The sequence below is a fragment of the Neltuma alba genome, unplaced genomic scaffold (genome assembly GCF_004799145.2).
Source record: "Neltuma alba isolate B1F8T4 unplaced genomic scaffold, ASM479914v2 tig00011378_pilon, whole genome shotgun sequence".
NCBI lineage: Eukaryota > Viridiplantae > Streptophyta > Magnoliopsida > Fabales > Fabaceae > Neltuma > Neltuma alba.
In genome coordinates this window covers 248,236-311,076 of record NW_021636072.1, presented here as the reverse complement: position 1 = coordinate 311,076, position 62,841 = coordinate 248,236, and the positions used below count along the sequence as shown (strand labels likewise).

At 34.1% G+C, this 62,841-nt stretch overlaps 5 protein-coding genes and 1 pseudogene across 5 annotated transcripts; 4 read left to right on the top strand and 2 right to left on the bottom strand.

Annotated features, from left to right (window-relative positions):
* The first annotated feature begins 2,715 nt into the window (after window positions 1-2,715).
* On the top strand, window positions 2,716-3,429 carry LOC114712603 (uncharacterized). Its single transcript, XM_028897154.1, has 3 exons — window positions 2,716-2,868; window positions 2,968-3,241; window positions 3,341-3,429. Exons 1-3 carry the CDS (start codon window positions 2,716-2,718, stop codon window positions 3,427-3,429), a joined length of 516 nt encoding a protein of 171 aa, XP_028752987.1.
* Window positions 3,430-7,761: 4,332 nt separating this feature from the next.
* Window positions 7,762-14,090, top strand: LOC114712602 (uncharacterized). The gene is made up of 7 exons (XM_028897153.1): window positions 7,762-7,795; window positions 7,866-7,970; window positions 8,656-8,742; window positions 9,092-9,172; window positions 9,575-10,022; window positions 10,076-12,195; window positions 12,430-14,090. Exons 1-7 carry the CDS (start codon window positions 7,762-7,764, stop codon window positions 14,088-14,090), a joined length of 4,536 nt encoding a protein of 1,511 aa, XP_028752986.1.
* An 11,230-nt stretch (window positions 14,091-25,320) lies between these two features.
* Window positions 25,321-26,567, top strand: LOC114712601 (isoflavone 7-O-methyltransferase-like). The gene is made up of 2 exons (XM_028897152.1): window positions 25,321-26,094; window positions 26,265-26,567. Exons 1-2 carry the CDS (start codon window positions 25,321-25,323, stop codon window positions 26,565-26,567), a joined length of 1,077 nt encoding a protein of 358 aa, XP_028752985.1.
* A 431-nt stretch (window positions 26,568-26,998) lies between these two features.
* LOC114712600 (BURP domain protein RD22-like) lies at window positions 26,999-32,153 on the top strand (annotated as a pseudogene).
* A 1,419-nt stretch (window positions 32,154-33,572) lies between these two features.
* On the bottom strand, window positions 33,573-35,353 carry LOC114712599 (disease resistance-like protein DSC1). Its single transcript, XM_028897151.1, has 3 exons — window positions 35,138-35,353; window positions 34,029-35,039; window positions 33,573-33,608 (listed from the first exon to the last, which is right to left on the bottom strand). The coding sequence occupies exons 1-3, from the start codon at window positions 35,351-35,353 to the stop codon at window positions 33,573-33,575; spliced, it is 1,263 nt and encodes a 420-aa protein (XP_028752984.1).
* A 303-nt stretch (window positions 35,354-35,656) lies between these two features.
* LOC114712598 (TMV resistance protein N-like) lies at window positions 35,657-36,307 on the bottom strand. The gene has a single exon (XM_028897150.1). The coding sequence runs from the start codon at window positions 36,305-36,307 to the stop codon at window positions 35,657-35,659; it is 651 nt and encodes a 216-aa protein (XP_028752983.1).
* Window positions 36,308-62,841: the final 26,534 nt, after the last annotated feature.

Genomic DNA, 62,841 nt, shown 5'->3' with positions numbered 1-62,841 from the left:
TGGTGAATAGGCAGCACGGTATGATGAAAGAACAACGTGTTCCTTTAGCTCATACAGTTTAATATAATGACTTCATGCCACTCATTATTCTCCTCATCTCATCTTCCATCCTGCAGGGAAGTTCTGCCTCAAGAACTATGCGAATGCAACAAAGGTTTTCTGGAACCCAACCTTCACCGAGATAATGCCGCTTAGGAGAGCTTTGCTGTTGGGTGTTATAGCTTGATTTCCTGACTGGCTTGATGGTTTAATGGAGTCTGCAGCTGGTGCTATTTTGTTAGACAGAAGGCGATGGTCAAGCTACTGTGGAATGTGTCTATGGATATTTGTATTTTGGGCATTGGGCTATTGTTCATTAGTAGTAGCAGTAGTATGGAATTTGGACTATTGTCAATTTATCTCTTGTAGCATATTTTGAGTTCCCATTGCCGTGTATCTTCAACACTGTATTTACTACGATCAAAGTTTGTATGTTGAACCAGCAAAATTTGAATATAATATCCTTTACTTATCCCATGAATATTTACACGTCCAGACGATTTTGAACCTGATAAACTACCTGGTAGTGGAATAAGGTCTTCTAGCATTTCATCCTCATTTTATGTGTCAGTTCAAACACATTCGATAACTGGATATTGACAAAGAAACCAATCAAATTTTATCTGAGATGCCAACATATTGCTGTAGATTTTCTTTCAGATATTGTAGCACATGTATTAATCATGTTGGATTCAGAATAATAAATCAATTATGAAAGGTAATATTAGATACAAAAAAAAAAAAATTTGTTTTGATTTATATTAAAGTTCATACCAATCAACTTGTTGCAAGAGTCTCCCGTATTTGAAAAAAGTCATAAATGCATTTTCTACTAATCCAATCTCTTGATAAAATGTTTGAGTGTACAAGTTATATTGATTTGATTGTGGTGGTGAAACACTTTAGTACTTTTTCTGACAAGTTGGTCAGCATATATAAGGGGTATGGCAACCATTTGAAAATGTAGTATTCAGTGAACAACTCCGTCAATACTTAAAACCCACGCTAAAACCTGCTTTGCAAGTCAGAAATGAAATGACCTGGTGTCATTGCCATATCAATCTCAAGTCCCCATGAACCTGACCCCGAATAGTGCATGTAGTGTATGCTTTTATGCAATATGTTAGTATTTACTCTGGTATGCTTTTAGAAGAGGTTACGAGATGAATTTTCCAACCTTCAGTCACCCATTCTGACCTATTTTTCTTCAACTATGCTGTGTGTGTGTACGTGAGAAAAAAATTATATTTAAGTCATTCAGTCTATTGATTTAATATGCATGACGTGTAGAGATGTGAGGTGAACATTTTGAGCATTTACTTTAATTTCGCAATGTTTGTCAATAATAAACTATGGTTAGTTGTGCATGATTCAAGACATTCATAGGCATTCTTCAATTTGATTTAGAAGGTTAATATATTGTGATAGGACAGATGATCCTATAAATTGAAGGGCCATAGATGATGGGATTTTGCTGATCTTTACCAGCGTTGTCTCATTAATGCTTGTCTCAATGGCCTTCACAGCTATGTTATGATTTAGCACAGCTAATACATACAGAGTGGGCGATTTGCTGATCTGTCGCATATCAGTATCCATCATGAGGATTTATTCTTGGTTTGTATCAATAGACAAGCAATCTTTTTTCACGCTGCTAGAGCTTGGATTAATCTATTCCAATCCTGAGACGGCTCACGGGGCTCCATGTGATATTTTGTGTGCCATAAAGATATGATGTAGCCTTTCTTATCACACATATCCCAAAGGCGTATCCAAATCTTAATGGTTAATAGTAGATCTTCTTATGCATATACCGTAGCTTTAGTCCCTACTTCTCCTTCTTATTTGCTGGATCTATCCCTTAGTGTTTTTTATGGCCTCTACTGTAATGGTGATAACCTCTGCTGTCCATTTAAGCAACAGATCATCTCAGTAGGAGATATTGTAGCTTGTCTGTCACAGCAGTTCTAATACTTCTCTTCCCAATGCTGTATCAAATTTCAATGCTTAATAGTAGATAATCTCGCACATAGTATGTAGCATTAGTCCCTACTTTTGCCCCTTATTTGTTATATCTACGCCTTAGTGCTTTTTCGATGGCCTCTACTGTAAAGGTAGTAACCTCTTGCTGTCCGTGTAAGCAGCAAATCATCTCAGTAGGAGATTTGGTTCCATACATCTTTTTTTCTGATTACATATTGTGCAATAGAAGAAACACAAGCTCATGTACAACATGTTGCCATAAAATCATTTTATACAAAAAACTCAGGTACACTAAAAATCAGACAAGAAATTAGAATTAGGAATTAAGAGTGTATTGCATAAATTCCACTCAGTCACCCAAACAAATTAGAAAAAACCTCACGTCTCAACAAAGGTCATCCGTACATATCTGACACATACATCCATAGGCTGCAATATTCAGCATGTAAATGTCAGTTCAGCCGAATTTTTATGATGGCTTATTTCTAGTCCATTTCAAACATAATAATTAAGTAGCCACTCTCAGTTGAGGACCTCAAATCTCAACTCGATGGAAGTTTAGCTTCCACTCTTGCCGATTTACAGCTTTCTTTCCCTATAAAGTCAGATATGTGCTATTGGCTTCACACACTCCTGCATAAGCCTACTTTCTTTCATAAGTCAGCAACTTAAGTTATTGTTGTGGTCCCAAAAATGGCTGCCAAGAAGTGCTCTCTGCTGAAGGAAGTCAATGACTCAACTGACAGATGGAGAATTACAGTTCGTGTGATCAGGAGGTGGAATGTCTACAAGAAGGAGTCTCCTACTGAGGTTTTTTGTGTGTCCATGCTACTGATAGACGAAGAGGTTAGAATGCTTTATATCCCTTTACCTAAATAATTTTCCCTCTGTCAATATGCACACACTACTTACCTTATTTCCTTTTCTTGTGTTGGCAACAAATAGGGGACAAGAATCCAAGCTTCTATCATGAACAAAAACCTATTTGATTGTTTTAGTGCCATGGCAGTGGAAGGGATAACTTATTTTATGGCTAATTTCGTCGTCTCTCCAAATAATAAGGAGTACAGGGCAACAAACCATGCTTTCAAACTGACACTAGGTACTTACACATATGTGAAGGAAGTACTTGCCCAAATACCTGAATACTCTTATCATTTCTTCCCTATTCGTGACATAATTAAGATGAAGGAGAGCAACCATGTTGACTATCTTATTGGTAAGTGTAATATTAAGTTCAGGTTTTCCTCCTTTATGAGTTCGACTATTATTCCCCACTACTTAGTCATCCTGGTTTACTATTATATTCCTCTGTTAGATGTCATTGGATTCGTTGCATCAATTGGGCATCTAGAGGAGTACAAGTCTAACAATGAGATCAAGAACAAATTGAGATGTTGCTGGTAGATGAGCTGTGAGTATCTTACATAAATGGTGTTTCATTTTGGTCTGAGTTATGATGATGACCATTGAGTATATACAATAAATGTGTGTTCATGATTTGTATTTCATTAACCATGTGAGATATCAATATCTGAGATGTTGTGATATTTCTTTTGCATGGTCTATTGTTGTACATGGTTTTTCTTTGCAATACTGTGGGTTGCGTCTTTATGATGACTGTGCAACCAATGTCTGCATGATGGATATTAGCACCATGCAATCTCCTGTTGTGATGATTATGCAGCTTGGAAGGATTGGATTTGATGATGGTGGTGATTCATCAGTACTCATTTTGGATATTCTTTTGTGTAGTTCGTCCTCAGTAACTGTTATGTTTTATACTTGCCATTTTCCTTCAGGTATGGCTGAGATTTGCAGCTCATACCATGCCACCCAGATTTCATGCAATCCAAAGTTTCCAGAAGTCAAGCATTTTATCGATAGGTATAGTGCATTGGCATGTCCCACACCAATGTTGACCATTCTCATATGTCATTATATTCCCATAAACCATAACTTATTAATTATTGATCTGTATCATTGGAGCAGTGCTACCACATTACCCTCTCCTACTATCAGCACAATCTCTCATACTGCTACTACACAATCAAATGATCAGTCTGCAACTAGCCTGCTCCGTAACCATCCTTTGATTTTTGTTGCAGACATATGCAATCAGCCAGCTGTAAGTATTTTTAGACTTCATTATTTTTAGTAATTTCTTAACCTGTGATATGGTAGATTACTGGTCTGATCACTGTAAATGTTTGATAGGATTTGTTCTTCCTCATAAAGTGCTTAGTAGTCAAAGTTGACACGAGCATGGCTGGTGCTATGAAGGTTGCTCCAGGTGTGGCAGCAAACCAAGGAGTGTGAGTGGGAAAAAAACATGCATTAATTGCAAGAAAGGACATGTGACTTTTGAACCCAAGTACAACTTTAACTCACCTCATCTTCAGAAATCTTTTATGGGTGCGAGCTTCGCTTAATTAAGGTTAATAATGAGTACTATTTATAGGTTAAGGGTCCACTACACGGTTGAGGATTCATCTGGCAAGGCAACTGTAGTCTTCTTTGACAAACTTGCTTCTAATTTCTTCCAAAAGACTGCACTTGAGATGAATCACACTCTTATTAAGGTAATGGATTATTTCTGTTGATCATGTATAGTGTAGTCATGGCTTTGCGTCACTTAAAAATTAAAAATGTGTATTATGCTTCTTAAGGAGGAACGTGAATATGATTTTCCTGATGAGCTAGACCTAATGGTTGGAAAGACGGTGCTGTTGAAACTTAAGCTGAACAAGTATAACGTTGACTTCCCAAATTCTGGCATATCTGTTGCATCATTCACACAATGCACTGATTTGATGGATGAATTCAATGAGGCAAGACACTATTATATTGAAGTTCCAATTTAAGGGCTTTGTTTGTTTTTCAACTTTCAATTTCAACTTACAGTTTTTTGGAAAAAAAATGTTCCTGCCATGTACAGGTTAGCGATCAGAACACCCATGCTGAAGAAGAGGTACTTAGATATAAACATGTTGCTAAAGTTTTAATTCCCTAACATTTGGAGATAATGTGTTGTTTGTTTCCTCAATGTTTATAGGCCACTGACACAGTCGTTCCTGAATCTGTCACTACTGACCCACTAGTATTGAATGAAGTTACTAATGTTGCCATCGACGAGAATGATGAAGACAGCCCCGGCATTGAGGAGATACCTCTGTCTAGGATAGCTGGCCCCTCAACTTACAGGCCAAAGAGGAAGGTAGCTGGGAAGAGGATCATTGGAGTTAAGGAGAAATGGGTTCGTTCACCCAATGCCTCACCTATCAAGACATCGTCCAAGCCTTTAAAGAGCATCAAGCAAGAGAAGAACTGAAGAATTTTAGTGTTATTGCCATGTCTTGTCATTGTCATCTTTTGGATTAGTCCTTACGAGACCATGTCAGCTGGTTTCTGGTTTCTTCATTAGGAATGTAGGATCTTCTATGTGGCTACGTAGTTGATTGTCTTTTAATTTATGCAATGTCTTTTTGTGTGTCACTTGGCTTCATGGACCTAGTGACTAAACGTATGTTATCTGTGTTATTTGAATGGCATGGCTATCTTAAGTATTAATATTGATGGTTCTATTTCAAACAAAATTCAACTGGGAATGATGCTGAGGCTTAAGCTTCAATTCTAGCTTTAATAAATACCTGTTATCAGTAGTTGGTAGTAATATGTTAAACTGAAATTCAATAATGACATATCAAACATCACTTGGAGTTTAACATTTACTGTAGTTGGTGCAACAATTGACTCAGATGGGCCTAGAATAAATACAACCCCAACAATAAACAGTAATAATTAACAGAGTGGTATAAAATTGCGCCACTTGACACTTGCAATTCCTCCAATCTTGGCTGAGATTATTTTTGCCCCAAAATGAGGTTATCCGTGTTGCATGGCCTGACATGCCTTTTTTTGTTCCCACAACTGAATAAAGCCCGATGGTTGTTTTTAATTGGCCATTCTCAAGCCCAAACCTTTAGGAATAAAAGATGCAAATGAGGTTGGTAGAGTTGCATGTGTGGATTTTGCTTCATTAGGTGTTTCTTGCAGACGTGTATTTTTTTGCTCATTTGTAGCTTTTTTTTATTGGTCATAGAATTAGCTAAAATGTAGTCAATGCTTCATATGAAATGGGCCCATGATTCTTCGAATTGATAACATATCAATGACCTTAAGTTACTATCTTAATGCAGCTCCTTAAATATTTATTACTTAAAGACAGCTCAACCCACAAAAGTTGTTGGTTACTTTTTTTCCAGCTATAAACATTGAGCAGTGCAATGATTTGACTGAATCCATTTATCAATGCTAATATAGCCTACACTGGTGCAGACTTATTTGCTCTACAAATAGTAGGGATTCATTGCTACTAATAGTTGGCTTGATTTTTATGACTTATTTTCTTTGTTCATTACAAATTGTATGAAGTCTTCTCTGTTAACCATTACTAAAAGTGCAGAGTAAAGTATATCCATAGCAAATCTAAATACTGCAAAACACATGAAGAGGAAACCTTCATACATTCCATATGAGACTTTTGCCTTTCTTGAGAACAGTCCACGACAAATCACCAGACCAAGAAATCATTCAGGGACCACATACGCAAATTTTCCAAAAAGGAATGCAGGTATGGTCAAAATGCCGTCTCGTGGTTATGTTCATGTACTGGGCATCCTTTGTAAATTTGTAGTGAATGATTGAATCATTGTGCTATTAAATTGTCCAGTGTACTTAGGAAATGCTAATGGCAGACCAGAGATGTACACTTAGGAAAATGATGTTTGCAAAGAAATACAAACCCATCGAATAGGTGCAAGCCAAGAAGACCTGCACTTAAGGACATTTCAAATGTTGCAATAAATTTGGAAACTGAATTCCAGAACTATACTAGGCCTGGTAAATCATTATCAAGTTCATAAGTTTTTTCTGCTACGATTATATCTCATGCATTCTTCTACTACTAAGGCTATCTAATTATGTTTCCTATTATACTAGGAGAACTTGAGTTCAGGAACAGTGTAGTTAGGCGAAGAAGCAGTAGATTAGTAGCATTTAAGAATCTCAATCAACGTAATGAAGGCCCTGTACTAACAGAGGATACTGTAGGTAATAGATTATCAGCATTTTAAATATCTATCAGTGATTTCTAAATCAAAAATTATGACCGTTACCATCCCTGATTTTCATTAACCTTAGGAGCTTCTGTGATATGTGTTGTCCATGCGGAAGTATAGCATTATGAAATATGCACCTATCAATTCTATCTATACAAGACTGCATATTAGATTGTTGTCTTTCTTAACAGTATTGTCACCATTACGTTACATGTTGAGCATACATGGCAAAGGTGGGAACTAAAACTGATTAATCCAAATCATAAAGAGATTTTGCATTAAGCTACAGGTTCCTAGTAGGTTCAGTTGACTTAATGGAAGGTAGCGAACAGGTTATATGAATGCATAGTTAACAGCACACACAAGAAATAGTAATTTGAAACTATCATTTAGTTTATTTGGCAAATATACATGTCCTTATCATTTGTAAATTTGCAAAATTAATAATCCAGTGCATGGTAATTGCAGTATCGTAGAAAATGTCAAATCCTTCTTTCCAGTAGACATTACATCTGTGTTTAATATAGTATGCACCCTCTATCTATCCTTTCGTTCTAACAATTCAAATCATTGATTGTCGCCAGATATCAATTATCTTACTTCACACATACCAGAACAAATGGATGGCATGATTCCATCATGTTCAACCACAGGTTTGATTAGTTTTATTCCCCTTTTGGTTAGACATCACTTGATTATATTGGTTATTGGTTATCTCTGCAGATGTTGTTGTAGAAAATGCTGAGGCACGGTATAGGAATCTAAGCTTTTGTTTTGACGGACCTTGTGACACTGGCAGTGAAGTTAGTATAGATGAGTATGATAATGGTGAGGGTTAATAACATATTATCAATATTAAATTTGGAAATTCAGTAATCTTATTTTTCCCCTTCTCCTGAACAGTATAACTCCAAGAATAATGGGCATAAAAAGTTTTGTTTGACATATATGCTGTGAGTTAAATAGGAACTCCTTTATGTTATTATTGAATGAAGTCAAAATATCATCCAGTCAATGTTGCACTGGGACACTAAGTATGATACATGTTGGTATAAATCAACACACATGCTTTTCAGGTGACCAAACTTCAAATACTTTTACATTTATTGAACCTGACCATACATCTATGAAGGTGCACAGTGCTGAAGCTACCCATAGCCAAGGTTAGACATGCTCAATTCTTTCCTAAATATTGTTTTCTACATAGTAGCATAATACAATCGTAGGTGATCAACCTCTGAAACAATCATTGGAATGAGAAATTCTCCTAATTATTGAGTTCTTATTCATGTTTTCCCATTTACATGTTTCTTCCACAAGTCACAGCATTGATGAAGTTGACTTAGAAAGCTGTCAACTAATTAGATAAATGATCTTGCTGCACATAGACATGAGTTCAATAAAAACTCCCTTATCTTATTATTGAATTAAGTATAAATATCATCCACTCAATGTTGCACTTGCACACTAGGTATAATACATGTTGGTATAAATTAACATATGTGCTTTTCAGGTGATCAAACTTCAAATGCCTTAACATTCATTGAACCTGACCATACATCTGTGAAGGCACACAATGGTCAAGCCACACATAGCCAAGGTTAGACATGCTGAATTCTTTCTAATATATTGTGTTTTACATAGTAGCATAATATAATCATAGCTGATCAACCTCTGAAACAATCATTGGAATCAGAAATCCTCCAATTATTGAGTTCTTATTCATATTTTCCCATTTACATGTTTCTTCCACAAGTCACAGCATTGATGAAGTTGACTTAGAAAGCTATCAACTAATCAGATAAATGATCTTGCTGTACATGGACATGAGTTCAATAAAAACTCCCTTATCTTATTATTGAATTAAGTATAAATATCATCCACTCAACGTTGCACTTGCACACTAGGTATAATACATGTTGGTATAAATTAACATATGTGATTTTCAGGTGATCAAACTTCAAATACCTTAACATTCATTGAACCTGACCATACATCTATGAAGGCGCACAATGGTAAAGCCACACAAGGTTAGACATGCTGAATTCTTTCTGATATATTGTCTTTTACATAGTAGCATAATATAATCATAGCTGATCAACCTGTGAAACAATTATTGGAATGAGAAATTCTCCAATTATTGAGTTCTTATTCAAATTTTCCCATTTACATGTTCCTTACGCAAGTCACAGCATTGATGAAGTAAACTTAGAAAGATGTGAACTAATCAGATAAATGATCTTCCTGCACATGATCATGAAAGGTCATACTTGGCCCTCTTTAGGAAACAAGTAATTGCCAGAAATTGAGTTGAGAAGGATATGAAATTCTGAAATGTATGCGGTGTCATATATTATACCTGATTTTTTTTTCTCCTTTGCATCAGTGCATGGGTTCAATTTCTGTTCATTAAGGATATGCGGTTGTTGTAGTTGCAGGATACGTTGATATAGGGGATCCTACATTTAAACGCCAAAGATGTGGTGCACTAATGTGGTTCAATGAGAAAGTTGGATCAAACAAGTATGCTAGAAACCCATCATTCTCAATGTGCTGTCTTAAAGGAAAAGTTCAGCTTCCTCCTCTAGCACCTCCTCCAGATCAGTTTGTAAGATTATTTTTTGATAAGAAGACACCATCTTCAAGAAACTTCCTCACAAACATAAGAACTTATAACAATATGTTCTCCTTTACTTCTATGGGTGGTAAAATTGATTACTCAAAGAACTCTGGTGGTGGTCCCTATTCATTTGTTTTGTCTGGCATTAACTACCATAGGATTGGAAGTTTATTACCTCCTAAAGGATCAAAGCCTGTTTACTCCCAACTGTACATATATGATACTGACAATGAAGTATGCAACCGTATATCTGCTATAAGGTAATTTTTTGGTTAAGAAGGTTACTTCTTGCTGATTTGCATTTTTTCTTTAGTATCATTAACATTGATAATAATATTGTTGATCATATCAAGAAAACCCTTGATGATGCCAACCATTTTGTAAAACAATATCGAGCAGCATCATCAATGATCAAGAATGACCAAAACACTGATGTGAAAATTTGTTTAATCAGTACAAGAACGAAGGATGGGCAAAATTACAATTTGCCGTCTACTTCAGAGGTTGCTGCTTTAATTATTGGTGACATTGATATGAATTTCGGTAGAAGAGATGTTATAGTTCACAAGTTGTCAGGCTTGCCACAATGTATTGATGAATTGCATCCTTCCTATCTTCCACTCCAATACCCAATATTATTTCCTAGAGGTGAGGATGGTTATCGTGACAATATAGAACATCGTGAAGAGACTCTTTCTAATACTAAGAAGAAAAAGCGGGTTAGTATTAGAGAGTATTTTGCATATAGGTTGATGATGAGGGAAAATGAGATGTCAACCATACTTCATGCAGAGAAGTTATTCCAGCAATTCATAGTTGATGGTTATACCATGATAGAAGCTCAAAGGTTATTATGGGTCAAAATGCACCAGAAGGAACTTAGGGCAGATTTGTATCAGGGATTGACAGATGCGCTATTAACTGGAGAAAGAAGTGCATCGTCCACAGGGAAGCGTATAATTCTTCCATCTTCCTTCACTGGAGGGGCACGATATATGGTTGGCAACTATAAAGATGCAATGGCTATTTGTAGATGGGCAGGTTACCCGAGTATTTTCATTACATTTACATGTAATCTAGCTTGGCAAGAGGTCACACGATTGATGGAAAATGAATCATTATCTAGTGCTAACAAGCCGGAGATACTGTGTAGGGTTTTCCATATAAAGCTTAAGGCTCTAATGGATACAATCAAGAAGAAGAAGATATTTGGTACTGTTATTGCAGGTGAGTCAAATTTTTGTTCTCTTCTTATGATAATGTCAAGATACTTTAATGATCTATTGCTTATTGCTTACTCATTTATTATTCATGCAACGTTCATACGATTGAATTCCAAAAAGAGGACTTCCACATGCACACATTTTGTTGTTCTAGATCAACGTGATCAACCTAAATATCCGGAGGATGTGGATAGGGTAATCTCTGCAGAAATACCTAACTTGGATGAAGAACCACAGTTGTATGACTTAGTTAAGAGGTTCATGATACATGGCCCATGTGGTCGTTCAAACCCTAAGTCCCCTTGCATGAAGGATAATAAGTACAGTAAGTATTTCTCCAAGAACTTTGTGGAACAAACTATTGTTGATGATGATAGATATCCTACATATAGGAGGAGAGATGATGGGAGGACAATTGAAGTCAAAGGCATTCCTCTGGATAACCGGTTTATTGTGCCTTATAACCCCACATTGTTAACTATGTTTGAAGCTCATATTAATGTTGAGAAGTGTAACCAGTCATCTGCAATCAAGTACTTATTCAAGTATATTAGTAAGGGAAATGATAGAGTTGTGGCATCTATTTATGAGAGCGCTGGGGACGGATCTTCAGGCAGGCCGATTGATGAGATTCAACAGTATTACAACTTTAGGTATATCTCAGCTTGTGAGGCAGCTTGGCACATATTTGCCTTTGATATACACCACAGGTATCCGGTTGTTGAAAGGTTAAGCTTCCATTTACCTAACCAACAATGTGTTGTTTATTCTAATGCTGATGATATTGAGGACCTACTTAATAAGCGCCGTGTTTGTGAGTCAATGTTCCTTGCTTGGATGAAAATGAATCATGATAATGATTTAGCTAAAACTCTTACTTATTCTGAGTTTCCACAATATTTTGTCTACCAAAGAAGCAAACGATGTTGGAAAATTAGACAGAAGGGATTTACCATAGGAAGGATTACTCATGTGTCTCCTTCATCTGGTGAACTTTACTATCTACGAATCCTCTTAACTAAGGTTAGAGGTCCTTCATCATTTGAAGAGATTAGAACAGTGGATGGTGTTGTGCATTCCACTTTTAGAGCTGCGTGCTTTGCTCTTGGATTATTACACGATGATAGTGAATACATAAATGCCATTAAGGAGGCGTCAGTTTGGGCATCTGGGAGATCATTACGAAAGATGTTTGTTAGCATGCTTCTTTGTTTGTCACTAAGCCGTCCTGATTTTGTTTGGAACCAAACTTCAAAATATTGTTTGAAGATTTATTATACATACCACACAAGATCCTTTATCATCAAGTAAGACCTATATTCATCTCAACAATACTTGCCATATTTTCATAAAATTAGTAGGCATGAATGATTTGTTTTTGTACTAATTGTCCTTACTTTCAATTTACATATTCTTACTTATCACTTTAGTGATATTTATGCAGGGGTACATATATCTATAAGTGAGAAGGAAGAAGCTACCTTGAAAGAAATCGAATCATTGTTGCAAGAGAATGGGAAGACCTTGAATGACTTTCCTATGCTTCCAAAACCAGCATCATTTAGTCCACTTGATATCAGCAATCATCTCATTTTGCAAGAGCTTGGTTATGACCAAACATCCATGAAAGAAGAATCGAACACTTTGATCAACTCATTAAATTCAGAGCAGAAACATATTTTTGACTCTATCATATCCTCTTTGAATTCAAATATTGGTTCATTCTTCTTTGTCTATGGTTATGGCGGAACAGGGAAGACATTTCTGTGGAATGCTTTGGCCTCTACTCTTCGAGCTAGAGGCGATATTGTTATTATTGTTGCCTCTAGTGGCATCACTGCCACATTATTACCATTTGGAAGGATGACACATTCCAGGTTTGCGATCGCTATACAAGTTAATGAAGACTCTGTTTGCAATATCACACAAAATTCTGCCTTAGCTAATTTGATTGTACAGACTGAGTTAATTATATGGGATGAGGCTCTCATGGTGCAACGTTATTGCATCGAAGCATTTGATCGTACATTGAGAGATATTATGCATGCTAATTTCCCATTCGGTGGGAAGTCAATTGTGATGGGTGGTGACTTCCGTCAAATACTCCCTGTCATACCTAAAGGTTCCAGAGCTGACATAGTAAATGCATGCGTGACTTCTTCATATCTTTGGGACTATTGCACCATTTTTACGTTGACGAAAAGCATGCGCTTATCATCTGTTTCTTCCATCGAAGAACAAAAGGACTTGCAAAATTTCTCAAAGTGGCTTTTAGATGTGGGAGATGGTAATCTTGGTATGCCTCACGATGGCATAGCTAAAATTGAAATCCCTGATGATCTTTTAATCACTAATTATGATGATCCTGTTAGTGCCATTGTATCTGCCACTTACCCTGATCTTTTGCAGAATTTATCAAGTTTTGATTATTTCAATGACAGGGCTATCCTTGCACCCACAATTGAGGTTGTAAACCAAGTAAATGATTATATGTGTTCTCTTTTGCCTGGCGAACATGTTGAGTACTTGAGTTGTGATTTTGTTTGCAAATCATTCAACAATAATGATTGCTTTAAAGATTTGTACACGATTGACTTCTTAAACACTATCAATAGTTCTGGAATGCCATTGCATAAATTGTCCTTGAAAGTAGGAACACCGGTGATGCTGCTTAGAAACATTGACCAAGCATCAGGGCTGTGTAATGGAACTAGGTTGCGTGTAACAAAACTTGGCAAGACTGTCATTAAAGCAGTAACATTGAATGGTTCTAAACCCAACCAGAAAGTGTTGATCCATCGCATGGATATGAATCCCTCTGAAAGTCATTTGCCTTTTCGAATGACAAGGAGACAGTTCCCAATCACTTTGTCATTTGCAATGACAATAAATAAGAGTCAAGGGCAATCGTTACGTTATGTGGGATTATATCTACCAAAACCTGTATTCTCACATGGTCAGTTATACGTTGCCCTATCCAGGGTTAGGAGCATGGGTGATCTGAAGATTCTTGTACACAATGATGTTTCTAGTGCGAGTAACTTCACTACGAATGTAGTCTTCAGGGAGGTTTTTCGAAATGTGGATCCAAGCATACAGATTTAAAATTAATTGAGGTGGCAATCTTATTTGTGGTTCATATTCATGTTGAATTCATCATCATTTGTAAACGGTATATTTTTATTGTACATGCTTTAGTTGTCTCCTTACATGTACCGTCCATGATTGAACTCTGTTTTTCATTATTATTGTAGCCACTACCAGCATCTCTTTGTCAACTAGCTACTCTGTGTTCATGCATTGATGTCATAAAAATGTCTGGTAGTGACTATTTCACGTTATGCACTTTGGTAGAATTCATTTTGTTGCCAGGTTATGTCTTAGTTGCTTCTTCTAGGGAAAGAAGGATTGATGAAATTTTTTAAAACTAATAATGTTATTTAACTTGGCAATTGCTAATGATGAATACTGTAATACAATGATATTGCGTCTTGGATTATTTATTATGGTTTGAGTGAATGGGAAGTGTTAAATGAAATATAATTCTTTTTGTGGCTACTATTTATGAGTTGAGGTTTGTATCAGGTTTGATGAAAGGGAACAAACCGGTTCTTCAATTGGCAAGCTTGGATTCATATGTTTTTGCCGAGAATTTTGGAATGATTTGTTTGAGTGTCATTCTCTAAGCATTGGTTGTAATGGTCTTCAGTTAAGAGTTGAGTGGTAGAGATTCTAATGTGTTTTGAGAATTTATTTAATTGAAGTTAATTAGTCCCGCGCAATGCGCGAGGGAGATGATGCTAGTTAAAAGAAATAAGAAAGATATTTTGATTGTTCAAATTTATATGGATGATATTATTTTCGATGCTACAAATGAAGATCTTTGTCAAGAATTTGCTAAGCTTATGCAGGGAGAATTCGATATGTCAATGATGAGAGAGCTAAATTTCTTTCTGGGATTACAAATCAAACAAAAGAAAAATGGCATATTTATATCCCAGACGAAATACCTGAAGGAGTTACTGAAGAAATTTGGAATGGAGAATGCCAAAAGTGTAAAGACTCCTATGAGCTCAACCTGTTCGCTTGATGTAGACGAAGACGGCAAAGACATAAATCTAACGAGATACAGAGGAATGATCGGCTCATTACTATATCTCACTGCTAGTAGACCAGATATTCAATTCAATGTGGGAATGTGCGCAAGATATCAATCAGCTCCAAAAAAGTCACATGAAGAAGCTGTCAAGAGGATTCTCAGATATCTTGTAGGAACTCAAAATTTAGGAATCTGGTATCCAAAAAAGGGAGCCGAATATCTAATAGGATACTCTGACGCAGATCATGGTGGATATAAGACGGATAGAAAAAGCACCAGTGGACAATGTCAATTTTTCAGAGGATGTCTCGTCTCATGGTCAAGTAAAAAGTAGAATACCATGGCAATCTCCTCAACTGAATCAGAATATGTAGCCACTGCCTGTTGTTGCTTTGCGCTCAGATCTTATGGTTAAAGTAACAACTACAGGATTTAGGAATCAACTTACGTGAGATTCCAATCCTATGTGATAATACGAGCATGATAAGTCTGTCCAAGAATCCAGTCCATCATGCTTGAACCAAACACATCGATGTCCGACATCACTTCATTCGGGACCATGTTCAAAAGAAGGATGTAAAGGTTGAGTTCATCCCCACTGAATTTCAAATAGCCGACATCTTCACGAAACCTCTAGATCAACAGGAGTTCAACTTCTTTCGAAGAGAATTGGGAATGGTAAATCCCAATGAGCTGTAAGAAATATCATGTTATCTCTCAAGATTAATTATTTAATTCAATGTTTTGATGATAAAATAACTAACTTAAGCATCGGAGTATGTAGAAATTTGTTTTGCAGGAAGCTTTGTTTCGATGAAGAAAAACACAGGTAAACAAAGTATGAAATTATTGATCAAATGATCGATAATCATGAAGGTAAAAAGAAAGTAATTTATCAATCACCTGATCAATAAATTCAATTTGTGAAAAAAAAAGAAAGCACTCCAACAAAACAATTTTCGATAAGCTGATCGATAAATGCTTTATCGATCAGAACATCGATCAAGAGCCTCAAGGTTTCAAGATCTCTCTTTCAGAATTGGTAAGCATTAATCGATAAGTTGATTGATAAATAGATTATCGATCAAATGATCGATAAACAAGACTAGGTACGCGTCTCTATTACTGATTTTATCGATAACATGTTTGACAATTGCTTGATCGATAACGTGATCGATAATTCTGTTCTGTGTTCATGTGTGTTCTTTATATTTATCGAACACGTGATCGATCAAGAGTTGATCGATAACTTCATTGATAAATTTGAAACTTATAACGGTTAATTTTTGAAACTCCACCGTCAGTTATCGAACTCTAACTCAAAAAAACTCCCATCCCCTGTTTCTCGCAACGGTCCAAAATCACTGTTTTATTAAATTTCTTGTCTCCCTTCTACTCTAATACATCCCTACTACATTTCTGACCTACCTCGAGCTCCAAACATCACACTTAAACCGATCATTCACTCAGCTGCTCTTCGGTAACCCCAACAATGGCAAGAGTAAAGCAACCCAATATGGAGAGGGAAGAGAATCTTGAAAAGAAAACTCAATCGGCCGAAACTACTCTATCGGGAACCAAGAAACGCTACAGACCAAAAGTACAAGAAGAATCAACAAAGAAAAAGGGGGTTCTGAAAATTCGAGAGAGCCAATCCAGAGAACAACCCAGAAAATCCCCCCAAGCTAAATCCAAACTGCCCATGGTCACTCAAGGATCTGAGACTGAGTCCGATGAAGAGGCTTCAGTTCAGAAAGCTATGGAATTAGCTCTGCAAGTTCCTGTACCTCGGCAATCTCGACAAAAAAGGCAAAGAATAAGGGAAGATAGCTCTCGGCAAGTTCCTACTGAAGGTATTTCAACCGAATTTTCTGAGCTACTTGTTGGCAATCTGGATGTGGATGTGAATATAACAAAATACAAGACTGATTTTGCCAATAGAAAATTCTGCCCTGTGGTATCTGTTGACATAGAAAGTCTGAAGAAAAATAAAGAGATTAACCTCGACCTAAGTGACCCTTTACAGCACTATTCCAATTGGTTAATCATTGATAGGGAGTACTGTCCTGAGGTGATTAAAAGATTCTACTGTAACATGGACAACCTTATAGAGGATTATCTGAAAGTCACACTGAGAGGGAGATCATTCAAAATTACCAATGCCAAGCTAAATGAGTTATTGGGAATCTAAGAGTCTGTGAGAGGGGGAGAAATGAATGAGGTAAAGGCTTACCGAATACTGATGCAGAGTGATGATTTTCCTGGTGAGCTGAGTTTTCCTCCTAAGCAGATATGTGATTACTATCGGATTATACATTACATCTACTCTCGGAGTATGGTAAATAAGTCTGGAAGCTTCTCACACCTCACTCAGGATGACTATTTACTCCTAGCTAGAATTATTAGTGGAGAAAAGATCAATATTAGGGATCTTATATACACTTAGATGAAGGGCTTTGTCCTCAACAAGTCTAAATTCACCCCCAATTCCCTACCCTCAGCTGGCTACTTACCTTCTTCAGGCACACAATATTGATCCACTTGAGCCTGGAGAAATCAAGACCAAAGTACCTGCTTTTGGTCTCACGTAGCTGAATAAAATGAGGATTCCTGTCCCCTTCAAGCCATCACAGAAGGTATCTCAAAAGGATAAGGGGAAGCAACCGGCTGCTAGTACATCTCGGACTTAGGATAAAGCTGAATCTACTGCAGCTCCATCTCATGCCCCTGAACCATCTTTCATGGAGCGATCTATCAGAGAGATGTTTCAAGCAGAGCTCCAAGCATTTGAGCATAGAGTGTACATCACTGCCAGAGAGTATGGGGAAGTCTCTGACAGGAAGTTTAAGGGTATCTCCAAAATTCTAGACCTTCACCGACAGGCCATGGTAGTCTTAGAAAAGGAAGTGGCAGAGAGATTTGATTCAGTGGATAAGGAACTCAGAGAGCTCAAAGGACTGGTAACTTCCCTCTGCACCAACTTCACTACCTCCAGTACCAGCTTCAGTTATGAGGATCTCTTCTCTCATCCACCATCTCCACCTCATCCTGAGCCAGCCCTTCCTTCCTATTATCACTTCTGATCCTTCTTCCACTGTCCCTACCTCCACCACACTCGCTCTCATCACTGTGCCTCAACCAGTTCCCACCTTACCTTTTCCTTCTCTTCATCTCATTTCTAGTCTTCCTCCTCTCCCTATTCCATTACCATTTCCCACTGTTTCCACTTCCTCTCCTTCCCTTGATGCTGACAAAAAGGGGGAGAAGCACACTGATATGGACGTTGCTGATATTGATTAGATTTTTAGCTTGTTTATCTGTTTTCTATCATTTTGTATTGCCTCAATATCTTTTTCTGTCATGAACCCATGTACTGATATGGTTTACTGACATTGGCTGTCTACTTATCTGATTCAATGCTTAATTTTGATGTTTCTGCTATTGTTTGGTTTATACCTTTCACTTATGTTTTGTCATCATCAAAAAGGGGGAGAATGTTAGGATTATGGTTTTGATGATAACAAAGTTAGATTAAATTGGTTAAGTGTGTTGATCAATCATCTGATCGATTAAATGATTATCGATAAGCTGTCAGATAACTCTTCAGTGTAAATCAGTTTAATGTTAAGTATTTTAATCGATGATCTGTTCGATAATTCATTGATCGATAAAATGATCGATTATCGCTAACGTAAAAGTCATATAAGGCAACTGTCGATTATCGATAAATTGATCGATAATCCAAGATGATCGAACAAGTGACAGATAAAAAGAAGTGAATCTGAACTGACTTTATCGATCAAGTGATCGATAAATACGTTATCAATAACGACATCGATAAATGGTAAGGCACTCTACCTATTTTGCTTATTGATTCTATCATTGTTTATTGATAATATGATCGAACATTGAGCTCTAACCTTTTGAATGCAGGTACTGATTATAGACTAGTGATAGATAACTTTATCGATCACTAAGTTATCGATAACATGATCGATAATTTATGTTCCAGTTGCTTCTACTTAGTTTTCCTAGAACTAAATTATCGATAACCTTATCGATAATCAAGCTCTTCTATCAATCATGTCCAGAATATTTTTCTGGACTTTTGACGGACAATTGATTTCATCTAGAATCATTGAGTAATCAAATAATCATTCTTTCTGTTTCATTTTAAAGCTTACACTACAAGACTCTTACTTGTTGAAGTTTAAAATATGGTTGCAGATTATTAAGAGAAATTACAACAGCTCGTCAACGGGATTACGCAACCTGCAACCTACTATGTCAGAAACGCAGAAGCATTAATGGCAGAACCGTTGTAACTAGGAAAACACGCAAACAGAGTCACAACGGCTAGAAGCTCATCCGTCCAACGGTTACTTAATGACCGCAACTATAAAAGGCGCGAAGAAGCATTAATGAGAGGATTGAATACGCGAACTACTGTCTGTAATCATTTACTACTACATTCAATACTCTGTTTCTTCATTATTACTGAGCGTCAGTGTTCATCATTTATTCTACTCTGTAAGAGAGTCAATATCTATCTTTAATTAATCATCTGAGTGATGCTCAAGAGTGTGGACTCTTGAGTGGGCTTGTATCCTTAGGGGAGTAAGGGGGAGTGATTGAGTGATTCAATTACTGTACTGAGGCACCAAGAGCCCGATCAATCTTAGAAGATAGTGAAATACTCAGAGGTGTTCTGAGGACTGGACGTAGGTCAAGTGGTTAAGACTGAACCAGTATAAATCCTGTATCTTCCTCTCTGCGGTGAAATCCCTTCTAACTCTAACTCTCTGTTTCTGATATTGTCTGATTTTAATTTTGCAATTTTTTTACTTACCCAATTCACCCCTTTCTTGGGTGAGATTGCTACTAACAGTACATTTTAGGGTTTTGTTCCCTCTATATAAAGTAATAGGATACACTTTGAGCTGTGCGCCACCTTTATAGAAAATACTATGTGTTTACTTTTCTTGGTATCAGAGCGCTAGGGTTAGCTACCTTAGCTGAAAGCTCCATTGAGAAATCCACAACCTCCAAGATGTCCTTTGAGTCTGAATCACTTGTCTTAACTGCTACATTACCAAAGCAACAGTCTGAAAATGGCATCAATCAAAGCTGTTCCATCAAGCTTGATGGAACGAATTATCTGGTGTGGCAGACACATGTTCTCCCTATCATTAAGGGACATAAACTGGAGGGCTTCCTTAATGGTACCAAGGTGTGTCCCTCAATTTATCACTATTGACAGTAAGAGTAAGCTGAACCTAGATTTTGAAGATTGGGTTGCAGCAGATCAGCTTCTATTTTGCTAGTCATTAAATATCATGACACTAGAGATCTCTTCTCAAATGGTCTCTGTTTCAAATGCTGCTGACCTTTAGACAGCTGCAAAACAGCTAGCAGGAGCTCAAACCAAAGCAAGGATTCTAATGTTGAAGTCAGAATTCCAGAGAACAAGGAAAGGAACAATGAAGATAACTGAGTACCTGTCATGCATAAAGAATCTCTCTGAATAACTCTTCATAGCTGGCTATCCAATCACTCTTCTAGATCTTATCATTTAAGTTTTGGCTGGACTTGATGTTGACTATAATCCCATTGTTGTTCAACTGAGCAAGGAAGCCAGTAAGCTAAACTAGATAGAATTTCACTCCTCTCTGATGACCTATCAAAGTCGTATGGATTAGCTATCTTAGATTGCTTAGTTACAAGTCTCCAACAATTTTATCAACTATGCCAGGGCTAAATATTATAGACCATGCAACAGCTGGCATGGTGGTTGAGGTAGATGTGGTTCCCGAGGTAAAGGCAGAAGAAATCAATTTGGTGGAATCCAGAACCACTTTGATGGTGAAGTTATAAAATGTCAGTTGTGTAATCGAATTAGACATGAGGTTGAAAGGTGTTTCTATCGATATGACAGGTTATTTGTCAAACCTGAAAAGAAAAAGAATCAGTTTAAGACTGGTTCCAGCTCTGGGTCAGATTTTTCAGCCTATTGGGTCAACCCAGAAACAGTAAATGATGATGCATGGTACCTTGATAGTATAGCCACAAGTCATGTGACCAACGATGTCAATCGCCTAAAAAATCCTGTTGACCCCAATGGTAAGATGCAATTAGTAGTTGGTAATGGTGACAAATTACCTGTTGAAAAAGTTGGTCAGTCAATTATATCTAATATACTACATAAGACATTTAAACTAAATGATGTTTTGTTTTCTCTTGGGATTAAAAAGAACCTGCTGAGTGTTTATAAAATGGCAGATGATAATGATGCAGATGTTATATTTAACAAAAATGGATTCTATGTGAAGGAACAGGAAACAGGTGAAACTCTAGTACAAGGGGTACCAAGTAATGGAGGCATGTTCAAAGTCTCATAGCAGAAGAAGAGGAATGGTCATGTTGAGCTAGCACTTATTGTTCAAGGTACTATTGTTAAGCTAAGGATTCAGCAGTAGTACCATCTAAGAATCCTAGTTTTAGTAGAGTTTTAGGGCATTGTAGACTTAGACATCCTAGTGATATGGTGCTCAATCAAATTATTAGTGAATGTAACTTGAAAGTTATCAAGAATGAATCTGTCTTTTGTGAATCATGCAATAGCACCAAAAACTTGTTCGCCAAATAGCTAAACCACAAGCAGACGGGTCACAAGTAATATAAAACGTATCATTTCCTCAGAGACTAAAGCTAGACAAGTCAAGAATCATAATTGTGCTCTTGATTAGGTCAAGTAAAGTAAATGTTGTGAAAGAGGTTGAATAATGTGATCAGAAAACAAACATCTAAATTGAAATAAAATAAACTTGACTTTGAGACAAATAAAGGTCTAGGGTTATTTTTCACTAATATACTTCATAAAACTTGAGTAATCACTTCTCAAATAGTGGTTAATAACAAGTTAAGTTAGTCTAGGGTTCACAATTATTGATTAAGCTTTTTCAAGTTAAAACCAAGTTTTGCAATCTTAATAAAACTTCGCAATCTCTTGCTCTTGTTTAAAAAGGTTACACTTTGAAAACCAAAACCCTTTTAGGACTATGCTAGGTCAATAGATATATCTCTATTCTATCAATAAACCTTCCATTTATTAGGATAAATTTCAGGTCCAACACATTTTTATCAAAGTTCAAAGATTAATTTAATTTCTTAAGCTTCAATCAATCAATTAATCACTCCAAATGGTGGCCAATCACAAGGAAGCGTTAAGTTCAAGATAAAAACAACATCACATTATCATTAACACCAAAGAGAGAGTTAAAACAAGTTTTAATCCATACAATAGATCAAAATAACCCTGGAATGATTATTCTAGCTACACATGTTCAGCAAAGAGCTACAAGTACATAGACATTTTGCAGCCATTACAGAAATAAAGGAGAAAAGAAGAAGAAAACCAAGGAAAATGAAGAAAGAAGCTTCAAATCTCTTGCAACTTCAAGCTTAATGTTCCCAAGCTTCAAAATGTCCAAACCTTAGCAGAGCAAACCTCCAAACGAGCCCCAAGTCAAAGTGTGTCAAAAAATCATGAGTCCTCCCACTTATATGCCCTAATTTTTAAGTTACATTGCAAAACGCACAGCTGCAAGGGGCAGATGCCGCAGCGTATGTGATCATCCGTCGCAACGGATTACACAAAATGGGGCTTTTGTAAATGGTTAGGCACTGCAGCAGATATGGACAGGTGCCGCGGTGCCTTACACCGAATGCTTTTTCTTCCTTTCTGTTGGAACTGTTGTGGCAGTTTTCTTCATGCGTCGCGGCAGATGGTGCTTCTTCAGTTTCTTCACTGTCATTCTTCTGTCCTTGCTCACTCTATGTTCTTGATCTTCTCCTTGTCTTTCATCTTTTAGCTCTTGCTATTTCCTGCACCAAGAATCTTAGAAGTATTGCAAAAATAATCTCCAATTGTTAGCATAAACTAAAGTTCACTTTATCAAACCATATTTTCTAACTTTAAGAGAATAATCCTACATAAGAGCTTCCAAAACCCAAAAAAAAGTGATAAAATAAGTTGAATTAATAGGAATTTCAAGAGGTTATCAATGTTTTAGCCAGAATAGGAGTTGGTAGTTGATTTATTATTTGAGTAGCTATGTGAAATGCTTCCCACCAGTAGTGTAGTGGCATTTTCACCTGAGCCAGTAGAGTTAGTTCCATTTCAACTATGTGTTGATGCTTTCTTTCATCTCTACCATTTTGAGCTGAGGTATGTGGACAAGAGTGTCTAAAATGAATCCTTCATCTTGTAGCAATTTAGAGAAACTTCTATACTCACCTCCCCAGTCACTTTGAACAATCTTTATCTTGCTTTCAAACTGATTTTCAGCAAATTTCTTACAAAGAACAAACATATTGATAGCTTCATCTTTTGCTTTTAAAGGAAAGATCCAAGAGTAGTGGCTATAGTCATCGAGGAACAGTATATAAGACTTAAAGCCATTCTTAGAGTTGAAGGGTGCAGGGCCCCACAGGTCAGAATGTATCAGTTCAAGCGGTTTTAAGGCATGAGAGTGAGATACTTTAAAAGGGAGAGAGTGAGATTTGCCTTACTTACATGATTCACAAAAGACAGATTCATTCTTGATAATTTTCAGGTTACATTCACTAACAATTTGATTGAGCACCATATCACTAGGATGTTTGAGTCTATAGTTCCACAAAACTCTACTAAAACTAGGATTCTTAGATGGTACTGCTCCCCAAACTAAAATCGGTTTCATAATTTTAAATAAGCTCCTCCTTAAACTAATATGAAAGGATTAAAAATGCATTTAGCCAAGAGTATGTTTTGCATGATAATTAACATTTTCATATCCCCCCTTTCGGGCATCCATTCATCGTGATCAGTCACAGACACTAGTAATTTTCAATAAATTGAAGAACATTGAGTTGACATGGGCAAGTGTCCATCTTATTTGTAATTTTCCTACAGCCCATATTTCCCGAAAGAAAAACGAGAAAATTTGGGGAGTAAGAGACTAAAAAAAATTTGAGGAGCATATCATGTAAGACCGGAGAAAGTAATAAAGACCTAAAAAGACAGTTTTTTTTTTTTTGGGGACCGAGAAAGACAGTTACACGATAAAAAAAAATCTCATGTAATATAACTTTTACTTACTTTTATAATTTATTTACTTGTAAATATTTTATTGATGTTGGAGTAATATAATATTAATGGGATTGCTAGTTGTTACCCATTTATGATCCCATAAAATCTGCGTCATTACTTGCTACGTTGTCCTTCCTGAGGTTGTTGCATATTGGCATGGGCAAGTGCCTATCTTGTCTGTAATCTTACAAGTTGCCCAATTTTTTATTATGTAAATTAACCAATTTTTTTTTACCATTTTCCCTTGGAAGATACAAATACACATTTTGGTGGTGTGGCTTGATCCTATTTACAAGATACTTTAAAAAATGTCTAGAATTTTAACGAATTTTTTTTCATTTTTTCCTATTCATTACGTGTTACTAAGCTTATAATTATAACCTAAGAGAGCATATCATTACACTGATTTTCTTTAACACATTTTTTTCCATAGTCATCCTCTTTCTCATTCGCTTTCTCCCTCCTCAAATGAAGATTTTTAAAAAATATATTTTTTTTAACATTTATTCTCTTTAATTAACTTTACCCAATTTTTTACTTATATTTTATATATATAGGATTAGACGGAGTACTCCCTCTATCCCTTATTATAAGATCCTTTTAACTAAATTATGCAGTTTAAAAAAATAATTAAAATTAGTTTAAAGCAATTAATACATAGCAAATACAATTTTTTTTTCAAATATACCCTTATATATAAATGGGTATATATGAGGGAGTAATAGTGAGATAAATGAATAAAGAGAATATATTAAATGCATTAAATTAGGAGTAAAATAGGTAATAATACATTAAATGCTTAGACAAACTCAAAGAGGATCTTATAAAAAGGGACAAATCTATTCAAAAAATTAGATCTTATAATAAGGGACGAAGTAATATTGTTTTAATAATAAAGAATAAAATTTAATGACATTAAGTATCCTTCTCATTTATAGCAAGACAATGAATTAGCTAATGTGTAATCTTACATGCATGTTTTACACTTGGCAAAATCACAGTTCCCAACAAGAAACCAAGACACATTTATAGCAAGACAATGAATAAATTGTATGAAGGAAACGCACCTGCATCAATTCATTTGACAATTCCTGCTCTCCCCAGCCATGGATGGAACTGGAGACAAAACAGCAGACTTGTTTCATGGCCAAGCCCAATTGTACAGACTCATGCATCTTTGGATGTCTTCTTTATGTCTAAAGTGTGCAATTGAGCTTGAAATACCGGACATAATCCACAAGCAAGGCCAACCCATCTCTCTTTCTCAGTTGGTATCAGATCTCAAAGTTCCACCCTCTAAAACTACTTTTATAAAAGGGCTCATGCGCTTGCTGGCTCACAATGGCCTCTTCACCATCATCAAAAGCAGCAACAATGAAGAAGAAGAAAGTGAAGTATCATATGATCTCACTTCTGCATCGCAGCTTCTTGTGAACGGCATAGACCATTGTATATCTTCAATGGTTCAGTTGACTGTAAGCCCAGCTTTGCTTGATTTGTATCAAAACTTGGGGAAATGGGTTCGTGGGGAGGAAAATACATTGAGAGAGACATCGTTTGGCGTAGGCGTTTATGAATTCCTTACTCAAAACCCAGAAGATTTGGCGGTCTTCCTAGAAGCAATGGCTAGTGATTCCAGATTCATGAAACTGGCAATGAAAGATTTGGGATCTGTTTTTGATGGACTGAATTCCATCGTTGATGTTGGCGGTGGAACTGGTACAGCTGCTATGATTATTTGTGAAGCATTCCCCAAGTTGAAATGTACGGTGCTCGATCTTCCTGAGGTTGTCTCAAACTTATCTGGAAACTGCAATATGAGCTTTGTTAGTGGGGACATGCTCAAATCCATCCCTCATGCTGATGCAGTGCTGATTAAGGCAAGTATATTCTACATAAAAAATACAACGTTACATAACAAATTTAAATCTTGCATCCTCGCAATTCTACAAGTTTTTCATTTTTAGATTAAATCATTTGATTTTCAGATATTACTCAAACACATGAAATACCTGGAATGTTAGATTACTACCTATTTTCGTTTTTACAGTGGGTTTTACATGACTGGGGTGATGATGATTGCTTAAAGATACTTAAAAATGCCAAGGAAGCTATTTCAGGCAATGGAAAAGGGGGAAAAGTGATCATCATAGATACAGTGTTGAATGAAAAGCAAGAGCAGCATGAAGTGCTAGAAACAAAGCTCTTACTCAACATAATGTTGGCGGCTGAATTCAATTCAAAAGAGAGATCCGAGGAAGAATGGAAGAAACTCTTCCTGAAAGCAGGCTTCACAGATTACCAGATATTTCCTGTATTCGGCTTTAGGCCTCTCATTGTGCTTCATCCCTAGACTTGCTGGGAATCAAATAACTTGTTTTACATGTTTCAAAGTGAATAAATTGCAGTAGAACAAGAGTTATGATTCTTCTGCAATTTCAATGAGCTACATAACATATCGCGATAAAGAAATTGTTCCCCATCTTATAACTGCGGCCGAATCATCTAGCAATTTATAAACATTCATGTTTACATAAAGTCATTACTAAGTTGAGTGAAAAAAAAAAAATAACACAGTTATTACTGATGAATGAATAAAAAAAAACTAATTTGTAGAGTGCATCTGTTAAAACATGTTAGAAGACAAGAAAGAAATCAAAATAGCACTATATCATGCACGTTTATAACCATTCAAGGGAAGGAAATAACCGACCTGAATTGTCGTATTTCTCCCTTGCTCAGTTCTGAATCAATTGAGTTTCCAGCACTTAAGAGCATCGTATTATGCATAGAGACATATTGCAGCTATTAGCGACGATCTGGACCAATGAATCCACTTCACAGGCTCTGTTTCTGTACTCAACTGTGCATCGTATTGTACCAATATACCACGCAACAATTGGTAGCTGTGGAGATCAGTATCAATCCATTTCATGGAATGAACAGCTTGGTAGAGTTAAAATCACCAGTCAAGTGAAGTTTCAAATGGAAAATGTTGTAACAGCCAGAAAACTGATGTTAACTAAATAAAGCATGGAGAAAATTACAAAAGGAGTGTTATCCATGTTTAATACAAACCAAATATTTGTATCAGATATGATAAAGCCGTTCAAATAACACTTGGACGATTAAAAACTTGTTACCTTCCTGTGTTGGATGTCCATTGCATGTGCCCAAGTCCATGTTATTATTTATGTTTCGTAGGCTGCAGCCAAGCGTTTCACTAATTTAATGACAAACTACCATCATTTATTAATTCTTGTTTAGAAATGTTTTTCCTTATAAGCAAAAAGTTTAGATAAGTTGGATTTCGGAAGCTCACTAGGGTAAGGGCATGCCTCTAAACTTAGAATGCTTATAAAAGTACTTACAAATTGCTCACTAATAAGGTCTTTACATTAGCAATGGGATTTGAACTCACAACTTGTGAATTATAAGCCAAGTCCTTACCAACTAAACTAACTCTTGTTGGTAATTCTTATTTAGAGTTAAAAACAAGAAAATTTTAAATAGGCATGTCCTTATTGGAAATAAAAGCCTTTTTTTGTGTGTAAACTTAGAGCATCCTCAAATCATTTTGGACTTGATAAAATCTCTGTCGAGCTGGGAGTATTAATTATGACGAATTTTTCTATGTTTTGAAAATTCTTTATGAAATGACTCTGCAACTCCTTCTTCACGACGACCAATTAATTCACAAACTTTTCGCTTGAATAAACTATAATGAATTTTTCGAAGTTTTCTTGGTAGAAAAGTTATTCAAAATAATTTTAAAACCAAGGTAACTCCTGCCAATTGCTATTTTCAAGTAATATGGATAAATAAATATTTTATAATTAAATAGGTTAAATTCTGAAGTATACTTGGTTTAATTTATAGATTTTTTTATACTTATTTAATTATCTTTTATATATTTCTTCTTTTATAAAAATTGTAAGATAAAAAAGAATTTTGAGACAAAATCTATTCCTATCCTATTTTATTTCGGAGGAGATATTAACAGATATGGGAGAGGAGAAAATCATTTTGTGTGTGTGTGGGGTATAAACACATATGCGGACCTTAAGAGAAAGAATGAAGAAAGCACACTCTACTTTCTTGTGGGTTGAGTTTGGCCCTAAATATAATATTTTAATTCACTTTATCTCTCTGTCTCTCTTTTCAAAATATCCCTATTTATTGTAAGGAATTCTGACCAAAAAATAATTTGAATCGTCTAATGCACATGATTGAGAAGAATTAGTTCAGAGAGATTAATACATATTTGTGACAAATAACTAACTTAAATAATTTTTTTAATATCCTCAAATAAATTTTCCACAAGTGCATTTGCCTTATTCACATGTTGTTTGCATCAAACATTTTGCTATTAGTTAGTTAATTTATAATCACCGAGCATCCTGCGACGCATCCAGTGCATGTCGCCACATCAACATCCTTTACATGAAATATTGGGCAAGTAAGACTATTTATCACGAAAAATTTCAACAGTTTAACATTTATATAATCTAAAACTTCATCGCTATTACATTCTTTCTTGCATGTCTTAAATCGGGTGCAAGTTTTCCATATATTATATGCAAATAGTTATTTGCATTGCGGGTTTCTCCAGATGAAGAAAGAAACATCAAACAAAAACTTAGAGAAATCTATCGTAGTTCTTTTCATGAAAAATGGAGTTAGTGAGTGACATTTTATGACGTGCTACATCTCATAAAGAATTTTCAAAATGGGCCCCATATTAATTTAAATGAGACCGAGTAAAAATCTAAACCTAAATTCAATCAGAATTGACCAGCGGCTACACTCAGATAAACGAGTATATATATCTAGAATATCTACAAATAATTCCAAATATGCAATATCAGATAAATAAATAAAATATTGAATATTTCGTTCTTGTTCAACTGACCTTATCCTTTTAATAGCTTCATTTGTACCAATTATTTTAGACCCATATATACCGCATATACTCTAAATTATATATTCGACTTCCTTTGGTTTTTTCCTGATTATTTTAAAAATTTAATCAAACCCGTAAAATATCATATAAGAGATTTTTTTTCAGAAAATAATTAATTTTTTAATAATAAAAAAAAAACAAGCATCCCTAAATAGATGTATCCTTGATAAAAAGAAAAAGTCTGGACATTTTATGTGACCTGTCCTTATCAATATATAAAGACAGTAGAATATATAATTTAAATTATGTGCTCTATTTATATATATATTTTTTATGGATCTAAAATAATTAGTCTGCAGATATAGAAAGGTTAATATCAGTGGAGCCTTAAAGAAAAAACAATGGGGATATAATTCGCTTGTTTTGACATGTTGTGAGGAAGTAGTCCTTTCCATTAGAACTAATCCCTATAGATGTAATATGCAATATTTGATGATTGATTTCCATTCCGGCAACCAATTAGGTCAGCATGGTCATAAATTGTAGTAGTGACAACTTAACAGTAACGTCTAACAGCTACAACCCCAAAGATTAGTTATAAATCATGAACCACGACTATGTAAAATATAAATGATTTAGTTGCTGTGCTCCTTCTAGTCCGTAGTATAGGAACCAAAGTAGACAAATGTCAACAATTGTATTTAGATCGATGGAAAGCAAATTAACAAATCAAGAACCATAGGCGATGCTTATCGTTAATTTTTCTCAAAACAGGAAAGAGTAGGACCAATCCTTAATGCATCATATGGTAAAAAAAAAAAGCCGGCAGAGGAAATCATGAACCACGATTTGATATATAAATCCTGCAATTCATAGCAGCGGAAGTCATAAAAAACCCGTTACCATAACTACATATATGGTCTAAATCATCATTCCATACGTCTTCTGATCTGAAATAGAGACAATTGAAAACACAGCTAGAAGAAAATAAATTATGTCGGGAAATCTGTGATGAGCATAAGCCTAAAGGGAGAGCCTAATCTCAAAACATTAGCCTATTCAAAGAGGAAAGCCTCTTGAACTTATAAATCTCACAACACTTGTGGGGTTCCCTAGTGGGAGACATGTAACAGAATCTTCTGACTAGTATGCAGACACGATGTAATGATGTCAACTAAGAATAGCTGTCACTAATCAAGGCTTAGCAAGTGAAAATTAGGTTTTCTTGATACATATACACCCTCCCCCCCAAAAGTCTGCTGCTGCCTCTCGATTCCTTCTTATTCTACTAATCTCCCCCTTTCTATTATCGTTGCTATTCTCGTGGCATAATGCGACTGTGCATTTTTATATTACATATAAGTTTATAGGTATTGACAACACATTTTCTCAACACATCACAAAATATAATATATGGGTTGTTAATACCTACCGTGATAGTTGTCAATCCTTACATCTTCAGTTGTCAACGACTGCTCTTTCAATTGTCAATACAAATTTAAAAAAAAAAAAGGATAATTTGGTAATTAAATAAATAAATTCTCTTGCAATAAGATTTCTTGGGAGTTGAGAATAATTTAATGATTTTCAGGGACTTTTTTATATTTAATTTTTTTGGATGAGACTTTGTTGCAATCTTCCCTCTTTTAATTTGTATTTCTTCGTGCATATTCATATATGATGAATCTATACGTCAGGATATCCAGGTCTGGGTCCCATATTTCACAGCAAAAGCCCAATGTGGGGCCCTCTCCGTGTCTATATAATTCCCCTCGGTTTCTCGTTTCGCATCATGGGTCTCGACTTGTTTTGCAACAGTGAAGTTTCCACTCATTTCCATCATTACTGCTTTTCTCACTGTGAGCTTCCACTCCCTTTCTTATTCTCTCTCACCTTTTTATTTTCCAGACAGAACTAAGATGTGAACGTGTGCGTCTCTATGAAATAGAAGGTTGTGTTGGTGGCGCCAGCTCATGATGCTGCCTTGGCCCCTGAGATTTATTGGAAGTCCATGCTTCCCTATACTCCCATGCCTGAACTCCTCAAAGATCTCCTCCACCCAACTGGCCTGGTTAGCATGATTAACGGGTAACAATAATAAATGCAGTCATTTGGGTTAGTTCATTCTGATGTCAACGTTGGCAACTCAGGTGGTGGCACCACTAATGACGGCGGTGTGCGTGAGATGGCCGATGAAATGCCTGATACTTCCAACTATCATTCTCCACGAAATAACTATAAGGTATTTAGCGGCTACCCTAGATATAGCACCCCACCCCATGACAACACCAATGGGACTGTCTTCTTTTCGGAAAAGGACTTGAAGGCCGGTCATGAAATGAACTTGCTCTTCATGAACATCAACAGCCATGCCTCCTTCCAGCCTCGTCAAGTTGCGAAATCCATTTCCTTTTCTTCAACTAAGGTATATTTAGTACTGTCACATTCATTCTACTGAGAAAAGAGATATATATAGCCAAATGATATGTGTTATCTGGTTTTTTAACAACAGATGGCTGAAATATTGAACAAGCTTGCCGAGAAACGTGGGTCAGTATATGCTAAGGAGATGAAGACAACAATTGAGATTTGTGAAGATCCAGGGGTCAAAGGAGAACAAAAGTACTATGGGAAGTCTTTAGAATTCATGGTTGATTTTGTTACTTTGAAGCTTGGGAAAAATGTGAATGCTTTGTCTGCAGAGGCGATGAAGGAGGGAACAAAGGAAGTAGAAGAATACACAATATTGCATGGAATGAAGAAGGTGGGGGGAACACAGTTGGTGTGCCATAAGCTCTATTACGCGTATGCTGTGTTTCTCTGTCACAAAATAGAGAACACAGTTGCCTATACAGTGCCCTGGGGGGTGCTGATGGGAGCAGAATGAAAGCTTTATGTGTTTGTCACAGAGAGACATCAACTTGGAACCCAAAACATGTGTCCTTCCAATTGTTAAAAGTGAAGCCTGGGACTGTTCCTGTGTGCCATTTCCTTTCTCGATCCACCGTTATGTGGGTTCCAAAAAAAAAAAACTAATGTGAACGTCAGTGGTTTAGATATACGTGTGTGTGTGTGTTTCAAAAATAAGAGGCACAGATAGAGAGTGTGATGAAACTCACAAGAAATATAAAATAGAGTTTCAATACAATATTCTCTCTATCTCTGTCTCACTTCATATATGATATCACTTGTTCATGTATTATATGATATGCAGGTGGCAGCACGTGTGTATGTATTATCATATATGATATGCAATTTGGATATTCTCAATTTCTCATTTTCTCTCTTTCTTGGCGTCACTGAAAACGCATACGGAGTCTCACGTTGGCCCCTGCTGGCATGCAATTTCATTCTTCAAACTTCTAGCTTACTATGTCATTTCAACACTTTTTTCACATACTTTGAAAGTACTATGATTGCTAACCGTTAATTGGAGCACCTAAATTAAAATTTGTATTTTTCTTTTGGATTACTATTTACTTGATATTTTATATTTTTTGTTCAAATTTAAAAATTTATAATTGATTATAAAAAATCGTATGAGAGTGCTTTAAAATTATTATGAAACCTCTACAAGTCCTTTACATGAGAAAAATATCACTCTAGCTTCGTCGTTTCTGATCTAAATATATGACGACTTGTTTATATATTTTAATATATGATATGCAGGGGGCATCACTGAGTAAATCCATTCTACTCAAACTTATTTTTTGACATATATTCTCTAGAAGTTTTTTTTTTGGCAAGTTCTATTCCAAACATTCTAAGACATTTGGAAAAAAAAAATTAAAGAAGATGGAACACAAAATTTTAATGAGGAAAAACCGACCGTGTGGGGATAAAAAAACCCAAGGGCAACGACAAGCAAGAAATTTCACTGAGAAAAATAGCATTTACGATAATCGTCTTTTCCCTATGAGGACGAAGAGACCCTATACATATACATAGATTGAGAAGGAGCTTCTAATAAATCTAAGAAAAATTAACCTGGCTGACAAATAGTATCTCCTAAAATTTGAATTATAAATATAATAGAAATATGATGGACTTTAAGCTAAGATAATAAATAAAGGAAAATCACTATGGGCCATAGGAATTTGAGTCTCATCAATCTCAACGCCTTCATCAAGACTCATCTTTAACTAATGAACTGATCATTCTTCATCTCTTGTATTTTGCCATCTCTCAACATCTTCTTTACACAACACACGCCACCCACACTGTGCTATTTTAAAAGCTGACTTCTTCTCTGGACCTTCGTTATTAGTGAAGAATACCATTTGAAGTTGCTCCACAACAAATGAAGAAAAACGAATGTAGATGATACATCGTTGATGACGACAATTAGACTGCACATGAATGCCACAACAACGGAATGAATTTGAGTATTTACCTTTAGAAACTTTATAAGTCCAATAAACGTTGTCACGGCAATTTGCAAATTCCAAATCATTTTCAAGCACTAAGCATATGGCCACACCCACCATTCACCTGAACGGCAAGAATCAGGAGTTTTTACTTTAAATGACGCATTTTTTGGAGTATACTCATATGGGCAATCTTCCGCACAAGAATAGTTTTGATGGTTAAACCATGGTGGCACTTCACTACCAGGAATAGTTTAATACTCGAGTCGGTTGCATAAAGTCAGACTGTGATGAAAATTATAATAGTTAATGTGTAAGAAATAGAATGATAAGAAAACTAGATAAACTAGAGATTCAAATAACTCACAACTTGTGAATCCCAAGTTATAATTGCAGACATGTAGTCGCTTAAACAGTGACATTTCCATTTTTGACCTGAGATTTCAAGTCTACATCGAGTCTGTAACGAAAAAAAAAATGGTATGATATAGAACTATACTGACTAATATGAAACACATAACAGTAAAAAAGAAATAAAACAAACCTGATATTCAAATTGCTCAATGAATTCCCATAGTTGCTGGGAACGAACATAATGTTTCAATGATGGACAATCAACTGCTTCTATAATTGATAGGTTTGCTGGAACTTGAGGCAAAGACTGAAGGCTTGGGCAATCATTCAAAGTAATACATTCAAGCTTTTCAAGTTTGGAAATGAGGCCAGAAGGAAATTCAACAAAATTGTTTCCACACAAATCCAACACTTTCAGTAATGATAAATTGCTAATTCCACTGGACAGTGAGTCATCATGAAGATTGCAATAACTTAGACGTAAATTGCCCAAAGATGATAGATTTGAAAAAGAAGGAGACCACAAAGAGTTTGTTGAACTTGGTGGCCTTTGAAGCCTAAATGCCACCTTGAGAAGGGAACGACTTTGTTGAACCTGATGGCCCTTACATCCCCTAAGAGATAATACTTTTAAATTATTCAAGGATGAAGGCACTTCTCTTGTAGCAGTTTCACCCACATGAAGCTCTTCCAATGAATCATTTTCATTCAAATTCTCTGGAAGCCTTGAAATCCTTGAGCAACCAGAAATATTGATATTCTTTATAGCTTTCAGTTTTTGAAAATCACTTGGGAAGCAAACCAGATTTTTGCAATCCTTTAAATTTAATATAATAAGACCAGTCAAATTGACCAATGATTGTGGTAGTTTGGATATAGCAGTGCTCTCTAAATCAAGCTTGGATAAACATTCCATACCTTCTCTAAACTCAGGAAGTTTTTTAACTTTTGAACACCCAGAGAGAACTAGTGTCTCTAAAGAATTCATCTCGAATTTGGTTGGAAGATTCTTAATACTTTTGCAACCTTTAAAATCAAAAATGGCAAGATTCCTGTGTTGCCAGAGAGAGTGGTGAACTTCAACAAGCTTTGTACACCCTTTAAGAATTAATCTTTGAAGATTAGGAGTTTTATCAAAATTTGGTGTTCTGATCAGGTTTGCTGAATGACTCAAATCAATGAACTTCAAACTTTGCAGAAACTGAAAAGAGGAAAAGAAGCCTTCAAAAACCAACAACAAGCTAGTGATACATGCATCAGATTATAGACAAACATATCTAAGCAGAGGACATTAGTTACCTGAGTTTCTCTCCAAAGTTCTTTTAATGTGCTGTATTGCATTTTAAGATCAACAAGTTCATGAAATTGATTTTGCCTTGGTAGGAAATCTAAAGGATACTCCTTCCATTCGATGACTTTCAATGTGTTAGGAAGGCAGTTAAGTCCATCAAGATTCAATTGGCCTTGTGACAAATGTGAATGACTTGACATGACAAGTAACTTGAGATTGCTCATACTTGAGAAGGCCTCACGATCCAAATGTATGATATATGGTTTGTCAAATCTTACCACCATACCACGGATTGCTTCGGTTCCCTATATGTAAAATAAAAAGATCAAGCTAATAATATATAAAGTGCACGGAATTTGTATAAAAAAAATAAAATGCATGGAATAAATTATCGTATTAACAATGCACAATCACAAGAATGGGCGAAGTTTACCTTCTTATTTCCCAACACATGATTAGCATCCTCCAAGGACCATATCCTGCTACGTTTCCCTGCATCATCTGGTGATTCATGAACAACAATTTCCTTACCCATTTCTTGAAGCATCATGGACCCTCAAACAGCCATCGCTTTCGGTTACCATTGATTTCTCAATAAGAATTCCTATTCCAATTTTTGCGCAAAGACCACAACTTTCTAAGATTTGTATGACATCATCCTTAGCCATCCCATTGAAAAAGCAAGCAATATCTAAGAATATATTCTTCTCATTATATTCTAGTCCATCAAAGCTCACTTTAAGTATCTCCAAAATGCCATTTGGAGGAACCTTCCTAAGCGCATCCTCCCATTCTGATTCACTTCTTCCACAAAGAAATGAACCAAATACTTTGAGTGCCAAAGGAAATCCTTTGGCAGCTTTAATCACAGTTTTAGAAAGCTCCAAATAATGTTCATTTGGTTGATCTTCCTTGAAAGCTTTTTCAAGAAAAAGTTGATGGGAATCGACTTGACTTAAGAAATTCATCTTATATTGAGGAACACCATGCTCAACTAAAAGACGCTGATCTCTAGTTGTTATTATTATTCTACTCCCTTGACCAAACCATTCTTTCTTTCCAGCCAAATTCTCAAGTTGGCTTATGAGACTCACATCATCAAGGACAAGTAGAACTTTGGTATTACACCACCTTTTTTTTATCAGCATTTTTCCTTCGTCACAATCACGCACTTCCATATGATTCTTCTTTTCGAATGAGAAAGAAGTTTATGTTGCAATGAAATTAAACCACCTTCTTTTGCAGACTTCTCTCTAACATTATGAAGAAAGAAATGAACTTCGTAGTTTTTTTATATTCTCTCATAAACAATTTTAGCAAGAGTAGTTTTGCCTAACCCTCCCATTCCCCATATTCCTATAAATTGAACTTCCTCCGATGTATTTGCCAGAACTGACTCAAATTCTGCTATTTTTACATCAATTCCAACCAGTTCACCATCATTTAAGTCAAACGGCAGTTCATCATTTAATTTTGACCTCATCACTTTTTCAGCAACCAAATCAATGAGTTCTGTTTCATATCTACAAAAGAAATCATAATAATATCCAACTATCGCTTTTCGCCCAAAAAAAATGCATTGTCATTTGATGATTTGAATTGTGTTCTATGCAGGTTTTACTGCAGTGATTTATCATGTTTGAAAAGAGAGAAATGCCGAAATTCATGGTAAAAGTATAGCATATAAAAATAGATGTCACCTTTGCAAATGAAAGAACGAATTGTGAAGATGCATTTCATATATATCCACACACACACACACACCCACGGCACAATATATTTTTTATTGCCACATTTAGACGCGCACGTGCATGCATGCATTTAATTTAAATGTTTTTATTTCTTATATAAAGATCAATATATATATATATGTTTTCCTATCTTATAATAATATCATAATCTTTTTAAAGACCAATATCCAAGTTAAACAATTTCAATTCCTGCGCCGAAATAAGTTCTAAGTTACTTAAAGTCATGATATTTTTTTAAAGTAGTAAAATTACCGATAATCTTGAGAGTTTCAACCAGCTATGTTAGCAACTTCCTTTAAAGCATCCCTCCATCTTTGCACTTCGTTATGTGCAAATTTTTGTTCATGCTTTACAAAGGCTTCTTCAAAACTTCCTCTTTGATGCCGAACATCAGATGGATCTATGCCATAAAAGATTGGAAATACATGAAGGCCCAGCTCTTTCTTAAAATGAAGGATCTTTAGGAGCTCATTTAAACACCATCTGGAAGAAGCATCGTTTTTAGAGAGTACAACAATTGCAGATAAAGATTCTTCAATTGCTTGATTCAAACTCAGGTCGATAACTTCTCCTCTTTCCAGTTCTTCTTCGTCTCTAAACGTTATCAGTCCATTGTCACACAAAGCAGCATATAAGTGGTCTGTAAATCTCTTGCGAGTGTCTTCTCCTCGAAAGCTTAAAAACACAACATGCTTGTGCTTCCTATATGAACGAGAACAGCTTGAAGAATACTCAACTCCATGAGCTTCAAGTGCCATTGCAATAAGAAAGCAACTGAATCATTCAAAGTATAAATACAGCCATCAGCGTCTGGAAAATGGTAAAGAGACGAACAATGTAGAAGTGGAACTCCAACAAACCGTGTGGCAATTAGTACGGAATACTAAAATGGAAGAGAGTGAACCGATTTTTGTGTTTCAAAGCAAAACTTTTTGGTAGAAGATTCAAAGAAAGTAATTATATCCGTTTCACTGAAGAAAAGATAACAGATTATAGAAACCTCAACAGACAGTGCAGCCCAAGATTCACTATTTATGCGTGTATCAAATCAAAGTATCGCTAACATTTGATATATTCTTTCTCGTGCTTCAGTATTTCAAAGGAAAAATTCACATAGTAAAAAACTTTTTCCGCACATAAGTGAAAAAAGTAAACAGAAATAACAAAGTAATCATTTCATTGAGTAAATGTAAAAGAAGAGCAAGGAAGAACATATGAACTTTATCGACGGAATAATGTTGAAAGATACATATCTTTGAGTTGCAGCTTGATAAGTGACCTCTTTGGTCTACTACAAATTTATAGAGCAAGGGGAAAGAAGCGACGTAGGCAACACTCCAAGCTCGACATGCAGGAGGGTATTTATGTATTTTTTATTTTATATAATATTGTTTTTATTAAAGTTAAGGTATAAATTTACCTCAAAAATTTTTACTCAAGAATACTGAGCATCTAAATTTTTTTTGGGTACAAATTTGTCTCAAAATTTTAAAAGAATAACAGCATTGATTGTTAATATTTTTAATAGTAGGAGGCCAAATTGTTACAATTTTAAATTTCTAGGACAAATTTGAATCTAAAAAACTACTAGGTGCTCCGTGCTCCTGAGTAAAAACTTTTAAGACAAATTTACATCTTAACCATTTTATTTTCTTGATTGATTTTATAAATATAAAAATGCAATCATCCAAGTCAGCTCAAGTCTTCCTTGACCCGTTTCAACCACGTTGCCGTGTTCCTTTGAGCAAACATAAAAGCACGGCTACATACACACACACACACACACATCAATGACATTTCATTGATAATTTATTTTTATAACACTAGATTAGATTCATGGATCCGCTTAATTGTTAATCATATAATAAACCAACTTAATTCATTTCTTCACAAATTTGTGTTAATATCGCCATAGATACAACCTAAAACTGATATATACTGTAATACTAAATTGCGTTTTTGGATCTAACCTGCAATGTCCTCTGTGATTGCAGTATTTTCTACATCTCCTTGTAGAAATACGCACATTTTGGAAGTGGAACTCACATTTTTTTTAAAAATAAATAACTAACTAAGATAATAATTACACTTTAGAATCTAAGATCATAAAATGCTAATGGCTTAGTTATTTAACCCTAAAATAGTTAATAAAAAATGATGATATTGACATAAAAAAATTATCATTTAATACTAATGATTTAATATTAAATGACTTAAAATATACTTTTTAAAATTAAAAAATAAACTAAAATCTTGTCTAAAAATAAATGATCAAATATATATTTTAGCCAATATCAATTAAAAGACTCCTTTTATCCATTCGACCGCCCAAGGCATTATGCAGAACTGAAGGGAAGTAACGAAGGGTTTTTTCTTTTTTCTTTTTTTAAGACCATGCTGGCTAGTTGCCATTATTTGTTCCAACATAAGTTGAAAGATAAATCTTTTCTCTCATGGAGTGTAAGGATAAGGCGCATAGCACCAATATGAAGATGGGTATAACCTTGAGCTATCCACTTGTTGATCAAAGGCTGAGGTATATCAATATTGACATATTGTTCAAAAGAAGAGGCAGGAAGACCACAGTTTTCTAGTCTGGTAGACTGAACAAAGACCCTCGAAAGAATTGCACAACAACCACCTCCTTTAAAGATTCCTGACAGGGGGCTACGAATCCTCTAGACTGATGCTAGTGATGATTTTTCAATGATCTGGAAATCACCAATGAATTCCTTGTGAATGAGTCCCAAAAGAGTTCCTGCATTATCAACTCTGGCTGCAGCTATCTTCTGGTAATCACTGAGACTTTGATACCATTCTCTTAGTGTTCCTGTTAGTCTCGAGAGGAATTCTGTGAGAACTTCCTCAAGAGTTGCATCGTGCCTGGCAAGCTACAGGTCAATCCATGCTCCAAACTCATGGAGTCTGTCTCTCCATTTTTCTGGAGAAACATCATCAAAAGTGAACCATGGACCTGTAGTAGGTCTATAGTCTGTTCTTCTTGGCTCAGACGTATGAGGGACAGATGGTTCTTTATCAATAGGATCTTCAACCGTAGGATCTGGTTGGACCATTGCTACCTTAGAGATATCAGCATGATATGTCTCGGAAAAACATTAACTGCACTTAACTAGCTTAACACAGGAGAAGACACTTCATGTCTTTCTCTTGAACCTTTCCCTCCAAACTCACCATTAGCTAGCAACACAACACTTGAAGAATTTTAGAGAGATTTCATCATGAGTGCTGTTAGACCTCCACCAAACAAGTCACAAGTCCTTCCACAAACAGAAGCCTCTGAAGACCCTTATAACAGAGACTCACAGATTCAACTCACTCATCTCGATTCCTCTTTTGACTACAAGAATCTCCTTGTAGGTAGCATGATAATGCTTTTCTGACTCCTTGAATTGTCCGCTTGCATGTCCACAGTAAAATCTTTTCCCATCTATTTATGAGTTTGGAGCATGGATTGACCTGCAGCTTGCCAGGCACGATGCAACTCTTGAGGAAGTTCTCACAGAATTCCTCTCGAGACTAATAGGAACACTAAGAGAATGGTATCAAAGTCTCAGTGATTACCAGAAGATAGCTGCAGCCAGAGTTGATAATACAGGAACTCTTCTGGGACTCATTCACAAGGAATTCATTGGTGATTTCCAGAATGTTTCATATTTATTCTTTAATTTTAAAAATACCAAAAGTTAAATTAAAAAGATAATGTATATAAAATGAAAATTTCAAAATTCAAATTTTTGCAGTGTTCCTATTGGGTCCAAGGGCCTTATGACACCTTTTTTTTTTTTTTTCTCGTTATAGAAAATTGTGTGTTGAACCCTACTAACTTTTGAATTGTTAAGATTGTCCCTTTGTATTAGAAGAGAAATTCAAATTTCCTTCTCTGTTTATTTTCTATAATATTGATTATTTTATTTTTCTTGATTGCTTTTATAAATAATAAGAATGAAGTAATCAAAGTCAGCTCAAGTCTTCCTTTATCCGTTTCAACCACGTTGCCGTGTTCCTCCGGGGTCTGGGCCAACGCTACTCTTAATTTAAAATAATTGACTTATTTGAAAATTAAGTTAAAATAGAGGGAGATTAATTTTTTCTTTGTTTTTTATGAGACAATTATGCACAACTTAGTTGGTTTTAGTTTAATTTTCATCATTACATACTCTTATATATTTTAACTTATTATCTGCCATATATTTCTGCATTTTGATAGAAGACAGAGATAAAATATTAACTATTCTCCTAACAATTTTAAGTTGTTTTCATTTTCTTAAGCATATACTAATTTATTGTAAATAATATCTATAATGAATTCATTCTCTTTATCAGATTTGAATTCCTCAAATTAAATTTCGACAATTTAGATTTTTTTAACTTAATTGGAAAATTTTTATTTGAATTTATGAATGTGTAATTTTTAAGTGATAAATTTAATTTGTTTTAGAAGAATTGAAAATTATAAAATTATCTCTGTTTTGAATTTGACAGCTGTGAAAATAAAATTATTCAAAATATCAAGACGAAATTAAATTTATTTATTTTCCCCCCAAAAAGCAGTCAACTTTATTATTCACAGAAAAGAAAACCAAGTTACACATACAAAATTAAATTTACTTTGAAATGTCTAAATCAGCACCTGATTGGTCTTCTATCTCATGTCAAGACTTAGTTAAGACAGCCGTGTTAATATGGGCTCCAATCAATTGAGGGTAGTTACGTTTAGAAAATAAGTACTAATAGATTTACTAAGCAAATCTCCAAGTCAGGTGGGGAAAAAAGTTTCAGTCAGCGCGCTTTTAGGCAATCCAATTCTCCAAGTCATTTTAAATAAATTATGCATTTACAAATCAGTAGAAGTCAAACTTACTACTATAGCTATATTAAAGATTAAAGATAGACCACCAAACTGCTGGTTGAGATAGTAAACGATCTTATTTTTGTAAGGAAAAGAATACAAGATAGAATTGTAAGAAGCGTACTTATTGGAAGGGTTTTGACCTTAATGCTCTTGGCCCAACAGAGATTAGTTTCAAATCTAAAGCGACTTGAGGACATTCTGAATTATATTAAAAAAAATTAAAGACAGAATAAATAAATAAATAACAGATAATAGAGGAAGAAAAAAGGATGTGACTCAGTTATTTTTATTTATTTATCTTGTTTCGCCAGTCATAAATAATCATCCATAAAGACCCGTTCGGTCATAAAGAATGCTTTTGTTATTACAAACATGATTTTTTTTAAAAACTGATCTGTGATTTATTAGTTTTCTTTTTAATTAGAGAGGCCGGCACTAAGGCCAGAACCCACGAGTCCACGACCTCCCATTTTAAAACTGTTTTTACCACTTTTTTCCTATTTATAAATTAGGAAAAAATTTGTCTGTAAATATATGTCACTTGTAAGGTAATTAATGAGTATTTTTCAATTTTATCCCTATTGATTTAATACACATATAGAGAGATAAAATAAATAGGTGAGAAAAAAAATGCAAAACATAGTTTTAATACCCCATTATCTTACAAGGGCACATGTGAAAAAAAATTATCAATTCAATGTATTTCTTGATTTGTAGGTTTAAGATACAAGTGCTATAAATAGGAACAGAGTGACATTTTACTAGATTGCAAGTTCACGGGTACAAACTGTGTGATTTACGAGGGTTTTATTGGCTTCTAATTAAGCCTATTTTGTACTCCCTCCAATTTTATATATACGCTTCAAATTTAGATAGAGGTGTGGTCCATTCTATAAGCTTCAATTTGAATTTGTCTTAACATTTAATGTATTTTTTCTAATGTTACCCATAATTATTTCTATCTTATCATATTTCTCCACATATTTTCTTTCATCTTTTTTGTCATTTATTATAAAGGCATATTTAGAAACAAAAATATATTTCTAGCATATTTACTATTTTTAACTAATTTCAACTACTTATTGGTTATTCCTAAATTAGTTATTTAAAACTTATAATAAGGATATGAAGGAGTATTAAACTGCTGCTTTCCTTTGAAAAAAATCATGAGTGTTTTGGCTCTACCTCTGAAACAATTAATGAGCGTGAAAGGGAATTTGAAATGCAGAGGAAAATGCTGGGGCAAAAACTATGGGTGTAATGTAAATATTTTAATTCGCGTACATCTGTTTACTGATAAAGGTCATGTATTTGGATAAACTAAATATTATAAAATGAATTTATTAAAATAATTAAATTTAATAATTTTCCGTTGTCCACTCCATAGCCCATCCTTTTCTTTATCACTTTGTTTTTAATATGATCTTTTTTTCAGCATGGAATTGCAATTGCAAGTAATTAAGTGTCTGCAAAGTGGCATGATAGTTAGATCTAAACTTCAATTCAATGATAGTCAGATCTTGAAAATTTTTGTTAAAAAATAAGAATTCAGAAAATTATAAATATGAGAATCATAGTTGCGACTAATAATACGTAATTATCATTACTTCCTTATTTGCAATGGTATATTATACTGATAATTGTTTTCGAACCACAAAAAAAAAAACCGATAATTATAATTTATCTTTCTAAAAAAGAAATTCAAGGACCTAAGGACTGTTATTAAATATTACCTCTGGTCTTAATTATAAGACTTCATTTATAGACTATAAATAAAGTCTTATAATTAGGACCGGAGATAGTAAAAGTTTTGTAACTTTTTTGGTGAAGGTATATGCAATGTTTTGGTCTAATCAATATCTGGGAAACAAGTTAGGCTGTGTTGGATTTTAGTAAAATAAGCATGAGCCTAAAACAAAGATCTAAAGCATGAGCTTGATCCTAATCCTAAGCCTATACATAGATTTTTTTAAACTCAAGAATGATCTTTCAAAAGGACTCGCATGAACTAAACCTTTTTAACAGTCTGCTTAAAGTGCATGCCTCTAAAGCCCATTCTTTGAAGACCATAATCCTTCAAGCCAATTGAAAAACCTAGTGATGACAATTATATAAGTAAGTAGGAATAAGAAAACTAATCATTATTTAACTAAGGAAATATTTTTTTTTAAATAAACTAAGCACAACAAGTGGTGTGTAAAATTAGATTTTACCTATATGCTGTTCTTGCATAAATCAAAACAAACTCCTCCTATTGATATTATAATGTTTCATTTGAGCATCACAAAAATAAACTTACAACACTTATTATGCTTTAGTAGACCATGCAAATCAGGGGTGATGGAGTGGGCAAGTGTTTCCTTGTTGAGTGGGAAGATAGGGAGAGGTTAGCAGCTGATAAAGAAAATGGTTGAGGTTGTGTATGAATAATGGGATGTGAAACTTATAGTTAATTAAGGGTAAGTTTTTAATTTTATAAATAATTTATAAAATTAATTTAGATTATATCAGATACAGTTACATATAATAATAATACAACAAATTAAAAAATATATATAGGTCAGGCCTATAAGTTTATAGGCCAGGACTTTTGGACATAGAACTTACTTATTTACTAAATAAATTAAACTAAACTCAAAATAGGTTAGACCATAAGTTTTTTACAAGTGCTATGCCTACTTCCACCATGACTACGATTAGAATCTTCTTTACGGGGCCCATTAAATATACCTCTGACTTAAGCGCCCTAGTAGCCTATTACAGCACAACCGAATTTAAGTCGCCTGTAGTTGTAACCACAAGAAAAACGAGTCGCCTGTAGTCAATTATGTGGGAGAAATACATTTCCAACTAGTACAAGCACGGGTTTGAATTAGTATTTTTTCATATAATATAAAAAGTTCAATCACTATGTAGTGATTAGTTAAATTAGTTAAATTCATATATATGCTTCTGTCACACAAAAAAAAAATTTCATATATATGCTCAAGATATAAGATTATAAAAAGTTTCTTTGTAAGTAATATTGGAAGTTCTTTTTTGTGATGTTTCTATCATTTAAGATCATTATTTTCAAAATATTTAGAGCATCATTGCTCTTAAATGTTCTATATGCTCTTCTAACATGTTTTGCTAATATAATCACAATTAGCCATATGTCATTACAAAGACAAATTGACTTCACTTATAATATTGTTATGTATAAAGATGATTGAAGCACTTCATTTTGGTAGAAAACCAAGTATCCACTTTTAAATATATAAATAGTTATTTAAATTTTTTCTTTTTTCCAATTTGAGATTTAAAATACACCCGTATAATTTAATTTGATAACTACCCTTCTTGTTCTAAATGTAAGATTCCACATGTATGTTTAAAATAAAAATGAGATCATAAAATATAGTTATTTGATTTTTAGGTTTTTCTTAATTTAAAATTTAAAATATTTATTCCAGATTTTTATTCCGAATCTAAAATGTAAAATAAATATTAAATATTTTAGTTGTAAATATAATAATGAACTTTAAGTATTAAAAATTTGAAGAAACAACACTGCATATAAGTCTTTTTAAATTCTATTAAAAATGAAAATAATGCTATAATATCTTAAGGACACAATTTTATATATTTTATTTTTCGCTTGAACTCAATATTATATACTTCAATTTTTTAAAATAAAAATATGATTACATATTAATAAGGTGCAATAAAATAAAGTCCTCTACTTTTTTACATCAATGACATAGACGAACTACTCAAAACCGTCGTGAAAAACTCATGTTAACCACCGTACAATGCCTCTTTTATCATACTGGAGGTGCCCATGCAGTATTCTTATATGCTCTATTAACATTTTAAGTCCACAAAAGCTTGAATAACATGAAAAATTTTGCACCTACGTGCTTATTAAAAGCATCCAGTCCCATATCATAGTTAACGTTGTTTCTTAGACTTTGTGTTCGCTCTCATTTCAATATCACTTCGAATAGATGGCTAACCTCTATCGTCACCAACCCTACAAGAAGATGAAGGAAGAAAAAGAAAAAGAAATCATGGAAATTAAACTCTCATTTTTATGCCATCCAAATTCAAGAAATCATGGAGATGATGATCCACTCAGGAGCACTACAGAGAAGAAATGTATCCAAATAAGAACAACAAAAACCAAGATACTAAAAAGCGGACTAGTCAGTGAGTCGGTAAAGACAGTAGGTTAAGGATTAGTGGGTCAGATCGGAGTCAGACCGGAGTCAAACCGGTTATGATTAAAATAACATAATTTTATTAAAAATATTCTCTTATAGCTAAATATTTTAAATAATATGAATATTTTAATTTTATATTAAATTTAAGGTCTATTTGAATTAGGTGCATTGAGAGCTTGCAAATAATGTCCTATTAATCAGCCCAGAAAGAATTGAGTCCATCGGAGTTTTTCTATTTAACAGCGCATACATTACAAAGCCTTGATTGGCGCGTACAGTATGATGACTATTTTTAACAGTGTGTGCTGTACGAAATCTTCCTCTACCCTCTTCCGTCTTTTCTTTCTCTGCAAAAGAGGGTGCTTCTATTTTTATTAACAAAATATTAAACAGAAAAGAAAGAACAGAGTGTATCCGAAAGTCTGAATCTGAAACGGAAGAAAGATGAAAAACCAAAAGAAGGCCTAAGCTTGAATGGAGAAATTAGACTATTAAGAGGGCTTGCAAAAGGCGGATGATGTCTTGTATGACGACTAAGTATTTTGAGACAAACAGTGTGCAATGCTATCGTCTCCTATCAGTCTCCTGCCACTGTCTTTCTTTTCTTCAGCCTCCACCACTTTTACAGTCTCCTATCACCTCTTTCTGAGATCGTTCTAGTCACAACTCACAGGTTTCTCTTCAATTTTTCTCTTCCATTTCTCACTCTCTTTAAAGATTTATTACTTATGCCTTAGATCTGGATCTTTGATATCATCATCCCTGCTTAAGTTTCTCCTCCACTTCTTCAACACCGACCTTCCCCCTTGATGGATTGTGACGAAACTTTCAAAACATAACCCGGTTAACTCTTTTAACCCAACAAGTTGTCCGGGTCATGACTGGGTTACGCCGATTCTGTTCAGTCCACGTCGGGCTGCGTGTTCACCGGTTTAGACAGTTAACCAGGCTAGATCACAAGTGACCGGTCTACCAGTTTCTGGTATAAACCGGCCTATCCGGTCCAGTTTTTAAAACCATGACAAAAACAATGAGATGATCAAATATAGAGCAGAGTTTCTGATAAAAATTATGGAGAAGAAACGGCTTAATATAAGGCCATTTGAATTATCCAACAAATCTTCTTCTTAACTTCTCATGATATGATTTAAAATTCAAATTTAAAAAGTTTTTAAAAAAATCGTAATTTTTTTGTAAGAATCATGGCTTTAACCAAAAAAAATGAAAAATAAAAATTAAGAAAAACATGAGGAGTTGGAGAAAGTGGGTAAAAGGTGATGATAGAAGTTACCTTGACTTCCTGCTTAATTGTAATTTTATTCAAAATGGGAGATGATATCATGATTCTTCACATTGCTCATCACAATGATAAGCATCATGTGATTATCACTGTAATGCAATCTAAACCATTCAAAATCTAATATGAATGGTTTAGATTTAAAATTTTTAATATACAATTTTTTAATGATACATTTATTTTTTAAAGATATGTTAGTTATGATGTTATATTTATTTTAAATTATATATTGATTAAAACAAAAAATTGATTAAAATATGTAAAAAAATTTAAATTCAATCCGAATTATCTAAAATCAATTTGGATGGTCTAAATTGCAATGAACACTCCATGCTCATCATTACAATAAGCATGGAATGTGCTCCCTTCTTCATGTAGCCATCAGTTTTGAGGCTACTGAGATCATGATAATGAGAAGTGGAAGTTTTAAGAAAGCAAAATAAATGAAATATCCCTAGAAAGCCATGGGTAGGGAGATATTGGTTAAATCACGACGGTAACCACAAAATATAAATATAGGATATGAGTTATATAAATTTGATATAAATAAAAAATCTTTATAGTTGTTTATTTATTGCTAAAACCAGCCATGTTAACCAATTTTGTTTATGGCAAAAATAATAATAAATTGCATACACAGATAATTATAATTCTAACTTCCTGTATCTGTTTTATTCAAAAATAAAAATTTTAATATATGAATATTAAACTACTAAACACTTCCCACTTAGTTATCACCAATATCTATTTTATTTTTTAGTTAAGTTATAATATTTAAAAAAGAATCTAAGCCTACTTCCATGCAAAATTAATACTAAATAATACTAAGAAATTAATGCAAAATTGAAAATATGTACTCTACATCATGGCTAGTATAATTGAATTTGAAATCCGATATAGTCTCCATGTTCTTAAATTGAAATTGAAATTGCATAACCACCCAAAACTACTTGTATGAATAAATAATTACTTCCATCCGATATATGTGCCATGATTTGTGATGATAGGGAGGAATTAGAATTAGAAATTCATATATCGAATATACAGTGAGTTATGTGAATGGATGTTTCACGAAGTTTGGTTTATGTGAAAAATAAAAAAATAAGACACATTTATCTGACACATGCTGCTGCTAGCTTGACAGCCTCCCATTAAATCCTACTTTATATTCTACTTTTATATAATAATAAATTTACACTACAAAATAAATTTTATATTTGAAATACTATATTCTACTTGGTCTCATCGAGCTAGATAGTACAAAACTTAGAAAAATATGCTACTTGTTTTCAACAACAGGATAAAGAATCAATTCATTAATTGTATTTAGGCTAATAAAGTGTTAAAATAGACCATATGTAATATGAATGAAAAAAATATAGAAGTAAGGAGTTTTTTAATTAATCAAATAGTCAGATTGCAAAAGACTTCTTTGTACATAATGTTACAAGTTTTGTTTCGTTGTATTTCCATTTTGATCTAAAATTAATATTTTTATTTACATAAATGGTAGCAAAAGAGGTTAGAGCAAATAATCTAAATATACATTACGCAATATATATAATCATCACAAAGTTATATTACATCATATTTTATATAATATTATATTTATTATAGCTATAGTAATATACTAAATACAAGGAATTACTATGTACTTTAGATATTATACTATGTACTTAAGATATATTGTACTATATACTAAATTTTTTTTGATGATATATTACGTTATTATATTATGTTCTATTATACTTAAGATATTATACTATTTACTTTGATTATAATAATAAAAATAATTACTTTCATAATAATATGAAACAACAACACTTAAAAAATTTGACTGTTTCAAATTAAGCTTGGGACGTGGAGATTTTAACTGAATCTGGGTCTATTTAAAATGCTATTAAAAATTAAGTATAATAAACTCTATATTGATTGATGGGGGTTTATCTGTTAATCTTTAATCTTTAGGTATAATTTATCTCCCTCCTCGTTTTGCCACTTGTCGCACTTAAACTACAAAAAAACATGTATTTTGTAGCGGTTAAAATATGACTTTTCTAGCAGTTATAACCGCTACAAATAACATTTACAGCGGTTACACAAACCGCTGGGAAATCAAGTGCTAGAAAGGGATTTCTAGCGGTTACGTGAACCGCTACACAGAGTGGTCAAAACGCTAGAAAATTTCTAACGGTTAAAATAACCGCTAGAAAAAACAAGTAGCAAAAGTGGAAATTTCTAGCGGTTACGAACAGCTAGAATTATCTGAAAAATTTATAGCGGTTAATTAACCGCTAGAAAATTCTGAGCGAAATTTCATTTTGCCGAGAAACAAAAATTTTCATTTTGATGTCATAATTTTCTGGCGGTTAATAACCACGAGAAAATTGAGAGGAAATGAAATTTTGCTGGGAATCAAAACTTTGTAATTGGCACCAAAACATAACAGCTAGAAATGTGGCGGATATTTAAATTTTACGAAATTTGTCCCTCTTTTTTTTCATTTTTTAGCGGTTTGAAAACGCTAAAAAGTTTATTCCGAGCGAAAAAAAATAAATTGAGATGTTTGATTATTAAAAAAATATAATATTATAAATTTAAAAACCATTAAATAGATTATATTAGAGAATTTTTGTTAATATGTATAATTACTAATGTATTACATGTTATACATTTGAATTTTGTAATGAATAATAAGTAATTAAGTTATGATTGTGTCAAATGAAGTGAATTAAATTTAATAAGATAGATGAATTAAAGATGAGATAGTTTATAATATTGAACCTAAACTGTCATGTTGAGAAGTGCTTGAATCAATTGACGAAGGTATGACAAATGTGAAGAAGAAAAATTTGAAAGAAAGAGAAATAGATATGTTAGTAAATTATAAATAAAAATAAATAAAAGATATTAATACTTATAAAATAATAATCACCTTGCCATATAATGAAGAGAAAAAAACTACCACATCAGAGAATAAGAAGAAAAAAAAAAGAGCATTATAAAGAAGAATGGGAGAGGAAAGAAAAGAAATGGGGTAAATGAATGAAGAGGTGATGTGGTATTTACAGAGATCAGCGAGACATTTGTAGCGGTTTTTTTGCAGGGTTTTATTCATTTTGTAGTGATCTTGCATTTTCTAGCTTATTATAAAACTACTAGTATTTGTAGTGATTTCACAATTTGTAGCGGTTATGTAACCGCTACAAATAGTAATTTTTTACTTTTTAAAAAACTGAACCAATTTTAATTTATACATATTTATTTATGAAAGGCAAATTTTTTGAATGATAAAAATTTTTGAAACTGTTATTCTTGATCATCATCCTGCCTGAAAAGAGATATTAAAAAAATTATGTTAGAATTATAATATATTTAGAAAAAATTAGAAATTAGTAGTTAATTATTTAAATAATTTAAGAAAAGACACATACATGATAATTGCCAAATTATCGTCTTCTTGAGGAAAGAAGTTTTCAAAATTCGGGGGTTGGAAGGGCTTGCTGTCATAAATAATGTCACCATCACCCATATCATAAAGATCCCATGACTTGAGGTGAATGACTATATCCCATTCTCTATGTTTCTTGTCCCCGACATAATAAACCTGGTGTGCCTCGGAAGCAAGAATATATGGCTCATCATCGTCAGATTCCCCCATATGAATAAGTCTTGAGAAATTAACAGAGGTGATGCTCAAGTGGTCAGTAGCGAGTCCCCATGGAGTTGTCGTATTTGCCCAGGAGCACTTGAACAGAGTTACGGTGAAAAGCTAGTAATTCAACTCAATGATGTCAATTAGCTTTCTATAGTAAGTGACGCCTCCAAAGCGCACATCGTTGTCACTGCTGCTAGCATAACATCTCCTCCCGAATGTCCCGTAAACTCCAAAGTTTTGTGTGAGCAATCCTTGATCACATCCAACCGTACAGAACTTGAAGCCGTTGACATTATACGCGGTAAACCTTTGTGCATGGTCTAACGGACCAAGGGAAAGAGCTTTGAATTCATCTGTGTATGGGCTATTGTCATTACATATTTGACGTGTAAACCAACTGAGAAACTCTTTGTGGACTCTTTTATCAATGTCAGCAGAATGCACACGCCCACGTAGCTGTCGTCTGAGGTAACTTCTAAACTCACTACAGTGAAGTGTAATTTGTTAGAAGAGTCAGAGAAACAAATATAAAGTGTAAAAGTTAGTGATCTTATATAATACTTACTACATGAAGGGTTCAACTTGACTGCAATTTATCAAAACATATCTGTGTGCCTGGAGTTTCTCTGTAGGAGTGAGTCTAAAGAATTCATATCCTCAAACTGGTTTCCCGATAGGAGGAAATAAAGTTGACATGGAAGGACCAGGAGAATCATCTACGCGACGCGGGCAGTTAAAAGATGTCTCCATGTCATCAAAGTACCTTGAACAGAAAGTTAGGACCTCATCTTCGGAATAACCTTATGCTATTAACCCCTCAAGCCACGCCTTATTCCTAACATATGACTTTAATTTTCCCAAGTACCTCCAGGTTAATATTCCATTAATAAGTGCGAGCAAATGAAATAACAATGTCAAATTTAAAGAGGTGGTCGGGGATAAAAGATAATCAATTGTACCTCTCTATAAGGTACATCCATCGATAGTGAACTGGGCCAGTAACCTTTGCTTCTCGAACAAGGTGGACAGTTAAGTGAACCATCACAGTGAAGAATGATGGAGGAAATATCATCTCCAAGTGACAAAGTGTAGGAATTATTTTATTTTGCAACTGATCAAGCTCTTCCGCTATCAAGACCTTCGCACACAACTTCTTGAAAAATGAACACAATTCCACCAAAGCCACTGATACATCAAAAGGAAGTGTGTTTTTCAAGGCCAATGGAAGTAACTATTGCATAAGAACATGGGAGTCATGACTTTTTAACCCAGTAACTTTTCAAGCATACAGATCGATACACCTTGAGATGTTGCTAGAATATCCATCTGGTACTTTTATGTTCTTAGCATCGAAAGGAAGATATCCTTGTTCTGCTTCGTCAAGGTAAATTTAGTTGGTTGAAACTTTTTGTTTTCATCAGGTCAAGCCTCTTCACGAATTCTCCAGGCCCGTAAATCTTTTCTAGCTGCGAGATGGTCTTTGAACTTTCCAGCTTCGTTGAGCAACATATATAGCACATTATCGCACACATTTTTTTTCAATTTGCATAACATCCAAATTGTGTCGTAGCAAATTAAATTCCCAATAAGGAAGAGTGAAAAATATGCTTCTCTTCCTCCATTGCATAGGTTACTCATCAGATGTCCCACGAGATCGTTGTCCCAGTCGTTTGGGATCCACATTCTTACCAAACTTGACATTAACATCTTCTAACTGTCACAAGATATCCACACCAAACAAAGTAACAGGAGGATCTCTCTTCTCCTGTTTCCCATCAAAGTGAATCCGTTGCAATCTAAATCTGTGCTTGGAGTCAAGGAATCGTCGATGTCCTATAAAGCACTACTTGCGACTGTGTGGAAGGCGACATGGCACGGAATCAAAATTGCACTCAGGACAGGCCAACCCAGTATGCACGTTCCAGCCGGACAAGGTTTCCAAACCGGGAAAATCACTTATTGTCCACATCAAGGCTGCATGAGATTGAATAGTCGCTTGTCATATGAGTCATATGCCTCAACACCATTCGTCCACAGGTCGATCAGTTCGTGTATCAACGGTTGCAGGTATACGTCTATATTATCTCCCGGTGCTTTCTTGCTAGGAATGATCATAGAAAGCAAAAAAGAGCTCTGCTTCATGCACATCTAAGGTGGTAGATTGTATGGAATTAACACCACCGGCCAGATACTGTAACTTGTGCTCATGTTTCTGAAAGGATTAAAACCATCGGTTGCCAACGCAAGACATACATTTCTAGGATCACTGGCAAAGTCTGGAAATTTTGCATCAAATGTTTTCCACGCCTCCAAATCTCATGGGTGCCTTAACTTGCCATCTGGATTTTCCTCAGTCACATGCCACCTCATGTGCTGAGCCATTTTTTATGACATATACATTCTTTGCAATTGCGGTTTCAAAGGAAAGTATCTAAAGAAATAATGTATTAAAAAGTTCAAATATCGAATATTTAAATACTCAACAAGTAACACATTATAATCAATTGTATTGAGAATTTCAAATCTCGAATATTTTGAGACAGAACAAGTAACACATTATAATAAATTGTACTTGAAAATTTTGGCTAGTTTCTTCTTTTGCTTTTTCCCCTTCCGTACTGACTTATAGCGAGACGTCTTACATCTCGTACAAATCTCCTTGTTTGCATCATCTCCCTAGTACAACATACAGTCATTTGGGCATGCATCTATCTTCTTGTATTCAAGGCAAGCTTGTTAATAATCTTCTTTGTTCATAAAAAGATGGAGGGAATTCAGCCTGGGGGAAAGCATCTCTCAGTAATTCCAACAGCATGGACATTGCCTTGTCAGTCATACCACACAGCATTTGATATGATACAACCTCACCAAGAATGACAACTTAGAATACTTTATGCACCTAGAATAAAGAGCTTGTCAGCTTCGCTCATGAGGTCAAAAAATTCCCAAGCGTTTTCGTTTCTAAGAAACTCCGATTGAGGCCCCTCTACTTCATCTTCATTGGGATCCTCACTTTCGTGAACGCCAAAAGCATCACGCACAACATTGTTCACGACATCGGCTTCATCCACTCGAACTCCCATTCGTGAAACTACTGGAACTGACTCAGCAACTATATCTGGTCATTCCCCATGTAGTTGCCAAAATACATACTCTAGCAGGAAGGGCTTAAAGATCAAATGTTCTCTAACAATATCTCCGGGATGCCACTTCTTGAAATTACATTTAGGACATGGACACTGAATCTTACCATTTACGGCAGCATTGGCAAAAGCAAAATCCAAGAAATAGTTTAGACCAGCCAAGTATTACGGAGTCGACCGGTGCAAATTGATCCACGACCTATCCATCACTAATGTTACTCAAATTTTGTGAACATATGACATAAGAAGCTCAAAGAGAAGTTAAAATGAATTTTAGATGGAGTTTTTCAGCTTATAAAGGAGGCTGCCAACGGTTACATACGGTCAATTTTTTGTAGCGGTTATACATTTTCTAGTGGTTCAAAACCGCTAGAAGTTTCGAGCCATGACAACGATTACATATTTTCTATCGGTTTATAACTGCTAGAAATTTCGAGGCAGCACGAAATTTGAATTTCCGGTGAATGTTGTAGCGGTCAATTAACCGCTAGAAATTTTTTATTTTCTAGCAGTTGTAGAAATTTCAAGGAAGGAGTGAAATTTGAATTTCCCATGAGTAGGAAAATTTGAATTTTCTAGCGGTTATCTAACCGCTAGAAATTGTTAACATTTTTGTTATCTGTTAGAATAAATTAATATTTATTGTATTAACTTTTACAAAAATATTAAAATAATAAATAGGTATTAAAAGGTATTAATAATATATGTATGCATAAAATTTAAAAAATTCCATGATATGTTAAATATTAAAATACATATTCTAAGAATGAATTTTAATGTTAAAAGAATATATGTTTAGCATGTTTTATATAGTGCAACAATATATTAAGTAATACTTTATATAAATAAAATTGTAGAAATAAATAATAAAAGTAAACAAATAAACATAAAATTTAAATAAAAATCCACATAAAACATAAGATAATAAAATCCAAATCCAAATAAAATCCTATACAAGCAAAATAAGGGAAATCAGGAGTGAGGGGCAGAAGCAGCATCATCGTGATCGTCAACCGCTGGATCCTCTTGCTGGTTCTGCTAGGGGTGGGTAGGCAGTTGATTGTGCTGGGCCTGGACTGACTGCTGGTCATGCAGGGACAGGACTGGTGGCAGGCGTACGTCAGGGATCTCAGGAATCGGGATGTTTGAAGCGATAGTGATCACCACATCATGCATGGCCATAGCAGCTGCCTTCAACTGGTCAAGTTACAACTGGAACTGATGATCACACTCCTCCATCCTGGCCTCCATCTCTCGCCTAAGCTCCTGTCGCAACTCGTTTAAGGATGAGGAACCCGGCCGCTTCACTCTTGTGCTCGCCTGAGAGCTCCCTGCAGTGTATGAAGGGCCAGCGCCACCCGAGCGGGGCAACCTAGTCGATATGGGTCCAAGACCGAGCCTGTTAACTCAACCAGGGTGCTGCACTTGGCCACGACCGGCTAAAAGTGAGACGGTGAGATCCAAGGCAAACCCCTGAGACTTACGCAGCTTGGCATTGACCCGAGTCATCCGTGCTTATCAAAATTAATATAAAGATATTAATTAGTATGAAATAATATTTATACTGCGATATGATATTAATATTTAATTAATTACTTACCGCCATCTCCTCAACCTCATCCAACGCAGGCCCGTCTCGAGGTCTGTACAGAATCGCCCATATCTCGCGATAGGTGGGTATGTATCCCCACTCCTGCCGCGTCTTTTCCCTCTGTAAATGAAATGAAAGAAATTATTAATTACAAATTAAATACAGATACACATTTAACAAATTCTTTTCAAATACTTACAATCTCGTCATAGGTGATAGCAAAGCTCCTGGATCCAGCCCTATGACGTATTGTCTGATGCCTGACGCTCCCAGTATTTCTCTGGTAAAGAGCCTAAAACAAAATATAAAAAAATTAAATTAAATTAGTCAAATTGGACAAAAAAATAAAAAAATTATAATTAATGCAATATTATCATATCATCTGGTCAGCCGACATCCTAAAATAAATATAACTTGACCAGTCTTACTCCAGGACTCCACCAGGCATATCTGCCAATATCTCCTGCAGGGGCCTCGTCCCGTTACCTTTCTTTTCCTGCCACAGGTCAATCGTCCTGTTCTTCCGAGCCACCCCCAGTCTCTTGATCGTATCCACCCTCAACTCTTTTCCCAGTATAAATTTACTCTGTAATTAAAAAAATAAAGAAAAACAATTAAGCAATTTAAATAAAAAATACATATTCATTTAGCTTATTTAAAAAAATTATAAATAAAAAGTAAATTATATCAATAACAAATCATAATCAAATAATTAAGTACTTCAAATAAAAACATAATTTGATTCAACTAATGTAAAATTATTATAAGTAATAAATTAATGAATAAATCACAAATTATTATCAAACAATAAAGTAATTAAATAAACAAATATATTCATTTAAATAATTTCAAAATATTATCAATAAAAATAATTACAGCAATAAGAAATCATAATCAAACAATTAAGTAATTTAAATAAAAATATTTTCATTCAACTAATTAAAATTATTATAAACAATAAATTAATGAAATAAATAACAAATCATAATCAAACAATCAAGTAATTTAAATAAAAATATATATTCATTCAACTAATTTAAAAATATTATAAGTAATAAATTAATGAAATAAATAACAAATTATTAGCAAACAATAAAAAATCTAAATAAAATAGAATATTCATTTAACTAATTTCAAATATTATCAATAAAAATAAATTACAGCAATATCAAATCATAATCAAACAATTAAGTAATTTAAATAAAAAATATATATTCATTTAACTAATTTAAAAATATTATAAATAACAAGTTAACTAAATAAATAAAAAATTACAATCAAACAATTAAATAATTTAAAAACAAAATATATATTCATTTACTTAAATTAAAAAATTATAAATAATAATTTTATATTACCTTCATCATTTTCCAACCTTGTTGTTTCTTCTCCTGAGTGATTTTCTTCCAATCCTTCACATAAATGGGGAACAGGGTCCACTGCTGACCAAGAAGGTGCACATACTTGTATATAGCTGGCACCTTTCTTGGTCGGTTGGCCCAATTTATTTAGCGGCACAACCATCGTCTGCTAGTGTCATAGACAGCTCTCTGGCTATCAGCCTCCTATAGGACCTGTTCCCCTCAGAGTCTGCAAAATTTAATTAGCAAATTAATTATATATTAATGAATTAAAATAATTTCTATATAAATTAAATAGTTACCAAATTTAAAGAAGTTAAATAAATACTTGCCCTTAAATTCCACTTCAAAACCGGTCTGGCGTCTGGGAGCAGGACGCTACTCAGTATGGAGATTCTCATTCCCTTAAACCTGCTCCTCTTCCTCCTCCTCCTCACCAGCATCACCATGGGGTTGTTTATCCCTCAAAAAATGAGCCTCCTCAGTCTGCTGAATATTATCGTGCTGCATAAAGCCCAGGATATCCTCCTCGTTCAGATTGTGGTCATGAATACTTGGGAATGGCTCACCAGCATCATGACCACCACCACCACGATCCTCGCTGGGTCCTGCCCTCTCACGATCAATCGGCTCCTTCCCTGGTCAACAACTCATCCTAATAATAGCAAATAGCAATTGAAATAAAAAAATATATTTTACAACTAACAATTATTCAAAATAAATAATTATATCAAATAATAATTATTTTCATTAACTCTAAATAATAATATCAAATAATATTAATTGAAAAACAGATATTCCTATATCTAAATTTTCAGTTAACTCATAAAAAAAAGTATAACTAGTTCTATTAACTCTATAAAAAGTAGCCTACTATAAAAAAAATTTCTATTAACTCTAACTAAATTAAGCTAGTCTATCAAAATTAATATAAAAAATAAAATAAAGAATAAAAACAAAAATTATTTATAAATAAATTACTATTCTTACCTGAAAATATGAATATGCAACTGGATCTCGATATACTTCGTGGAGAGAATTCGGCAGAGCTCCGCTTCAAAATTGGCCAAACAGTAAAAATGACGCGGTGGGGGGATATATAGGCTACAATTTTTTAGCAGTTTTAAAGAAACTGCTAGAAAACTCTAGCGGTTTTAATGGAACCGCTAGAACTTTCTAGCTATTACACCGCGCCACCCCTTGTATTCAGCCACATGTCATAACTTCTTGGGAAAAATAAAAAATTTCTAGCGGTTTACGCTAAAACAGCTAGAAAGTATGTTCAATTACTAGTGGTTTCTCAAACCACTAGAAAATGGAACGGCGCTTTGCATTCTCTAGCGGTTTCATCACCCTAACCCCTAGAAAATAAACGCTAGAAGTTTGGCACGAACTTCGCGCCAAAATGATCAAACATTTTTTGCGGTTACTTTCTAGCGGTTTACCGATAACCGCTAGAAAATTGTGGGGCCCAGACCTGTTTAGGTCAAAGCACTACGAATTTCTTACGGTTTGAGATAAAACCGCTAGAAATGTTTTAATTTGTAGCGGTTTTATTTAACTGCTATAAATGTTCCGCTGGTAATTCCACTTTTTTTTGTAGTTCTAGATGGCTTTGTGGAGACCCCTCCCTTATAATAGTAATAGATAGATAACAACTGACTCAAGTGATCATTGCCAATAAAATAACATTGACTCAAGCGATCATTACCAGTACAATACATTTCCTAGTTGGTTTGATATGATTTGCCAGAGAGAATTGGTTTTATGGAGCTATTTCTAGTTCCAATACCAAATATCCATTTCCTAATTAACTTGAGGATTTCTGACATTTCCGAGAACAATAATTTTAACGGATCGTTGCCAGCAAGATACACTAGGAAGTTTAAAGGAATGATGAGAATAAATAATGTTGAAGCTGATTCACAATATATGGGATGTAAAAATTATTCCGCATATATAGCTTATAAAAAAAAATACTCAGCATATCTGGATTCAGTGATGATCAAAAGGAAAGGTTATACCATAGAGCCTAAAGGATCTTGACAATATCCACTACTATTGACTTGTCAAGTAATAATAGGGCTAATCTTTCTCACAATAGAATCTTTGGTTATGTTCCGAAATCAAGTGGAAAATTGACAAGTCCTGAATGGTTAGATCTGTCATGCAATAAGCTCGAGGGTGAGAATCCTCTAGCATTGATGAATCTCAACTTTCTTGCTCATTTGGACCATTCACAAAATAAGCTTGAAAGGGTTGGTGAACAATTTGATACATTCCAAAGAGATTCATATGAGGCAAATTTAGGATTATGTGGTGTTCCATTATCAAAACATTGCAATAGGATGAAGGAAACTCACTGACACTAATCTTTGATGCTGATGAAAATTTTGGATTTGGTTGAAAACCTGGGGATATGGATGTGGAATGGTATTTGAAATCCTCATGAGGTATATTGTGTTCTTAATTGGAAAACCCCAATGGCTGGTAAGGACTTTTGGAGGCCATTCCAAGAAACATGCCAAAAGGGTGAGAAAGAGGGCACGTGCAAATTGAAGAATGAATTACTTGAGAATGTGGCTTTGTAATGTGTTACAAGTTGACTTTGTAATTTGTCACAAGTTGTTGGTCTTTATCTTTTTTTTTTTTTGGTTTATTTGTATCATGCCTGCCAAGTATTCTAGCAACACTAGGCGTATATTATGTTTTGTTCCGTTTTGTTTTAAATGTAAGAGCTTGTTTGGGCCAAAAAAAATGTAAGAACTTGTTATTCTATTTATGTAATTTTAAGTGATTCGTTATTACTACTTTTATTTGTGTGTGTTAAAAATGAATGAAGTATGAGTTTGAGGGCCCCCAAAATTTGTTTGTTCCTGTTAGCACATACGGTGTCAATTAATTAGTTGTTGATTATTCATTATTTCAAAAAGGGCCCATTTTAAGATCACACTCAACTTTTTCAAGCTTTGAAAGTCGCCTATAAACTCTACAACCCCTTATTCACAGTACGTGATATTATTAATAATTAACAGAATTTTCTTTCGAATAAATTTTAATGAATTTTTCTACGTTTTGATGGCAAAAATTTTTTTTTTAAGACGAGTTTTTGCAAGTTTTGTTAAAAATGAAATTAAACTCCTGCTTGTTTGCTTGATGTTTAAAATGCATAACGATTTTCCAAAAAAAAAAAAAAAACCTCCTAAGAGCTCATTATAGGCGCTACTTGCGCATCATTGTTCTTTGGATGGCCCATATATGTCACTGCATTGAAGACATGCCATTGCTAATTTACTACATTGTACAAAAGTGGTTTATAATTTATTAATATGGGACCTATTTTGAAAATTCTTTATAACATGATTCTGCAAACATTCATCCACGCCACACCATTTCATATATAGTACATATCATAAAGCGTCGTTCACTTGCAGAGTTTGAATTCTACCAAAAAAAAAAAAACAAATGTGGAAAATTTGCACTCAATCTAAAGATATATGCAAAAAATTCATTAATATAAAAACTAATTTAGGAGTTTGATTTTATTTTAAATATATTATCTTAATTTAGTTTTTCTTTTATTTTTATCATTTTTTCCTCCAGAGTAATTTACCCAACATATAAATAAATGTATAATCTCATGTTATAAGGAAGTATTTTAAGAAAGCCACGTTATATTTTTCATAATTAACTTATTTATTTAGCTTTGTTAATTTATCCGAATTAGTTATATAGCTCATAAATGAGTGATTGAAGGCCATAAAGATTTAATGTTATATATAGGATATAATTTTATCTTAAAATGTTAAACTCTTGAAATTTTTTTGGGATAAAAAGTCTTAGTTGCCGAATATTTAAATTTACGGCCTATTGATTGCAAGAGAAAAGGGAGGTAAAGAAACTTGTGGGATCAATTTGTCTATTAGCTCTCTGTGCACAGTCCACTGAATTTTACCTTCTTTTATCATTAAAGCAATAAAATATAGAGGAAAAAATATTACAAGAACTGATCCTCTAGTCATAAAGCACGCTTCTAAGTAATTCTAAGTCAAATAAAGAAAAGTGCAATTATTTACAGTCATAGAGATATATATTTGAGTTATTTAAATTTTCATTGGTTGGTACTCACGTTATTATCCACATTTCCAATTGATTTTTCAGTGGGTGTGTGTACAATGACATAATGCTGTGCATAAATTAACCAAATAATCATAGACAGGTAGCTTATCAAAACTGCAATATAACTTGAAAATTTTTTATATAATTTGTCTCATTTTTGAATTACACAAAAAAATAAGGAAAGGAGAGAAAATAATGTAAACATTTTGAAGATGACATTAACCAGTTTTATGAACATAGCAAAATAAGCTTCATATATACATTCAGTTAAAAATGATGAATGCATTGTAGATTATATTGCTAAATTACGGAATTTTCTTTTGAATGAATTACAATGAATTTTTCTGTTTTGATGGCAAAAAAATTTTTCAAGAAGAAATTTTCTAAGCCTTGTTAAATCTAAAGAAACTCCTGATATTTGAGGCAGAGAAACCCGCAATGCAAATTAGTATTTGCATAGAATATTATTGAGTTTGGAATCCTGCCAAAAAAATGTGAATAATTTGCACCTAATCTAAGACACGCAAAAAAAAAGGTATATAACGATGATCAAGATATTGAGGATATATATAAATACACACACACACAGAGACTGTTTTATTTTAAAATGTTAAAGTATTGGAATTTTTAATGGTAAATGGCAGTATTAGTTGCCGAATATTTAAATTTTGGGGTCTATCGCCAAAATGGAAAAGAAAAGAAGAGGAAATTTTGTGGTCAATTGGTCTATTGGCACTCCTTGCACAGCATTTCATCTTTAGATGAAATTTCCGCTGTATTTTATGAATTTTTCAGAATCATACAATAAATAAAATGGAAAAAAATTTATCAGGATTGATCTTAGTCATAAAGCATGCTTCTAATGTAATTCTTAGTCAAATAAAGACAAGTGATTATTCTTTACAATTATTCACAGCTATACCTATAGCCATTTAAATTTTCATTGGTTGGTATTCAACTATCTTATAATTTGTGTGAAATACTAACTCTGGTCTTTAATATAAGAGCTAGTTTGACTTTCAATTTATAAATATAAGACTTCAATTCACTTTATCTCTTATATTTATCTATTTTTCAAAAAGTTATTGCTGTAGTAGCTGAGGGTATTTTAAAAAAGATAACACATATTTATTATAGATAACTAATTTAACTAATTTTATTAATCTATTCTAATTAATCAACTAGTTTTTATACTAATGACTGGAAATAGTAGTTAAGACTCATAAATATAGATAGTTGTAAAGAGATTAATACAATCAATTTGGTTTAGTTCCCTATCCTATGTCAAGTTGCCTTGAAACTTCCTATTGATTTTCCTATTTGCAAACAAATTGAATTCTTTATATTGATAACTATTTTAGATGTGATTTTAGCCTAACTATGAACAAAAAGTCTTTATGTTTGTTTGTTTATCACTTTTTTTTTTCTTATAACTCAGAGTACTCTCAAGTCTCAAGTCGCTTTGAACTTGAGACTAATCTTTGTTGAACCAAAAGCATTAAAATTAAAGCTCTCCTAACATCTTATTTTTTATATTGAAACGTGTGGTCGTAAATTTCATTAAAACGGGTTCTTTAATTTTTAAGTATATGACAACCAACTTTTCTAAGTCTTATAAGTTCTCCTTGAGTCACTATGACCTCTTATTCACGGTGGATTATTGATTCGCAGAATTTTCTTTCAAATAAATTACAAAGAATTTTTCCAAGTTTTG

Excerpts from the sequence above, each read along its gene's own strand:
- LOC114712602 (XM_028897153.1), top strand. The coding sequence starts at position 7,762 with ATGGATGGCATGATTCCATCATGTTCAACCACAG. Across the intron at positions 7,796-7,865 it reads TCCATCATGTTCAACCACAG|ATGTTGTTGTAGAAAATGCT; the intron begins GTTTGATTAGTT and ends TTATCTCTGCAG. Across the intron at positions 7,971-8,655 it reads TATAGATGAGTATGATAATG|GTGATCAAACTTCAAATGCC; the intron begins GTGAGGGTTAAT and ends TGTGCTTTTCAG.
- LOC114712599 (XM_028897151.1), bottom strand. The coding sequence starts at position 35,353 with ATGAGCAATCTCAAGTTACTTGTCATGTCAAGTCATTCACATTTGTCA. Across the intron at positions 35,040-35,137 it reads AACTTTGGAGAGAAACTCAG|TTTCTGCAAAGTTTGAAGTT; the intron begins GTAACTAATGTC and ends TCCTCTTTTCAG. Across the intron at positions 33,609-34,028 it reads TTGAGCAATTTGAATATCAG|GTGAATGGTGGGTGTGGCCA; the intron begins GTTTGTTTTATT and ends CTTGCCGTTCAG.
- LOC114712598 (XM_028897150.1), bottom strand. The coding sequence starts at position 36,307 with ATGGAAGTGCGTGATTGTGACGAAGGAAAAATGCTGATAAAAAAAAGG.
- LOC114712603 (XM_028897154.1), top strand. The coding sequence starts at position 2,716 with ATGGCTGCCAAGAAGTGCTCTCTGCTGAAGGAAGTCAATGACTCAACT. Across the intron at positions 2,869-2,967 it reads TGCTACTGATAGACGAAGAG|GGGACAAGAATCCAAGCTTC; the intron begins GTTAGAATGCTT and ends GGCAACAAATAG. Across the intron at positions 3,242-3,340 it reads CCATGTTGACTATCTTATTG|ATGTCATTGGATTCGTTGCA; the intron begins GTAAGTGTAATA and ends TTCCTCTGTTAG.
- LOC114712601 (XM_028897152.1), top strand. The coding sequence starts at position 25,321 with ATGGATGGAACTGGAGACAAAACAGCAGACTTGTTTCATGGCCAAGCC. Across the intron at positions 26,095-26,264 it reads CTGATGCAGTGCTGATTAAG|TGGGTTTTACATGACTGGGG; the intron begins GCAAGTATATTC and ends TCGTTTTTACAG.